This window comes from Callospermophilus lateralis, chromosome 3 (genome assembly GCF_048772815.1).
Source record: "Callospermophilus lateralis isolate mCalLat2 chromosome 3, mCalLat2.hap1, whole genome shotgun sequence".
NCBI lineage: Eukaryota > Metazoa > Chordata > Mammalia > Rodentia > Sciuridae > Callospermophilus > Callospermophilus lateralis.
In genome coordinates this window covers 152250215-152321345 of record NC_135307.1, presented here as the reverse complement: position 1 = coordinate 152321345, position 71131 = coordinate 152250215, and the positions used below count along the sequence as shown (strand labels likewise).

The 71131-nt window shown below is 40.6% G+C and overlaps 5 protein-coding genes across 5 annotated transcripts; 4 read left to right on the top strand and 1 right to left on the bottom strand.

Annotated features, from left to right (window-relative positions):
* The first annotated feature begins 19074 nt into the window (after window positions 1–19074).
* Cstl1 (cystatin like 1) lies at window positions 19075–23718 on the top strand. Its single transcript, XM_076849437.1, has 3 exons — window positions 19075–19293; window positions 22171–22281; window positions 23635–23718. Exons 1-3 carry the CDS (start codon window positions 19075–19077, stop codon window positions 23716–23718), a joined length of 414 nt encoding a protein of 137 aa, XP_076705552.1.
* A 4879-nt stretch (window positions 23719–28597) lies between these two features.
* On the bottom strand, window positions 28598–32328 carry Cst11 (cystatin 11). Its single transcript, XM_076848900.1, has 3 exons — window positions 32107–32328; window positions 31069–31173; window positions 28598–28681 (listed from the first exon to the last, which is right to left on the bottom strand). Exons 1-3 carry the CDS (start codon window positions 32326–32328, stop codon window positions 28598–28600), a joined length of 411 nt encoding a protein of 136 aa, XP_076705015.1.
* Window positions 32329–44325: 11997 nt separating this feature from the next.
* Window positions 44326–47010, top strand: LOC143394848 (cystatin domain-containing protein 1-like). Its single transcript, XM_076849436.1, has 3 exons — window positions 44326–44526; window positions 45771–45881; window positions 46876–47010. Exons 1-3 carry the CDS (start codon window positions 44326–44328, stop codon window positions 47008–47010), a joined length of 447 nt encoding a protein of 148 aa, XP_076705551.1.
* A 2618-nt stretch (window positions 47011–49628) lies between these two features.
* Window positions 49629–54076, top strand: LOC143394288 (cystatin-12-like). The gene is made up of 3 exons (XM_076848899.2): window positions 49629–49823; window positions 52900–53010; window positions 53996–54076. Exons 1-3 carry the CDS (start codon window positions 49629–49631, stop codon window positions 54074–54076), a joined length of 387 nt encoding a protein of 128 aa, XP_076705014.1.
* A 4676-nt stretch (window positions 54077–58752) lies between these two features.
* On the top strand, window positions 58753–63959 carry Cst8 (cystatin 8). Its single transcript, XM_076849435.1, has 3 exons — window positions 58753–58983; window positions 62769–62882; window positions 63876–63959. The coding sequence occupies exons 1-3, from the start codon at window positions 58753–58755 to the stop codon at window positions 63957–63959; spliced, it is 429 nt and encodes a 142-aa protein (XP_076705550.1).
* Window positions 63960–71131: the final 7172 nt, after the last annotated feature.

The window sequence follows — 71131 nt, the reverse complement described above, 5'->3', positions numbered from 1 at the left end:
GTATTCTTATCTATTCATCTGTTGAAGGGCAGCTAGGTTGGTTCCATAGTTTAGCTATTGTGAGTTGAGCTGTGTATATATAAACATTGATGTGGCTATGTCACTGTAGTATGCCAATTTAAAATCCTTTGGGTATATACGAAGGAGTGGGATAGCTGGGTCAAATGGTGGTTCTGTTCCAAGTTTTCTGATGCATCTCCATACTGCTTTTCATAATGGTTGCGCCAATTTGCAGTCCCACTAGCAACGTATGAGTGTACCTTTTCCCCCACATCCTCACCAACATTTATTATTGCTTGTATTCTTTTTTTTAAGTTGAAAGGAGATATGACTTATTGAATATTTTTTAAAATTTTGAAATTAATGTACATTTGACTTTTTAAAAAATTTGCATTGGATTACTACAAAGCAGACAACTATAAATTGAAGAAAATAAAAGAAAGTTTCCGTGTGATACTAACAAAGAAACTCCTTTATCGTAAAAAAGTAAACTTTTAGAAGCTAAAGCTAGCTTTATAGTCATGCAAAATACTAACAGTTTAAGCAGAAAGTCTTTATTTTTAAGAAGAAAATAACATTTTCATTTTCTATACTTGACCTAAATTTTAATTCTGTCCAGTAGAACCAAAACCTCCTGAATCCCTTTCAGTGTCTATATCTGGATAAAAAATCTCTTCACAAATGAGCTGTGCTATTTGATCACCCTTTTTTAATTTAAAATTTTCTTTGCCAAAATTAAATAATATAACACCAACATTTCCTCTATAATTTTTATATATGACACCAGCTCTTACATTGATGAAGTGTTTTGCAGCCAAGCCAGGAAGTGGAGCTTCTCTTCCATAACACCCAGAAGGAAGAGCTAATCATAGGCACTGTACAGGTCATAGCCTGCAGCCCGCACCAACCCCAGGTCGGGGCTATGGTGTGCTCTGGTGGTAGTAGATAGTCACACAAAGAGGAGACGTTTGCTGAGGGAGGTGGGTATTACTTCTGGGGCAGCTTCGCCCTTGGCCATTATTCTTTGCTTCAGATTGTTGTTGCTTGTATTCTTGATAATTGCTTTTCTGATTAGAGATAAAAATCTTAAGAGTAGTTTTGATTTGCATTTCTCTATAGGCACTAGAACAGAGACCCTGAGATTAATAGAAGAGAAAGTAGGCCCAAATCTTCATGTCAACTTGGAATCCGACTTCCTTAACAAGATTCCTAAAGCATAAGAAATAAAATCAAGAATCAATAAATAGGATGGATTTAAACTTAAAAGCTACTTCTCAGCAAAGGAAACAATAACATGAAGAGAGAGTTCATAGAATGGGAGAGAAGTTTTACCACATGCACCTCAGATAGAGAGCATTAATCTCCAGGATATATAAAGAACTCAAAAGAAACTTAACACCAAAAAACCTAAATAACCCAGTCAATAAATGAACAGACACTTCACAGAAGAAGAAATATAATTGATAACAAAGATTGTGCAGCTTTAGAAACAGAATTTAATTGTTCTGCTTACAGGGAATTCTTTTTATTTTCTTCATGGACTTGCAAAATCCCACAACCTATGAATGGCAAATTTCAGAGGAATAATTAGGTATGTCTTTTTTAATTGAAAACTTTTCAAAACACCATTAATTTGCTTGTGTGTATTTGTGTGTAGGGGAGTTGATATTTTACATTATTTCCAAATTGCTACAAATATTCTCAGATACAGCTTTTAAAATATAATTTAATATATATATATATTTTTTTTTTTGCTGGGGGGTATTGGTGATTGAACTCAGGGGTTTGCCACTGAGCCACATAATCAGCCCTATTTGTATTTTATTTAGAGACAGGGTCTCACTGAGAGTTGCTTAGTACTTTGCTTTTTCTGGGGCTGGCTTTGAACTTGCAATCCTCCTGTCTCAGCCTCCTGAGCCGCTGGGATTGCAGGCATGCACCAACTTGCCTGGCTTAATTTAACATTTCTTTAAGAAATTATTCTGTAAAATTTGGACCAAATAAATTAGAAAAAGGTAAACTTAAATATTCATAAGTATCTTAGATAAAACATAATAAATAGTAAATACATGAAAATACATATTATTTATATATTGTCATTGGTTAATGATATTCTTTTTATTAGTTGGTATAAAAGTCTATAAACAATTTTGAAGTTATCTTGGTGTTTTAAGGGTGGCAAATAGGAATATAACGAAATAGACAATTTAATATGATATATTCTAAGATCTTTCTCATTATATTTAAGATAGATCTTCTCAAATCTATGGTTCTGAGCTGCAGACATAATTGCTTAGAAAGAAAAGTGATTTCTTTCCCCCAGGCCCTTTAATTTTCTTTCACCTTATTATTTAATGTTACAAAGAAATTTTTTGGGAAAAAGATATTCACCCATAATTCTATATAACTATTGAGAGTGTTTTCATTTTTAACATATGTATTCTTCATGCATCAAACTTCCAAATATATACTCATTATTAAGGTGTAGGTTTGTAGGTTATATTTTTTTGTTTATGAAGCATGTTTTTTGTGTTGCTATAAATCTTTGTAATTTTAGACATGTGCTATGTAACAACTGTTACATTTTGGATCTGGACTATCTCCCAAAGCTATATATGTTAAAGGCTATTCCCTAGAATGGTGCAGTAGTGGTGGTAGAAACTTTAAGAGGTGAGGCTTAGAAGTTCTTAGGTCATTGAGGGTTTTTTTAAGGGAATAGTCAGACTCATCCCCTTCCTGTCTCTCTCTTTGTTCCACTACTTGCTCCCTGCCATGATGTGCTACCTTGTCATAGACCCAAAAGCAGTGGATCCATCTAACCACAAACTGAAACCTCCAAAATGGTGAGCCAGAATTAATCTTGTGTCTTTATAAGTTAATTATTTCATTATAGTAATAGAAAAGTTGACTAACACAATGACATTTTGGTTAATGATGAACAACATATGTGACAGTAGTCTCATAAGATTTATATTGCCTAGTAACACTGTAGCCATCTTAGCTTGGGTAACTATATGATATTTTCACAATGACAATTTTCCTAATGACACATTTCTCAGAATGTTTTCCTGTCATTAAATGACATGTTAGCTTTTGTCACTGAAACAAAATTCCTAAGAAAACAAATTTAAAAGGATGAAATACTTATTTTTGGCTCATGGTTTCAGTTCATGGTCACTTTTTCTGTTGCTTTGGGCCTGTAGTGGCATAGTACATCATAGAAAGGAGTATGTGGAGGTAAAGACTGTTAACGTCATGGCAGCTGGAAAGCAAAAAGAGAAAAGGACCAGGGGGTCCCACTATTCCCTTCAAGGGCATGCCCCCAAAGACCCAATTTCCTTCTACTAGGGCCCATCTCTTATAGGTTCCACCACCTCCCAGTAGCCCCTCAGGCTCAGGATATTTCATGTCCAAACCATAACACGACACATTACTAATTGTTAATTGCCAATGATATAATGCTTTGTATTTTACATAACCCTTTCCCATTGTGTCATGTTTGAGTTGTATCAAATTTGGCTCTTATGGAAAATATTCACATTCGTTCTGAAAAGTGAGAGAGTTTACTTAGCTGGACCACACTGTGCCAGGCTTATTTAATGGGTTGTACTAGCAATCCTTCATAGTCAGTTGGAAACTGAGTCTATGTAAACCTGCTCTGCATTGCAGTTACTAGCTTTGAAATTACAGCCTATCATTATTATTCATGGATTACATATTTGCAAATCCACTTAAATTTATTTGTAATCTTAAAACCACAACTTGCGATGCTTTTGCAGTCATGCCTGGATATACTCAGAGTGGTGAAAAACATGAATGTTCTGACACATACATTCCCAGCTAAGGTCACAGTGTTCTCTGCCTTCTTGTTCCAGTTCTCGTACTTTTAACAAGTGTCCCTTTCACATTCTGTTTAGTACCATTTTTTTCCTTTTTGGGATTTTATGTATGGGCTTTCTGTATCTCCACCTTGCAAATGGCAGAATGTTGACTTCTCATCCTTCATAATTGTGTGAGCCAAGTCCTTAGAATAAACCGCTTCATATATACTTATGTATAAACACATGTGCATGCACACACATATATGTACACATGTACATGTGCAGATGTATATACACACATATGGATGCACATGCACACACATACATATATGTACACACACTTATTAGCATGTACATACACACAGGGATGCACATTCATATGTATATGCACAGGTGTAGGCATATACTCATGCATACATCCACATAATACACACATGCTCATATATATGTGCACACATATATAGCCCATGTGTGTATATGCACCTGCATATTACACACATGATGTGTACAACCACATATGCATATACATATGCATATATGTACATACTTTCATGTATGCACACATACATGCATACATCCATCATATGCACACAAGTATATTCCTACTGGCTCTGTCTCTGGGGAACCCTGACAAATACACCTACTGTATGCTGCTCTCTACCTCAGTTGAGTCCTGTGATATCTGATTGTGTTTGGCCAACAAGGGGCTCAGGTATAAGAAAGAGGAGAGAAGGTGAGTAAGGTCACAGTATTTCTCCCCTGGTTCTTTTATGGTGTGGCCAACCAGTGCTTTCTGACTCTGATTTTTTCTTCTGGTCCCCTCATCCTTCAGTCCAAGGACTGCTGGCCTGGCTGCCATGGCTGCAGTGAACTGTGGTTCCCTTGCACCTACATCATTGTGCAGACATTCTGAACTTGTCTGTTGCCAGTATACCTCTGTTTACTGTGGAGACCCTGAGTGACACATTCCTCAACTCATTGAACGAGGCCAGTGAGACCTTGACACTTAAACCAGAAAAGGACAATATGGAAAAGGACAATGGTAGGGCACCCTTACTCATAACCATAGATACAAAAAATCTGAACTATAGTTTAGAAAACATACTATGCACAAAATCCAGAAGGATTATAGGCATAAATGGGTAATGCTAAACTTTAAAATGTTTGAAAGAAAATATAGGAAAGTAGCTTTAGTGAAACAAGCTTTATGACCTTGAGTTCCTAAATGAGACATCAAAAATGCAAACAGAAGAGGGAAAATCAATATATTCACTCCATTAAGTTTAAGAACTTCTTTTTACCAATGTGCCATAAATAAAATGAAAAGACAAGCTACAACCCAGAAAAAGATATTTGTAACATATATACCCAAAGGAATTTATCAAGGCTGAAGATATCCACAAATCAATGGCACACAAACAACCAAATAGAAAAATGGGCAAAGGCCTTGAACTTTCAGATATAGAGTATTTCAATAAACACTTTGCCTTTTTCTACTCTGTCTGCTCTTTGCCTTGGTGAGATGGTCATCTGCTCACAGAAAAACAGAAAGATAGTGGCAGAAAGCAGAAGCAATCCATGGAACCTCCTTTCCTTTTATTTGCTTTCAAAGTGGGACCTAAGGGAACATTTAAAATCCTCTTTTCTTGCTGTTTTGAAATATATGATAAATTGTTGTAAATTGTAGTCACTGTGCTATAGAACACTAGAAAATATTCTTATTTACCTGTATTTAAAAAGTTTTTTTTTTTTTTTTTTGTGGTGCTGGGGATTGAACTCAAGGCCTTGTGCATGGGAGGCAAGCACTCTACCCACTGAGCTATATTAATTATTATTTTAATTGTACATATTAATGAAATACAGCATGATAATTTGATATATCTATAAAATGTATAATGAGCAAATCAAGGTAATTAACATTTCCAAATCCTTATCATTAATTTGTGCTTAGAAACTTCAAGCTTCTCTTTTTAAATTATTCATAAAATATACAATAGGCTATTATAAAATGTAGTCAACCCACTGTCCTGTAGAAATTTTTTCTTTTATATAACTGTATTTGGTCACCTATTATCCAACCTTTCTCTGTCCCCCTCCCTTGTCTCCTTTATCAATCTCCAATAATCATTATCCCATATTCAGAGTGATTTTTTTAAAAGCATCCACATATGAGAAATACTTACTTTCTGTGTTTGATTTATTTCACTTAACACAGTGTCCTTCAATTCCATCCATTTTGCTGTTAAGTATAGAGCACTATTTTTTTAATGGATGAATAATATTCTATTGTATATATGTACCACATTTTCATTACTCATTCATCCATTAATGGGCACCTAAGCTGATTCCATAATATAGATATTGTAAATAGTGCAGCAGTGAACATGAGCATACAGTGTCTCTTTGATATGCTGATATGATTTTTTTTTGATATATAAGTGGGATAGTTGGATCCTATAGTAGATTTATTTTTTGGAGGATCCTCCACACCATTCCCCTTAACAGCAATACTAATTTGCATTCTCATCAGTAGTTCCTTTTCTCTGCATCCTCACCAGCATAGGCCTTCATTGATGTTGTTGTTTACCTGTATTTTGGTAACTATCATCTAACTTTGCTCTACCCCTCCTTTCCCTCCTCTTCCCAGCTTCTTTTAGTCCCTAGTCTCTTTTCCTTTATAAGATCAGTATTTTTGGCTATCATATGTGAGTGACAACATGTGGTTATTTCTTCTTCCACCTCTGGCTTATTCCATGTAACATAATGTATTTTACAGGTTCCCAACACATAGAAATAATAAACTTGATGCTAACTACTCTGATTTGATCATTACAAATTGTACACATGAATCAAAATATCACAGTTACCCCAAAATGTCTAATTATTATACCTGATTAATTTTTTAATCAAAAAGAAAAGGAAAAAAAAAGAACCTAGTTTAAATGGAGTAGCCTGTTTAGCAGCTAGCGAGTCATCTTGTATTGTGGAAAACATCTGTGTAAAGAAAATAAAAAGACAAGATGAAGAAGATGACCTACCAATAGCCCCTCCACCCTGTGTGTCCTTTTCCATCTCATATAACCAGGGAAAGCACAGCACAGTGAGAATGTTTGACTTTTGAGCCTTGTGATTTCTCAGGTTTCTGAGTCTGGAAAGAGAACACATCCGCTGGGCCTCTTGAGGCAATGCCAACTTAAGCCATCTGTAGCACCACCTTGTCGTGTTGAGGTTCTGTGTGCCTGCTGCTGGCTTGCTTCTCAGGACCTCAGGGCATTTTGAGTCAAGGTCAGCCGTGTCCTTCTGTGGCAGCTCCTGGGACAAGGACCACGGCTGCCATGGGGACTGCTGTTGGCAGCTTGAGCAATGCTCTCCACAACCACACCTTGGAATACTCAAGAGGGTCACAGATTGTGTCTGCTGTAGAGTGGGTCACAATGAGGATTCCTTTCTGTCTGTGCTGTATCCAGGTCAACAGCCACTCTGCTTATCCAGAACAGGACTGTTCAGGGGACAAAAAAGAATTGGTCCAATAGTACTATGTTTAAAAAAAAAAGAGGGTAAGGAGAAGAAACCAATTGAGGCCATCCATCCTTGTTTGTAAGGACTAATTTGTTTCCTCAGAGTGAAAAGTCTGCAGATATCAGATGTTAGTTTACAAAACAAGTTACACCATAACCCTTCTCCCAACCCTGATGCCATGTTTACCAGTGAAGTACAGTTGTCCCTTGGCATCCATGGTTATTGGTTTCATGGATATGGATATGTAAAATGACATAGTATTTGCATAGAATCTATGTACCTCTTGTATATTTTAAATCATCTCTAGATTGCTTATAATACCTAATGCAATCCAAATAATTGCTATTCTGTGTTGTTTAATGGATAGTGATATGAAAAAAGTCTGTGAATGTTTAGTACAGGTGCAATTTTTTTCCAAATGTTTTCTATCCACAGTTGGTTGAATCTGTAGATGCAGAACTTGCAGATAACAGAGGTCCTATGTGCTATTAGAATTCATGGCAATAGCAATGGAGATGAAGGGGAAGGGGTACATTCACAGGGAATAGTATGAAGCCCCAGTGCAATTCCACTTGCGTTGCTTTCTACTGGTAGTTCCCCCTTCTTATTGAAATAGCTGATGCAATCAATATAAATATGAGATCTGATGTGTGATATTCATATAAATATGAACTCTGACATGCTTTGATCCCTGAACTTGTGCATTTCATAATGTAATTTTCATGACCATTCTATGAGGTATTTATGATTGCTATTATGCCAGTTTTACAGGTGGGGTAACTGGTAAACAGGTAAAGCAACTGGTCAACCTGCAGTAAAAAAAAAAAAAAAAAAGCCTACTCTGATAACCAGCTCTCCTCCCCTCACAAAGGTCCACAGTCCCAAAGTCTAATGGATGTAAATGTCTAGACAGGCTGGCTGGAAAGGGAATGCTGTATCCAGATGCCTCTCCTGGAACATGACCAGGAACCTTGGCATTTCCTGGAAAATTTCCAATTTGGGGAGCAAGGGCACACCTCTCAAGTTTCCAGTCAGAGGTGTAACACAGTAAGCAACAGATTTTGACCATATTGATGGATGGTTCTGTGCAGACCTAGGAGAGCTCATTCAAAGTCAAGGAGAAGCCTCTAGGGGTGGGGAGGGACACCAGCAATGACAAGAAGGATAGGTAGTTATCTTTACCTGAACATAAAGATATTGAGCAAATTATGTGGAGGTACAAATATGGCAACACGAATCCCACTATTATGTGTGATTTTAATGCACCAATTTAAAAAAACTACATCCAGGAAACTCCCTTGCCTGCAGACTACTCAGCCCACACAGTAGAGTTTACTAGCCCACAGTGATAAAGGACATTAAGCCTCTGTTGCCTGCTTGTTTTATTCTGGGAACTGGACTGATAAAGAAATCTCAAGCTTAGTTGTTAATAGGCAAAACCACAGGGTTGTGCAGCTCATAGAGCGTCCCTTCAAACTCAAGACATTTCATCTACAACCCCATGCAGCCAGCTGGGGGCTTATCTAAGATAAGTCCCATCCACTTGCCACTATGACTGGTCCAGCAGTGGCCCAGTTACGAGGTTCAGCTCATGATATAGGAAGCCAGGTTTTCTGGATGCTTGGGATATATAGTCCCTCTTTCTTAAGAAATAACTCCCCATGAGGCAGGCTGACTGGGTAATGTGGCAGCAGATGATAAGGTGGTATGGGCAGGCAAATAAGGGTGGTTTTCGTGCCTGCTTCATTGTTCTTAGACGTGCACTTATGGCTTCTGACAAGGTCAATTCTTTGTGCCTCAGAGTCTAAGGCACCAATAATGGTGGTGGCAGGAAGACAACCCCAGGTTGAGTGTGTATTCCATAAGAAGCACTGTGGTTAGTGCCACACATACTTCATTCCTCCATCCCTCCACCCCACCTACCCACTCATCTATCCATTCATTCAAATCACATTATTGAGACATAATTGGCCAATAATAAATTGCATATATTTAAAGTGCACATTTGAGGACTTTTAACATTTGCACATCTGTAGAATTATAACCACAATCCCTAAAACAAACATACTATTACCTAAACTTTCCTTTTACCACTTTGAAATCCTTTCCTCTAGTCTCTCCTCATTCTATATAAAAAAACCCTCATATTTCCTATTATTTCATTTTATTTCCCCCTTTTAAATTGATAATAATAGGGATCCTATTTTTCATGAACTTAACAAGCGTACTTAGTTTACCCTTATTCTGTAGAAAGCCTCCTGTCCCCTACTTTCCTGTTACTCCATGACCAGGCAAAAGATAGGTTCCTTATTTTTCTCTTGTTCTAAGGACATGACAAACGATTTGCCTTTAGCCCATGCACATAACTGACTATGCCTTCAATTTTACTTTTATTCCTAGACATCTAAACCTTCTCTTTTCCCTTCATTCCATGGAAACTGTCAGATCTCATATTTTTCCCTATTCCACAGACATTATCAGGCTTAATATTTTCCTTGTCATGTGTGTATACAGCAAGTTCTCTTATTCTCCAACAATCATTCATGTATATAGTTAGGATTTTTCTAATTTTCCCTGGACATGATCTACGTGCCTGTAATTGCCTTCCACATGGACACAGCCACAGCCCATTTTTTTCCTCCTTTTCCATGGATCTAATAAGAGTTCCCTATTTTTCACTTGTTCTATGGTCATACAGACCTCACCTTCCCTATGTCATATGACACAACAAGGCATATATTTTCCTCTATTCATATAACATGAACAGAACCTTACTTTCCCCTTTCCCTTGTACATGATCAAGCTCTTTAACTTCTTTTTTATCTCATGGATATAACCAGTCCCATATTTCCCTTTTATTCTATGAGTATGAATAGCCTTCATATTTCTTCTCATTCCAGGATATAATTAGGCCATCATATTTGTCTTATTTCATGTCCCTAATTAGGAATTTCATTTTACTATTGTTTTAGTCAGCTTTTTCACTGCTGTGGCCAAAAGACTTGAAAAGAATAACATAGAGGAGGGAAATTTTATTCTGGGGCTCACAGTTTCAGAGGTCTTAGTCTATAAATTGTCAATTTCATTCCTCAAGACCTAAAGTCAGGGTGAACATCATGGTAGAAAAGTGGTGGAGGAAAGGGGCTCAGTACATGACACCCGGAAGTGCAGAGAGAGAGAGAGAGAGAGAGAGAGAGAGAGAGAGAGAGAGAGAGAAGGAGAAAGGAAGGAAAGAAAGAGGAAGAGAGGACAGAGAGAAATGAAGGGGGGAGCTCTCTTCACTACAAGAAAGTATTAACCCTATAAACCCTAAAGTCATACCCTCTTGACCCACCGCCTCTAGCCATACCCTACCTGCCTATTGTTACTACCTAGGTAATCTCTATCAGATGGCTAATGCACTGATTAGCTTAAGATTCTCATAACCCAATCATTTCAGCTCTAAATTTTCTTGCATTGTCTCTCACATGAGCTTTTTGGGTATATCTCATAACTATAACACCTCATATTATGTGAAAATAAACATGCTGCTTCTTTAACCTGTGTTCCATGAACATGACCAGTTCCCCTATTTTTTCCTTCTTACATGAACATGACCAGTTGCTTATTTTCTTCTCTTACAAAAATAATTAGGCCTGATATTTTTCCCTTTGCATGGATTTCATAAGGCTCAATATTTTCCTCTTAATTCAAAGAAATGATCAGGATCCTTCTTTTTACCATATTTCTCACAATCCATGAATATTACCAGGGTCTATATATTATTTTTATTCTCAAAGCCTCAGACTCAAAAATTCAAAGGTTGAATGTTTTCTCTCATATATGGAAGCTAGAGTAAAATAAGGTAAAGGGAGAGGGAAGGATAGGATAACATAAAGATAAAGGGAAGAACAGTAATTTAGAAAAAAGGAGATCAAGAGGCAGATTGGAGAGTTAGGTAAGGAGAGGCAATGCAGAATGAATTCTTAAAAAACAATAATATGTGTCTATATAAACATACCACAGGGAAATTCACCTTTATGTGTAAGTAGAAAGAACCAATCAAATATAAATAAATAGAAGAGGGAATGGAAGTCCAGTAGAGAATGGGAGCGGGGAGGGAGGATAGAAGGGAAAAGAGGTACCATGAACTAAAATTGGATCCCATGCATGTATGAGTTTGTCAGGATGAACCCAAGTGCTGTTTGTAACTATAAAGCTCTAATTAAAAAATATGGAAAGTAAAACATATACACAGTATGCTACTCTCAGAATGAGGTAATAAAAGAGTTTGATAATTTCCTATCTAGTAATGATCAGGGAAAATAAACTTGTACTCTGGGGAAAAAGGGATGATGGTGTGCAAACTTTGGAGAGGGCAACTGGATAATATCTTCTTCTAGAAATTTCTTTCTTTTTTTTTTTTTTAAAGAGAGAGTGAGAGAGGAGAGAGAGAGAGAGAGAGAGAGAGAATTTTTTGATATTTATTTTTTAGTTATCGGCGGACACAACATCTTTGTACGTGGTGCTGAGAATCGAACCCGGGCCGCACGCATGCCAGGCAAGCGTGCTACCACTTGAGCCACATCCCCAGCCTCCTTCTAGAAATTTCTAACAATTTTATTCTTAGGAATTTATAGTATAGACATACCCACAGAGTGGGCGCAGGTAAGTGTACCAAAATGCTTGTAGGGATATTGTTACAACTATAGTCCTGAAATCAACCTGATTGTGTATCAATAGGGTATTGAATAGATAAATGATGATATATCTACACAACAGAAAAAATAATGAAGTTCCTCTTTTCCACATATCCATGAACATGGCAGCAGCTCTTCCTTTCCTTCTGTATTTAGACATTAAATTGCTGCTGAGTTCTTCCTTATTCCACAGATAGAACCAGGCCAGTGATTTCTCCTTTATTATGTGGTTTTAACCAAATTTCTTGTTTCCGCCTAGTGCCATGGACTTTACTAGAATTCTATTTTCTTCTTATTTCATGTCCATAGAAAAAGAAAAAAAAGGGACCTTAGGCTGGGGATGTAGAGTGCTTGCCTAACATGTGCAAGGACCTGGATTTAATCCCCAGCACTACAAAAACAAAAACAAAAAAAGATCAAACACAAATAATAACAAAAATGGGAGTCGGGGCTTCTGTCATTTCCCATGTTGTTTGGCTGTGGCAGCAGGTCAGTCTCTGCCTCTGTCTTTACCTCCCACTAAGGCTGGAGATCTGCTGCCACAATCCCAGGAACACCAGGAGTGACATGAGATCTTCTTTTGTTTTCCTCATGTGCTTTCAATATTTTTTTTATTTAAAAAATTTTTAATTTGTTATATATGACAGCAGAATGCATTACAATTCATATTACACATAGAGAGCACAATGTTTTATATCTCCGGCTGTACCCAAAGTATATTCATACCATTCGTGTCTTCATACATGTACTTAGGGTAATAATGTCCAACTCATTCCACCATCTTTCCTACCCCCATACCCCCACCCTTCCCCTCTCTCTCCTTTTCCCCTTTGCCTTATCTAGAGTTCATCTAATCCTCCCCCACCCCTCCACCACCACATTATGGACTAGCATCCTTAAACCAGAGAAAACATTCAGCATTTGGTTTTTGGGGATTGGCTAACTTCACTTAGCATTATCTTTTCTAACTCCATCTATTTACCTGAAAATGCCATGATTTTATTCTCTTTTAATGCTGAGTAGTATTCCATTGTGTATATGTACCACAGTTTCTTTATCCATTCATCCACTGAAGAGCATCTATGTTGGTTCCACAGTTTAGCTATTGTGAATTGTGCTGCAATAAACATTGATGTGGCTGTGTCCCTGTAGTATGCTGTTTTTAAGTCCTTGGGTATAGACCAAGGAGAGGGATAGCTGGATCAAATGGTGGTTCCATTCCCGGTTTTCCAAGGATTCTCCATACTGCTTTCCATATTGGCTGCACCAACTTGCAGTCCCACCAGCAATGTATGAGTGTGCCTTTTCCCCCATATTCTCACCAACACTCATTGTTGTTTGTATTCTTTTTTAAAAAATATTTTTTAGTTTTTGATGGATTTTTATTTTCACTTATTTGTATATGGTGCTAAGTGCTGCAGTCTGGCTGGGCACAAAATCACGAGCCACTCAAGCAGGAACAAACTTTATTTCCCAAACTCCCGCGAATGCCACGCATGCGGCCTTCTCTCGGGACACACTACACCAACAGGAAATCCCTTCTCCGGAATTCCCTCCTACCGCACTTCCCCAACCAATGGGGAGAGCTCCAAAGTAGCAGGCCAGAGGTGGACAGCAGGGGTCTAATCTCCAGTTGAATGTACATCTTAACATAATCATTATCATCTCAATGGCTTGCTGGCGTCACCTTTCAACCAAAAATGCCATGCGTCATTCCTACTTGGCTATGGCTCTCAGCAGCTAAGAATTGAACCTAGTGCCTCATGCATGCTAGGCAAGCGCTATACCACTGAGCCACAACCCCAGTCCTGTTGTTTGTATTCTTAACAGCTGCATTTCTGATTTGATTTGCATTTCTCTAATTGCTAGAGATGTTGAACATTTTTTCATATATTTGTTGATTGATTGTATATCTTATTTTTTTAAATATTTATTTTTTAGTTATAGGTAGACACACAATATTTATTTCATTTTTATGTGGTGCTGAGGAGTGAACCCAGTGCCTCACGTGTGTATGCTAGGCGAGTATGCTACCACCAAGCCACAACCTCAGCTCTGTGTATTTTCTTTTGAGAAGTGTGTTCAGTTCCTTGGTCCATGTATTGATTGGGTTATTTATTTTTTTTTGGTGTTAAGATTTTTGAATTTTTAATATATCCTAGAGATTAGTGCTCTATCTGATGTGTGTGTGTGGTTTTAATACTTCTTTTCAAAATTTTAAAAATTTGTTCTTTTTAGATATCATAACAGTAGAGGGTATTTTGACATACTATACATACATCGAGTACAACTTATTCTAATAGGATCCCATGCAGTTGTACACGATGTGGAGTTTCACTGGTCGTGTATCCATATATGAACAAAGGAAAGCTATGTCCAATTCATTTTACTGTCTTTCCTATTCTCATCCCCCCTTCCCTTCGTTTCATTCTTCTTTGTCTAATCCAATGAAATTCTACTATCCCTCTCCCCCCAACCATTGTGTGTCAATATACACATATCAGAAAGAACATTTGGCCTTTGGTTTTTGGGGGATTGGCTTATTTCTCTTAGCATGATAATCTCTAGTTCCACCCATTTACCCATATATGCCCTAATTTTATTCTTCTTTATGGCTGAGTAATACTCCATTGTATGTATATACCACATTTTCTTTATCCATCCATCTGTTGAAGGGCACCTGGTTAGTTCCATAGCCTGGCTATTGTGAATTGAGCTGCTATAAACATTGATGTGGATGTGTCACTAATTTTAAGTCATTGGGGTATGTACCAAGGAGTGGGATAACTGGGTCAAATGGGGATTCCATTCAATTTTCTAAGGAATCTCCATTCTGCTTTCCATACTGTAGCACCAATTTGCAGTACCATCAGCAATGTGTAAGAGTACCTTTCTCCCCACATCCTTGCCAACATTTATTGCTACTTGTGTTCTTTATAATTGCCATTCTAACTGGAGTGAGATGGAATCTTAGTGTAGTTTTAATTTCTATTTCTCTAATTGCTAGAGATGTTGAACATTTTTTCATTTATTTTTTGACCATTTGTATTTCTTCTTCTGTGAAGTGTTTGTTCAGTTCCTTTGCCCATTTCTTGATTGAGTCATTTATTTTTCTGGTATTATTTTGTTTGAATATCCTGGAAATTAATGCCTTATCTGAGGTATTGGTGGTAAAGATTTTCTCCCATTCTGTAGGATCTCTGTTTATGTTCTTGATTTTTTTTTTTAATAGGAAGAAGCTTTTCAATTTGATACCATCATATTTATTGATTTTAGATTTTACTTATACTTTAGGGGTCTTGTTGAAGAAGTTGGTTCCTAAGCCAACACGGTGGACCTACATTTTCTTCTACTAGGTGCAGGGTCTCTGGTCTAGTGACAAGGTCCTTCTTGTTCTATTTTGAGTTAAGTTTTGTGCAGGGTGAAAGACAGGAGTTCAATTTCATTCTACTACATATGGATTTCCACTTTCCCAGCACCATTTTTGAAGATGCCATCTTTTCTCCAATGTATGTTTATGGTGCCTTTGTCTAATATGAGATAACTGTACTTATGTGGGTTTGTCTCTGTGTCTTCGATTTTGTTCCATTGGTAGAAACCTTCTTTTTAATTTCTTCTTTGGACATGCCCAGGGTCTATGCCTTCCTCTTTTTCCATGGAAATTACCAGTGATTCATTTTTCTCTTAATATATAGACAACTAATTCCTAAGCTACATCCTCCAACTCTTAAATTTTTGAGTTTGAGATAGGTCTTGCTACGTTGGTCAGGGCCTCTCTAAATTACTGAGGTTGGCCTCAAACTTGTGGTCCTCCTGCTTCAACCTCCTGAATCACTGGGATTATAGGTGTGCACCACAACACACAGATTCTAACTGTCATGTTTTCTTTTTAAAATTTGTTCTTATTAGTTATACATGACAGTAGAATGCATTTGACATATTACACATATATGGAGAAAACTTTTCATACTTCAGGTTGTACACAATGTAGAATTACATTGGTTTGTAATCATATATGCACATAGGAAATAAATATCTGATTCATTTACTATTTTTCCTATTCCTATTCCCCCTCCCTTCCCTTCATTCTCCTTTGTCTAATCCAAAGTACTCCCCACCGCCCCTTATTGTGAGTTAGAATCCACATATTACAAAGAACATTCCTTCAGCCTTTGTTTTTTGGGGGATTGACTTATTTCACTTAGCATGATAATTTCCAGTTCCATTCATTTATCAGCAAATGACATAATTTCATTTCTCTTTATTGTTGAGTAATATTTTATTGTGTATATATATACTGTATTTTCTTTATTCATTCATCTATTGAAGGGTACCTAGGTTGGTTCCATAATTTAGCTATTGTGAATTGAACTGCTATAAACATTGATGTGGCTGTGCCACTGTAATATGCTGATTTTAAGTCCTTTGGGTATACACCAAGGAGTGGGATAACTGGGTCACATGGTGGCTCCATTCCAAGTTTCCTGAGAAATCTTCATACTGCTTTCCTTAATGGTTGCACCAATTTACAGTCCCATCAGTGATGTATGAGTCTTCCTTTTCTCCTATATCCTCTCCAACATTTATTGTTGCTTATATTCTTGATAACTGTCATTCTTACTCGAATGAGATGGAATTTCAGTGTAGTTTTAATTTGCATTTCTCTAATTGCTAGAGATGTTGAATATATTTTCATATATTTGTTGACTGATCTTATTTCTTTTTCTGTGAAGTATATGTTGAGTTCTTTTGCCCATTTATTGACTGAGTTATTTGTATTTTGGGTTAATTTTTTTGAGTTCTTCATATATTCTGGAGATTAATGCTCTATCTGAGGTTCAGGTGGCAAAGATTTTCTCCCATTCTGTAGTGTCTCTCTTCACTTCCTGGATTGTTTCCTTTACTGTGAAGAAACTTATTTTGATTCCATCACATTTATTGATCCTTGATTGCCACAGTCTGGCTGGGCATAAATCACGAGCCACTGAAGCAGGAACAAATTTTAGTTTTGAACTCCACCAGCAACTCCTCCCGAACGCCACGTGGCTCGTCCAGGAACCAACCACGGGAAATATCTCCTCCAGAAATCCCTCCTCCTGCACTTCTCCAACCAATGGGAACTCTCGGGGAATCCCCAGGAATCCCCATGGGAACTCTAAAGTAGCAGCAGAGGCAGATAATAATGCCTCGCCTGTCAATCAATACTGTTGGCAAAATGCCAGGGGCCATACAGACTCGGCCATGGCTCTCAGCACTTGATTTTACTTCTTGATCTTCAGCAGTCTTGTTAAGGGAGTTGATTCCCAAGCTGACATGATATAGATTTGTGCCTAATTTTTATTCTGTTAGGCACAGGGTCTCTGGTCTAATGCCTAAGTCTTTGATCCACTTAGAGTTGCTAACTCCCATATTTCTTAAGCAGATTTGTTTTTAGTACTTTTAGCTTCATGTTCATGGGTTTTCTTATACAACTCACTGAATTTTAATTGTCCTCTCTGAGGCCTACAGTTCATCAGATGCATCCCCGATTTCTAGAGCATGCTGAGATCACCTAGATCTGAGATAGGTGAGATAGATAGCTTCACATATTATTTGGAATCTTTTTGCATCTATTTTCCAGTAGTTGTCTTCTGCTCTGGCTCAAGGGATTCCAAAGCTTCCATTTCCACTGGCTGGGTATGTCCTAGCAAGGCAGGCTCCAGGGTCAAGGTGGGATATTGTAATGGTCCTGGAAGGATTTTCACAAAGGAGGGTGGCCTGGTTCAGGGACTAGGTGGGTCCACAGATCACAAACATAAGTGTGTGCATTCAGAGCCAGAGAAAAATCATACAGATGTTTTCTGAATACCCCCACAAAAGCCTGACTTGGGAACAGGTTCTTTACCTTTACTACTTAGTCACCCATGAGTCTTTTCACCATTTTCTTGTTACAGACAAAGAAATAGAGGCTCAGGGAGATGAATAACATTCCCAAAATCCCTAGTATGAGATTTTAGTCCAGGAAAATTGGGTAATGAGACTTGTGCTTCCCCTGCCATATCATGCTGATTCTTACAGATCAATAGTTTTATTTAGTTTTGGACATTTTAACTTTTTATTTTGGAATAATTTCAGACTTCCAAAGAAGTTGCAAAAATAACATAAAGCCGTTTCCTATATCCTTCATGTCCCCAAATGTTAACACTTTTAAATCGCAGTACAATGATGAAAACTAAGAAGTTAGCAAATGACAACACTATTAACTATTTTACAGTTTTCATTCACATTTTATCAATTATCCCATGAGCATTCTTTTTTTTTGGAGAATCCTGTTCAAGTCTCACATTAATAAATGTTTTAAAACTAAGATGTTCATTTGGGCTTCTGGGTGCAGGAAAATTTTAGGGCTCTGTAGGATTCATTTCTTAATGTGGCCCACATATTATTCTTCCCTCATAGGGAGGGTAGGATTATGTCACAAAACTCCATTGGGGATGGCAAGAGTCAGTGCCAGGGCCTGCAGGTACAGTTAGACTTAATAGGCAGAAATCTGTGACAACTGCGTGGCAAGGAAAACCTGTCTTTAGAGGAAGCACATAGAATAGTTGATGGCTTGGTAAGACTCTGGGAACCCAAGGTGGGTATGTAGAATGTACTACTCCTTGTTAAATGTAACTGATTCCTTGTATCTCAGTTGAAATATTACCCGTCTTCTGTGTCAGTTGTTATTGAATAACACTGTACTGGTCTGTGCTGGAGTTTTCTTGCATGTAGGCAAGGAAGGAGGCTTTTATACCTCAGGTTTTTGGAAACTTCCCTTGCCTGGACTGTGTATTGTTAATGGGTAGAAAACTGACTGGTGTGGGCTGAGAAGCCCTTCAGGGGGATTTCCTTGGCTGGCCTCCTTCAGGACCTGAGAAGGACAAGGCCTGGGTCTTGATTTGTGTTTAAATGCAGGCAAGCCATCTTTCAGAAAAGGCTGTTGGTGAGATCCACCTTGGAAGAGCAAGAAAATTGCTACTGACGCTGCATACCCTCACCTGTGCCAACTGAGAGGAGGTTTCTGAGGCTGAAAAATGGGCCTCAGAGCCTGGAGGACTCCCCTGCTGTTGCTGGTTGGCGTGGTGCTGGTAGCTGTACTCGGTCACTTTGAAAGGTGGGAGGGCTTCCAGAATGTGTCCATGAGCAAGAACAATAGAAACTCAACACTCAGCTTCTTCATTGATTCCTACAACAACGCCAGCAATGATACCTACTTATTTCGAGTACGAAAGCTAATTCGAAGTCAGATGCAGGTTTGTGCCTTGGTTTCTCCAGACATTTTCAGGGCCCCCATTCTTGTATTCTCCAACACATAGGCCTTCTGATGAGGCTCCCCAAAGAAGCAAAAGACAGTGACTCCAAGTGGGGAGCAGCCACTTGGAATGGGTGCCTTTTAGTTGTTTACCTTAGTCATGCTTTCAAAATACTGGTCTGAGGACTGGAGTCAACCCTCACTCCCTTACTCTTGGTCAAAAGCAACATGCCCACTGAGGTTCCCTACTGCTCTTTCCAGATGATAATAAATAAGGATGTTTCTGTTTTTTAGAAGCGTTTCATTTGGCAAATGCAAACATTCTACAGGTTTCTTCTTCCCCAAAATAGTGTTTTAGTGTCTAGGGTTGTAGAATTTCAGATTGGGTTTTCTGTGTTCTAGAATCACAGAAGTCTTTTTGAGACAGGAAAGGTGGGAGAGGTGGGAGATAGACTTCAATTACATTGCCTCCTGTTTACAAGGTTTTAAAAATATATCAATTGAAAGATGATAAAGTAAAGGGAAGTTGTTTGAAAACCACTTTTATTGGTGTAACCTTTGCTCAAGTTCAGATGATAAATTATGTAACTTAGGACAAAGACAGTACAAGGTTTTAATTTAGCCAGATTGGGAAAAACTAATTGATTAAGGGAAAGATCTCTAGCCAGAGAGAAATGCAAGCATTTGGTAGAGGGAAGATTAGCCAGGCAGAAAGGAAGGGTGTTGTGGAAGGCAGTGTTAGTGTGATACACAGGCTGTCCTCTTATCACAGCCTCGACATTCCTACTGGTCCCTGTCAATTACATGCTTCTACCGCCAGATGGTAGTGTTCTCACTTAACTTGTAGTCTTGGATCAGTTTCCCAAGGATAAAACCAAGATTCCAAATCCTGACTTGTGAGATCAATCCATGATCAACAGTTAACTGTTAAAGAAGACTTTCTAAACAATCTTTCTGAACAAATTTCTAATGTCATTCAAAATGATAAGCAACAGAACAGGTTTGCCTCTTGATAGCTGGGTGATCTTGAAGACAGGTCTCTGGGCAGATTTGATTGTGAATACCCCTGACTATGAGTGTCCCAATACCTTACAGAGTATTATAGCAGATTGGTATGAAGGGTTGCCTGGGTCTGAGTTCCAGGTATCCTTTCTGGTTTTGACACTTAGCTCTTCCCAACTGTGGGCTTTTGGTCAAGTGTCATCTCAACTCTGCCATTATCAGTTTCCTCACCTGCGAAGTGGGTCAGAATAAGAGGGAAATACTTAGCACAGTGTTGACATCTAGTAGCACTAAGCCCTGAGTTTGATCCTTAGCACCACATAAAAATAAATGAATAAGACAAAGGTAAAAAAAAATCAAGGCTAACTGAATAATACTTTGCACACTGGATTGTTAGTTAAATATATATGACCAGAATTGTAATTTTTTCCTATATACAGAGAATATGATGGTCAGGGTGACAGTGTTTGGACAGCCCTGCAAGAGGCCAACTCATAGTTGGAACTGCCCTTTGATGACCAGCAGAGGAGCATCTGTACCCTGGGGTGTTTCCAGTGAATATTGGAGCTGGGGTCACAGTATTGCTTTAGGCTGATATACCTGAGGCCCTGCCCTGAAGTTTTCTAGCGGAGTCTTCCAGGAGCAGAATGGACATACCCTGCTTCTACAACCCCAGAGAACATCAAGTTATTTCATTTGATTTGACCACTGACATTTGGGCAAGAAAGAAAGGGGACTCCTTGTAGCATTTTCCCTTACCAATTCAGAGCTCTCTAATAACCTGGGGAATCCAGCTCAGTTCCCAACATGAAACAATAATCATGTAACTCTACAGGCCTCAATGTCTCATTTGCAAAGTGGATTAGAGTTTTTCTTCTGAGTGTGGGATCTCCCTGTCCACAAAGACCTTTCTTAACCATCCTCCCTTTAGTCTTCACAGGGTTAGACTTGATCATGAGTAAAAGAAGACAAAGGACAACCATAGGAAATGGCCGTGACTTTGCCTTCCCTGTAGCTCACATATTTACCACATTCTCTTCCTTCATTCTTGTACACCCCAGAAAAAACCGGATTCAGGGAGTTGGAAGGATCATCTAAGTTTAGAGATCTTAGGAGATAAAGCCAGATCTCCTGTCTTCTCTTCTCTGGCTCTCCCAGCTCCATAGATGCTCCAGAGTAATGTTCCAGATACTTTACTGAAATATTAAATAATTTATAATTTTAAAAAATTTAAAATGTATTTTGAATGCATTAAGTGAATTGCATGCTTCCCTTTAGTGCACATAACTAACTCCACAAGAAGACATAATGGTTATTTGGACTCTGTAAGTGAAGGAAATGAGGCTGTTAAGTAACTTGCTCAAGGTCACAAAGTCAGTAAATGGGGAGTGCATGCCCCAAATCAATTTTGATTCTGAAATCCATTTTTAGCTATGTGCTAAACTCTCTCTCTCTCTTTACATTGACCAGGCAGGAAGGGGTGGTTAGGTGGGGAGGAAATGGCTGTAGGGCCTGGGAGGACACAAATGAGACACTGGCTCTCTGCATTATGAAGATGGTATGTGACCACTCGGGAGTGGTTTGTGGTTGCTAGGCAACCTAGCTTGCTGCCTCTTCCTTTGTCCTGAATATGGATGGGAAACTGAAGATAAGCAATCTATAGTTGATCCAGGGGCCAGGAATTGGGGGCTCAACAGGAACCTTGGGTACTACTGAGACTTGTTAAGCCAAGAGGAAGAAAGGAGCTGAGTTTTGGATGGGTGAGCTATGGGAACAGGAATTGTGGCTCTGGGGATTCAATCCTAGTTCTAACCCTTCTTGGATAGTCTCAGTCAATGGATGTGTAGAGTTAAAACTAACAGTTGCTTCTCATCAGCTGACAACAGGAGTGGAGTATTTGCTTACTGTGAAGATCAGCAGGACCAAATGCAAAAGGAATGAAACAAAAACTACTGACTGCCCCCTTCAAAAAAAGAAGCTGAAAAAGGTATGTGATGGGAGTCTTTTGAGAGGGACCTGAGATCAAAAAGGAGGTGGAATGAACATTTATTTATTTATTACTTTTTAGTGCATTACAGTTATACATAATAGTGAGGTTCATTTTGACATATTCATCAATGCATATAACATAACTTGCTCTATCTCAATCCCCCAGTATTTCCTCTTTCCCTATCTTCATCCCTTCCCTGATCCCCTTCCTCTACTCTATATTTTCTCCCTCTTATTTATTTATGTGTTGTTGCATTATAGTTATATATACACAATTGGAATGCACTCTGATATATTCATACAGGGTCAACTTCATTTCTCAGTGCTTCCCTTTTCCTCTCCTCCCTCCTGGTTCCCTACTTCTATTTTCATGAGATTCCTTTTTAAATTTCTTTTTTCTCTCTAATTCCATGTACAAGAGAAAATATTTGATTCTTGACTTTCTAAGTCTGGTTTATTCCACTTAGCATGATGTTCTCTAATTCCATTAATTTACTTACAAATGACATAGTTTTATTCTTCTTTATGGCTGAGCAGAACTCCATTATGCATGTATGTCTCATTTTCTTTATCCATTTGTCTATTAATGGGCACCTAGGTTGGTTCCATAGCTTGGCTATTGTGGATTATGCTTCTATAAATATTGGTGTGCATACATCACTACATTGTGCTGATTTTAGTTTGGAAATGACATTTTGAAATGCCCTCATTGGATGTTGGCAGCTTTTCCAGTTGTGAGGATCCTCCTGGTTAGGATGCAGCCCTGGGGGCTGCCTAACACCTCTTGAGGCACCTGGAAGAGGGAGGAAGACTCTTTGATTAGGTAGTCTCTCTACTGGGCAGCCTAGTTATGGGCCCAGGCCTTCTGTCACCTGGCCTCCACTCCCACCTGCCTAGCCCTCTCAGAAAGCAGTGTTTCCTTTTCCTTGGGGCCCTTGTTCAAGTCTGGATTCTTACTTTCCAAGTTGCTGAGGATTATCCAATCCCCTCCTTGTCTTCCAAGTTACGCCTGTCCCTTTCTGCTTTTCCTGGTCCCTAAGTTCGTCCCTTCTTCAAGCTGGCAGATATGAGAATCTCTCCCTGTGCCTGGATGTAGGTGTACGAGTGGAGGACAGGAACATTGTCATTGCCCCTTGCCATCATTCCTGGATCCTGCCGGGTTATGGGCTCCAGGTGTACCTGCTATAGGTCCCCAATGACTAGACTGGTGTCCCTCCCTCTTAGTGCCACCAGCTGACTGTAGACAGTTACTCCCTGGGCCCACCAGGGCCTGAGGGGCAGGAGCCTTTTGTTTGCCCTTGAAAATTATTTCCTCTGTAGCTGATTGTATGTTTTTTTTCCCCCTTCACAGACTTTGATTTGCCAATCTTTGATATACACGGTGCCTTGGGTGCAATATTACCAGCTCTGGAACAGCTCTTGTCTGGAGAAATGAGCTTTTGTGCAAGTATCTTCGATGAGTCCTTTAATGGCTACACTGTGCACCAGCTGCTATAAAGTTCTAAAAGGCATTGTGTCCTTCACTGGGGTCTCACTACACCCACATGCATGCTCACTCACCTTTACTACCTAGACTTTCAATGACGTCCACATTAATACACCCACATATACACACAATCTCACTACTTGCAGACACATGGACATACTTGTACATATTCACACATACCATCACACTCTCACCCCTACACTCAGACCTTCACTTATATGACTCATACATATTCAGTGGTCTTTAGGGTCTGGTGCAGTGGTCTTTGAGGGAATCTTGCCATTCTTTACCTCAGCCCACCTCTTCTGACTATTCTGGATTCAAGAACATCCCCGACCTCTGTTCCAAGCATGGGGGAGCCCTGTGTTCTCCCTGTACACACACCACACCATGACTCACACTGCGTGTGTGTCTCAGGTCCCCAGGAGCAAACTAGGACATACTCAGGACAAAAAGCAAAAGAAAAGATGCGTGCATGGGTGAAGTCTACACAAACCAGGTGGAAGCTTGCAAAATCCTCTCCCAGTGCCATCACATGGGGACAGGCTTAATCCCCAGCATTGAGCTGTGATGACACTTATGAAATGTCATATCCCAGAGAAGCAGATTAGAGATCAGTGCCCATGGTTTTTGTTGGGAACTGGTCCCAACCTCTGAGTGTGTCAAAATTCTAGACTCCCAGGAGAGTAGATGTTCAGCATAGACCTCATGGTCTGTATAGACAGTCTGGACACATTGAGGCCCTCTGCTCAGGTAGGGAGAATTGGCATCATTGTGGGGGGAACTGTTTACCCTTTATGTCTTCAGACTTTAGCCAAAGTCAGCCTTCTCATCATCCTTTCTAAGAATGACAGTTCAGGGGTGGTTTACCTCTTTTTGGCACAAATCACTGAGCATCCAACATTTACAGTGGCCTATCTCAATGGGTTTCTCCCTCCTATAACTCTTGTAGAGAAGGTACATGCTAGACCCAACCTGGGGCTGAGAGCAAGCCAAGTGTACCACATGACTCTCTGGTCTTCTCTCCTGCCCCAGACACAGAGTATTGCCAGAGAGGCCTAGGGGAGAAAAGGGGATGGAGGAAAAGAGGAAAAGCTGGTGAAATCCTTGTGCAAAGGTCAGAAGCATCCTGCCATGCAAATCTAATGCCATGGGGGGCAAACCGGGTTCCTCTCACAGGCCTGCTGCTCTCTCCATCTAATTCAATCATCGTGACAAACCTATGAAGTGGCTTTCCAAGGAGATTTCCTCCATGAAGCAGATGAGGAACCTCCAAAAGCAACCTCTGTCTCTATTCTAACACCCTGCCTTGGTTGAGATAACTGATTAAATTTTTAGAGATGATTTATACAGTATGTATTCTCTTGGTTTCTTTCATTCAATATATATTTTGCAGGTATTTGTACTTATGGTTCACTTTTATTATGGGGTAGAATTCCATTACACAAACAAATCACAATTTATTTATTTTCTGATAATGAATTTTTTGAGTAGTTTTCAACTTATAAGAATAATAGCTTCTTGCAATAAACATACATGTATGTATGTATGGTGGACATGTATACTTGTTTCTGTTAGTATGTGCCTATGAGTCAAACTGGTTATTATTAGGATGCGCCTATATTCAGTCTTTAGCAGTTTTTGCTCAATACCTGTTTGTAAAGTTTTTTCCTTGATTGCCTTTTTAATATTACTTAGTGGTTGATTTAAGCCTCTAAGACCTATTTATTTTATATCTTTCATTTATATGGTTGGACTAATTGTTCCATTTCTATATTTTTTAACAGAAAGAGAGAGAGAGAATTTTTTAAAAAATATTTTTCAAATTTTCAGTGGACACAACATCTTTGTTTGTATGTGGTGCTGAGAATCGAACCCGGGCCACACGCATGCCAGGCGAGAGTGCTACCGCTTGAGCCACATCCCCAGCCCCCTCCACTTCTATTTTTATATAATCCCATATTGGCTCTCTATTCTTTTTATAATGTTTTACTAAACTTTATGACATTGGTTTGAACATTCAAAAGTGAGCTTTCCCTGCCCAGCCTGCCCACCTTGCTTTTATTATTGGCAGACATGAAGGGTTGGCATAAGCAGACCGCTGTGAGGCAAAGGGCCTGTGGTCTCTTACTGGGTATCCAGAAGCAGCACAGCAGGGCTCTCTGGGATGGCATGGGTCTGATATCTAGATTGTGGTGGTAGTTACACAAATGTACACATGTAACAAAATGACATACATACACTGTACTAATGTCAGCTTCCTAGTTATGATTTTTTTCTATTATATAAACTGTAACTACCAGGGATAACTAGATGAAGGGTCCAGGGAACTTTTCTGAATTATCTTTGTAATTTCTTATAAAAATACAATAAATGAGAAAAAATAGTTTTAAAAGAATCTTCAAATATGAGTTGAAAAATCCAAGAGATTAATGGGCATGATGAATGTCCCATCTCTTTTTTTTCCCCAAAGATAATAATCCCTGTCTTGGGGACAAAATAGCCAAAATACCTGAAGAGCATTGGTTACTGATTAATATTAAATTACTATCACTGCTACTGCCTACTACTAGCTAGCATTCGTTTGAATACCTGCCTTGTGTTAGAACATGGTATTATGCAATTCATGCACATTATCATCTTTAATCTTTGTAACTGTTTCATGAAGTAGGTCCTGCTTTTCTCAAACTTGCTGATATTTTAGGTTAGTTGGCAGAGGGGAATCTCACCTAGGACCCACATGAAACAGGGCCCCGAACCTTCCAGAATTTTGATAGAGAGTAGAAGCTAAAGTTTCTGTTATGTGAGAGGTCCCAGCTATCCTGTTGTGGCTAGTATGCCTCACAGTTTACAATGCATATGTGCAAGGATCATTCTGCTGGTACTCTACTGTATCCTTTCAGCCTTTCTCTCTGTGCATGCCAGGTCAACTTCCAAGTGCCAGCACCTGTACCCCTTTATCTGCAGGGACTCTCTGCTGTTTGCTGTGCTCTGGAGCAACCAGGCCAAAAATACTAGGGAATTAATGCCCTCTAGGAGCTACCCTCAAGAAATACTGACTGGAACCATTGGATAATATCCCAGTTCCTAACTTCCAACTCCCTTAGATGAATGTTGTGTGTGTGAGTGTGTGTGTGTGTGTGTGTGTGTTTTCAGCCTTTTTCTAGAGGCTTGGGCAATAGATATTCCTTTCTACTGGATGTGAATGAGGACAAAGGTGTTCCCACTGAGTTGCTGGTGGCTCTCCTGAGACCACATGGAGGAAGTGGAGTGGGAGGAGCCTGCTGACAGTGTTTGAGGCCTTGAGTCAAACCATCCGGTGGGGGGGACATTTATGCCCCACTGTTGTCGAGCTGACATGAAAAGTGCTATGATTTGAATATGGTTTGTTCCCTCCTAAACTTATATTGACATTTAATCACCATTGTGAGGTATTAAAAGGATCATTTGGGACCTTTGAGAGGTGGTTAGGACTCTGCTCTCATGAATGGATTAATCCATACATGTGATTAACAGATTAATCCATTCACATGATTAAAGGAATAATTCACTCACATGGTAAATAGATTAGCAGGTTCTTGAGTTAGTGGGTTATCTTGAGAGTGGCTCTGCTATAGAAGCCAGTTTGATAAGGGTCTTTCCTGTACTCCATAGCTTTTACCATGTGATACCGTATGCCACCTCCAGGTGTTGCCAGTAGGGAGGTCATCACCAGATCATCTCCTTTGATCTTGGAACAGAAACACAAGTCAAAATTAGCCTTTTTTTTTTTTAAATTAACATACCCAATTATGATTTTGAAATATTAGCAACAGAAAACAGACTGAGACAGAAAGCACATCCCCTTTAAAATGGCATTCCTGATTTTTCCCTGTCTTGATCCTTCCTCTCCTGGCAGAATTAATCTGACAATCTAAAATGGGTCTTGTATCCCATTTCCTCTTCCAACAGGGAGCATATATTCCTTTGCTCCTACAGCAGGAGTACTACAGAATTCATGGAAAGACCAGCTCTGATCCAGTTTTGCTGGTGTGTTGGAGCAGATGTCTAATTATGGAGTTTGGTGGTAGAAAGTACAGTTGCATGTGAAAATGAGATACAGCTATCTCTCAACCTAGAGCTAATCAATAACAAAAGTCTCATATTTCTTAATTGTGGTTTTTCTCCTTCTTTCATACATTTTTTGTTTGGTACTAGGGAGTGAACCTAGGGGTTTTTAACCACTGAGCCACATCCCCAGCCCTTTTTTATTTTAAGACAGGGTCTTTCTAAGTTGCTTAGGGCCTTACTAGGTTGCTGAGGCTGGCTTTGAACTTGTGATTCTCCTGCCTCAGCCTTCTGAGCTGCTGGAATTATAGGCATGTGCCACTCTGCCTGGCTCTCTTTGTTTCACATTTCAGGTTAGGACAGGGGTGCTCTTCACTAGGCTCCTCAGAGATTCCATTATGGGACACACTTGCAAATATCCCTGGGCTGTTTATTCAAGTTACTTGAAACATTTTCCCTTCTGTTTAATCTCCTTATCTTTTCCATCTTATTTTAAAATCTAAAGACTTCTGCTTGATATAAGGAAAAGGCTGAAATTCTTTTGTCAGGCAAGGCAGAAGAAATTATTCATATTACTTCATTTGGACCCCCCAATTGTCCTGGTCCAGCAGACTCTCCACATCATATTATTATGAGCTGAAGAATTTAAGAAAAAGAAAAAGAGAGTAGAGTCACAACCATGAAGACCATTAAAGTAGACAAATATTTATTGTCTACTGAAGATTACTGTTGGTTTCTGGACCATCGAATACAGTGACCACAGGTGTGTGCTCCAGGGCATTTAGATGTTGCTGCAGTTTTTGCCCAGAATTTTGTATGTTTCAGTCCAGGGTATAACAAACACTGAGAAGTAGCACTGGATTTTCTAAAACAAAACAAAAAAACCACAACAAAACCAGTACTTAAGGAGATTAACATGCAAGGTGAAATTTACATGCAAGGGAGAAAGAAGGGGATGTAAGATATAAGGACAGGGAAAACAACACCACCTTGTCGGGTCTCACACTAAACACTCAAGGTCACTCCAGGTGAACTGGGCTGCATGAAATAATCACACAGAGACAGACAAATACCTTTTTATTTGGGTCCTGTGATGGCTCCTCCGACCTTAGGGGTCCATGGAAAGAGAGAGAGGAGCACGTGCTGAACCGTTTTATTGGGACGGAGCCATTCAAATGAGGCAAGGGGTAGGATTACAAGGGAACAGGTGAGTGTACCTCAACCTCTCTGGGTGCCGCCTACTCCTAGGGCCACTCCCAAGGCCACACCTTATTATCCGAACAAGAAAAAAGCCTGAGTCAAGAGTCATGACACTACAGTGTCCAACTACAGTGATCTTTCAGATCCCCATGGTGCCTCAGGACTTAAAGGTGTGTGCATTTGGAGTGGCTTCCCACACTGCCTCTCTAATCCAGATCTGTTTTTATATTCTTGATTTTAGTCATTTGATAGTCATATTGCTGGAATCATTTCAGAAAACATCCATTTATGATCAGATTTGAAGAATAAAAATGAAGTGTTTGCCCAGCCAGTGTTCACCATAGGAACCACTGATTGTTTTTCCTTTTCATTTTTACTCGTGGTTTTTATTCTATACCTTCTCTTACTTGGCCTCCATTGATTCCCTTTCTTCCTTTTCTTCTCTCTCCCTCCCTTCCAATCATTTATATCCTTCCGTTCATCTACTCATCTGTTTATCCATTCATTCATACAAACACACTTGCAATTCCATTCTATGTCCATTCATTTTCCTTCCTTCCATCTATGCATCTAACTTCCTTCCTTTCACCCAATCCATCATCCATCTTGGTTTCCTTAATTTGTCCATCCATCCATCTATGCATATTGTTATTTTTCGCCTTGCTTTCTTTTTATCGTTTCCCAAGTTTCTCTTATTTTTTACTCCATTTTTATTCCATAATGAAAAATCAATATTTTAAATATATTTTGCCATATGATTGATTATTATCATTTTTGGGGGGATCTGATTCTGTTTTTCTTGCTTTTCACTTGGAAGCCTAGAATGTAAAGGGTGAGGCTAACTTTTACATTTTTCTTAAAATAGAACTCAGCATACTAACTCCACCAATCCAGTCTCTCTAGTAAGAAAGTTTGATTTTTAAAAATTTGACTTTACAGTTAGATTAAATTATTCTTTACAGAGATTTTATGATCTTCCCCAGGGAAGAACCAAAGAAGACTTCCTTGCTAGATTTTGAAGAATTATACATGTAGAGCATGAGAAGGGAATCTAGGGATGGACACATTTCTGTGTTGAGAAACCTCAGACCATTATAACTAGGGTGATCACATAATTTATGAATCAAGCAAGGCCATGATATAAGCAAAAGGATATGCTATTAAATGATTATATCAAAAAGTTGTCATAAGTTAGGACTCTTCTAGGCAAGGAGGGATATACAGTTATCCTAGATTTAATTCTTTTGGGTGAATAAGAGATCTGGAAGACTTGTGAGACAACCTTCCAGGTCTTTCTGTACAGAGAACTGATCCTAACTCTGCACACAGTGCCCAGCCTCCTTCAGGTAAACAGTGCTAAGCAGGAATGAATCATGCTGATGACTGAACACACTTTGGAGCAGGAGGCCACTCAGCATATCATACACACATGGGCTCATTCTCCCCAACCCAGCTCTGCCACTGGCCGAATTATTTTTCAACTTGTTTTTTGGTCTTATGGTTGCCAAACACTGTTGGTTGAAAGGAAAAAGGACAGGAGCTCAGGAATTGCACATTCTTGGTGTGCTGATGTTCAGATTTCAGCAAGCGCTGGGTCCCTCTGGCTGCTAGAGTTTTACTAATAATTTGACTGTTTCCTGTCTCCCTGCGACTTAGCCATCTCTACAGCTCCTCTGGACCACTTCAGCCTCTTTATAATCCTTTCAGCAACCAAAGAGTGATACCTCGGTCATTCCTATCTTTGCTTTTTCTCTCTGAGAAAGAAGGTATTATTCATGCATTCTTTTCAAGCAAGCCTGAATGAATTACCTTTTTTATATATTTGTTTTTTAGCTTTAGGTGGACACAATATCTTTATTTTTATGTGGTGCTAAGGATCGAACCCAGTGCCTCACACATGCCAGGCTAGCGCGCTACTACTTGAGGCATATCCCCAGCCCCTCAAGCAAGCTTGAATGAATCCTAAATAGTTCTGCCCCAACCTCATCATACAGAAAAAAAATAACCTACTGAAAATGAATTCTCTCTATGTGAATGTGTTTTACCAAGTACCTTGTAAAGTTTCCCATTTTGAATTTCACAGTAGCCCATCTTTGGCTTCAGGCAGACAGTTCTCTGCATCTCCACATGTGCAAGGATCTCCATATGGTCTGTTATCTGTGGGCATCAAGAGACAAGGAGATGCAGAACAACCTCTTCTCCCTTCTCTGCTGTTTCTGCGTGCAGACATTCATTTATACTTTGCCTGAGGGCAAAGACCCAGTCCTAGACTGATTGGTGGTCTCTTCTTGTGTGATGCCTTGCCTCTTTTTGTCATTCAAAGAGAATACACCAGAAGCCACAAGAAACACTATGTTTCTTGCTTCATAAGCAAAGTCCCCCATTGTATAATAGAAGTGGTGCAAAGGGTTCAAGGCAGAAATCTGTAAAGTTTTTCTGGTAAGGGATAGATTGTAAACATTTTAGGCTTTGTGAGCTATCTAGTCTCTGCTACAACTTGTCAGCTGTGCCGTGGAAGCATTACCACAGCCATAGGTGGTATATATGTGTAGGTTTGGCTGGGCTTCAAAGCAACTCTATTTACAAATGCAGGCAGCAGGAGATTTGGCCCTTGGTGTATAAATTGTTGACCATTGATTATTTTTTTTTTTAGTATCTTTAAAGAACAACTTCATTCATTCTAGAGAATGTATATTTCTTTTAAAATGCCTGCTTCACGTGAATATACTGCACATACAACCAGAGATATGAAAAATTGTGTTCTATCAGTGTAATAAGAATTGCAATGCATTCTGTTGTTATTTATAAATAAAAATAAAAAATTAAAAGATTAATATGGATGAGGATTAAAACATTAGAATTATTCTGAAAGAGCAAACAATAATTGTTTTGTATTATCAAGTACCATCTATTGGCCCCACTTATACCTAAATTTGGAGAAGGATCTCAGTGAGAAATAAAAAATTATATTGAAAAAAAATGCCTGCTTCATGTGGCACTAGATTTCACTGGAGTAGGACACACCCTGTAGTATCAGTGGGTCCCTGGAGGTTGGGTGTGGTGAGGAGAAGATGGAAGCCACTCACTGACCTTCTTCTGGATCTTTAGGACTCGAAGGATCCTGAAGTTGTACGTGTCATCACTTTGCTTGTTGTATTCATTATTGATGTACATTAAGGTGTCTTCTACGAAGTTTTCCACTGCAGATGCTTCGTAGATACTTATCAAGGATTTCTTTACTTGGTAGGTGAAGGCCACCAGGGACATTAGAATGGCCAGCAGGAGCTGCGGAGACTGCAAGAGTCTGGCCATCGTCCTTTAGCTAGATAGGAACAGGAAAAACCCACTCCTATCCCTCCCAGGAGTCAGCTATATCAGACTGGCAGCCCCATCTGCCCTGGCTGGATTTAAAAGCAACCCATGGTGAACACCCACACTTTACCTCTCCTCCTCCTTTCTCTTGCCTGCTCTGGGAAGAGTGCAATGATTGGCAAGCTCACTCCATTTTCCGTCATTCTTTTCTTATAAGCTCTTGTTTTACACACACACACACACACACACACACACACACACACACACACACACATTCTCTTTTGCAGCTGCTTCTTCAGCAATACACACTCTTCTGTGGACTTAGTACAATCTTAATGGAAGCCAGGCCAGGAGCCTTTGTCCCCTAAGCTCACTTGAGCATGTTCTGTAGGAAGAAGTCTGGGGTACAGGAAATTATGAAGACATGAGGGTATTGGATTCCAGGAAGCAAGTCAACACCAGGTGGGCCTGGGAAGGAGGAGTCCCTGAAGGTAAGGTCTGTACAGAAAGCATTCTCCAAAGAACAAAGGAATAGGTGACCAGACAGAAGAGTGTGAAGTCAGAAAGGCTCACCTGTGAGGCCATTGGCACCTGTCCCCAAATCCATGTTTTGGAGAAGGATGGGGCGAGAAAGAGACCAAGGGAGAGGTTCTATATTCTCAGGTGGGAGATGCAAAAAGCTTTCTAGCTGGAAACTGCTCTCAGCAAGATAAGACCACATGGGAACCCCAAGATTACTGTCCAAGTGGAGAAGGAAGAAGTCTTGTAGGAGAAGGCTGGCACTCATGTCACTGTCCCTCAGTGCAGGTGCCAGCTGCATGCACTGTTAGGTATTACTACTAAGAAAGCCTTTTGAGGAGTTATTTGGAAGGATATAATTCAATGATGTGTAGTGATGTTTCCTTCCTGTGTGTGGGAACCCAGGGGAGAATGTGGGTGAGTACAGGGAAGACCTACCTGGGAGGACAGGATGCCTGTTCCAAGTGTTGTTCTTAATGATCAGCTTGGTTTTCCCGTGGGTGGAAGGCCCCATGACAAGGAAACAGCATCTCTCCCCTAACACTTCCCACCTAGCCTTCCTTGCAGACACATATAGTATTCATCCACTTATCCACATTGATGCTAACACAGACACATGCCTGTCCACAGGCATGCCACAGTCAGGCACATGTGTCTACACTCCTGTTCCACATACACACCTACACTCATACTGACACACACATACAAGCGCATATCTACATACAGACTTGTGCACCTACACCCTTGCTCCACATCCATATCTAAACTCACACTGACACACCCACACAGACATGCCCCATGTACACACCCACACTGACATTCACAAGCACAAAAGATACACGGAGACACTCAACCACCTCAATCCCACTGTAATAGGTGAAAGGATCTTTGAATTAAAGACAAAGGAGAGAGATGGTATTTTAGAGTGTTTTTTTCCCATTTTTTATTGGTTGTTCAAAACATTACAAAGCTCTTGACATATCATATTTCATACATTAGATTCAAGTGGGTTATGAACTCCCATTTTTACCCCAAATACAGATTGCAGAATTTTAATTTGCATTTCTCTGACTGCTAGAGATGGTGAGCATTTTTTCGTGTATTTGTTGATTGATTGTATGTCCTCCTCTGAGAAGTGTCTGTTCAGGTCCTTGGCCCATTTGTTGATTGGGTTATTTGTTTTCTTGTTGTTTAATTTTTTGAGTTCTTTGTATACTCTGGATATTAGGGCTCTATCTGAAGTGTGAGGGGTAAAAATTTGTTCCCAGTATGTAGGCTCCCTATTTACCTCGCTTATTGTTTCACTTGCTGAGAAAAAAGGAGATGGAGAAAGGGCTGAGGACAAGAAATACCCTTCCAGGGTACACCCTCAGTGATCTACTTCCTTCAATTGTGCCACATGCCTACGGTTTCCTTCACCTCCCACTTAGCTCTCAATGGATTAATCCATTGATGAGGTCAGAGCCCTCGGGTTCCAATCAATTCCTGAAAGCCCTACCTCTGAACATTGCTGCACTGGGGGAATTCCAGATCCAAACCATGATACCATCTGACCAAGAAATAAGTAAAATGATAGTTGAGACATAGAAGGATTCGTTCTATGAAGAGCTGACTTAGTTGGGAAGAGTCACATTTGTCTTATTTGCTATTGGGAATAAGCAAATGATGAGTGTAGCCCCTGCAGCTATATTGGAAGAAGAAATAAACTAAGGACAGAGACTAGCTCTGAGAATGGAACAGCAGAAAGATGAAAGGAACTTGGTGCCTTGTGCCCTCATCAGTTTTTGGAGTCACCATTCCAAGCCTATATTTGCTATCCTAACTTCTTTTATAGAAGAAAATGAACTCTTGTATGTTTAAGTCACTTTATTTTTGGCTTCTGATTCTCATGGGCTCCTATGACCAACACATGATGAGATTATTGTAAGGTGTTCTAAACAATATTTATGAAATTTTGTCTTCTGTTGTTTGGTCTAGGATGTCATGGCAGAGACACATTCATTAATTCTCTCTTACAGAGTTGCTACAAGATCAGAAATAGCATATGTAAGCATCCAGCATTGGCATTTCATCATGGTTTTAACATTTGTCTAATTGGTAATGATGTGGAATTTATTCCCTATTAGTCAATGATCACTTTATGATTTTTTTCTATTTATACATTTCTGTTAAAGTGTCTGTTTTTTGCCTTTTGACCATTTATTAATTGTTTTTTAAGTGTTGAGTTTTGAAGATTATTTATATATTCTCTGGACACAAATTTTCTCTGGGTATGTGATTTGCAAGTGTTTTCTCATGGATGGAACTTGAGAGCAATATATTAAGCAGAATAAACAGACTCAAAGTCAAGGGTTGTATGTGGAAGTAGAAAGAAAATAGAAGAGAGAAAGAGAGAGAGAGAGAGAGAGAGAGAGAGAGAGAGAGAGATATCATAAAAATAGAAGGGAGACCAGTAGAATAGAAGAAGGGGGAAAGGAGAGGGAGGAGGATGAGAAATGGGAGATGAAGGAGAATGAAATTGACCAACTCACATACACATGTTACATACAAACATGCAACAATGAACCCCACAAATTATGTATAATTATAAGGCACTAATTAAAAAAGAAAAAGAAAGTATTTTCTCCCAGGTTGTAGCTTGTCTTTTCATTTATCAGTATTTTTATTAGAGTAAGGATTGTGGTTTTGGTGTCATGTTTGAAAACTTTTTGCCTAACCTCGATTCATGAATCTTTTGTTCTAAAACTTTTATCATGTACTATTTTTTGCCTGTCGCTCCATTTGGTGTTAATTTTTGCATAAGTTTTGAAGTTGAGTTTGCAGCTCATTTCTATTGTGTGAGGAAGCTCACTGGTTTCAACATCAGAAAGACTATTCTTTCTGTACTGAATCATTATTTCAATAATGTCAAGTATCAGATGGGTCTGCTTTATTTTGTTTTGACTATTCTATTTTGTCCTGATGTATGATCTATCATTTTTGTTGTTGGAGTTTTCATGGAAATGGCTCAAAATCTTTCATGTATTTCAATTCAATATTTCTGATATTGGAAATTGGCCATTAATAATAATTCAACACACACACACACACACACACACACATATATATATATATATATATATATATATATATATATATATATATATATATATATTTATTACACATACACACACACACACCAGGAGGGAGAGTGGGAAAGAGAGAGAGGGAGGGAGGGAGGGAGAGATCATTGCAACATACATTTGCAAAGATTTGGAAATAACATATATATGTTCAACAACAAGGACATAAAATAGCACATTTTTATGCCTTGATACAATGCAATATTATACAACATAAGATAGAATCATAAATAATTTTCAACTTTAGGAAAATGCTTGTTTCCTAAGGTTAAGTTACGCACAAATCAGAACACAAGTTGGAAAAAATACAGTCCATGAGACGACACCACACTGAGCTGCTAGGAAGGCCTGCTATCTGCCCCAGTGAGTCATGCCCCAGCCTTAAGAGAGACTCCAAGTTCTTGGGCCAGATGCTAAGTGACACCATGCAATACTTATAGCCACCCCAAGGACTGCCTGATGGCACATTGCCAGCTGCCCTGACATTACCACTTTGATCTTCCTGGGAAGCCACCACTGCTCAGGGGATTGCCTCTCAAACTGCTACTAAAGAGGGCCCATACCTTGTCCTGCATGCTGAATAGTTAAATTATTTAAAACTTTTGTTTGATTACCCCCCTCCCCCTTTCTCAAAGAGACTTCTAGGATCAATCCCATTATACCTCCCACCCCATTTTCTTTATGACTTACCATGATCTGACGGATGCTCATCCTCTTACACCTTTGTCAAATACCTAATTGGACCCAGTTGTCTAACCTCTTCATCTTCTCCAATTCACCATCTTTCATTAGCAAAACCCCTCATTATCTCCACTAGTATTCTGAAAGTTCTCTTCCCTTTCTTGATCTAACTGAAACTTGGCTGGCCCTGTAGAACAAGTTTAAACTTTGATAAATAAAATTTTTCCAGAGGCCATTGATTTAGATCAGACTCTTGCACTAAGCACCAACACACCAATCCTATATGGAGTTTGATCCTATATGGTGATTTCTCTTTGTGTTGGGAGTGGGGTTGGTTCAGTTGTCCTACTCTGGGGAATTACCATCCTGAGGATAGGGCCAAGCCCATAGGTCCAGAACAGAAAACACTGTAGAGACTCAGCCCTTTGCTGCTCACATCCCTGTTTAATGTGCATGGCAGACCTGTGGGTGCTCCAAAAAGACCGTGATTTTGCTTGAGGCTTTCTCTGGCCACAAGCCTTGTTTGCCCACATGGAATAGGCCAAAGGTGCCAGTAATTTATTTTATATATCTATAAGCATCCTCTACAGGCAAGAACTAGGGAATCAGCATCCCAGCCTCTCTGCAGTTCAGGTGGGCCACCTCCAGAGCAGGTACTCTGCACAGTCTCCTTGGGTTCCCCATTGGGAAAGAGCTCCAGGTGCCCAGAGTCACCTGCTCATTAACACACCCCAAGTGGGTTTTCTTCCTTACCTCTCTCATTATACTTTCTGCGCACTTTCTGTTGACAGAGCATGGAGCCTTCATGGGCCCAACACTAGGCCAAGCTTTGTGCTCCCTTCTGATGGCCCTGAGGGACTTTGATAAAGCCAGAAGCACCACATGGAGCAATGCAATGCCTCTGCATTCTCCTTGTATCTCAGCCTTCTAATCTGCAAAGAAATGACCTTCGTCTGGATTGAAGATATTTGCAGCTGCAATAATGTGCAATTCTTTCTCTGAAGAAACAAGATATTTTCCTATTGCTAAATGTGCAGAGCTGGATCACAGTACTATAACCTGGACATATCTGTGCCTGCATTTGATGTCCTGCTGGATCACCTCCTTGCCTCTTTTACTCAACTCCAAATGCTGAGGAGACTGCTGTGTCCCAGCACTGCAGCACTGCTAAACTTTTTTTTTTTTTTGGCTGTACTGGGGATTGAACTAAGGAGTGCTCTACCACTTGAGTTACATCTCAAGATCTTTTTATTTTTTATTTTAAGACAGGGTTTTGCTAAGTTGTGGAGGCTGACCTTGAGCTCGTGATCCTCTTGCCTCAGTCACACTTCTTGAGATTCTAAGCATGTGCCTGGCACACTGCTGAGTTTTTAAATGTAAGTTTTAATTTAAAAGAATCTCAAACTTGCAGAAATGTAATGACAATGTAAAGAGCTTTTTCCTCTGAAACTTCATGGGGAAAGAACCTTTTCTGGCTTACTAATAAAAGGACACAAAGTCACCTGTTAATTTGGCCTTCTTCCATGAAGAATACCTTCTCAGTCTTTCCTTGATACCTTTGAAAGGTTATTATATTCTAGGATCTCCTTGAATTTGTACTTGTCGAATGCACACATGAGGATGGCATCCTGGTACAAGTGATATCCCATAACAGAAGCAGGTTCTTGATTCTCTCTTGGTTTGTGCTCCTTGGCCTCAGTAAGTGGACAATTTCCACATCTACTGGAAGCCCAGTTTCAGGTTATTTTTCTCTGCAGACCTTCAACTGCTTTGTTCTCCTTCCTGAGAACCAGTTAAGCTTGATAAAAGGAATCTCTGTTTACTGGGTGCCGTGCCAACTGCCTTAGTCCCTTCCAACTTCTGAAATAGTAACAATTAGAACTTTGAGAACTAAGGGACAGAAGTGTCCCTGAAATGAACACATTTATCCATCAGTTTACCATTCAGGGGCATTGTTGAAAGTGTGGGATGGGGCAGGGGACGAGAGACCCATGAGACTTGACATGAGTTCCTTGGCCATTTGGACTCCAGGAACGACTGTAATTGGCAATTCTGTTTCCTAGCACCCACCTTCCCTTCCAGTAAATTTCCTTGAGCCACTCATAAAAGAATTTTGCCCAATGCCAGAAAGAAAATTCCTGTTTTTTTCAAATGATAAAATATGTACATTGATGCTTGATCCTGTTTCTGATTTATGGGTGCATTAATAATTTATGAATGAATGATTGAAGAAAAGCCTTTTTTAAAAAACCACATCTTTTCTTCAGAGCACTCAAAAGGAAGAAATGTCCTAATACCAGATAGCAACTCTATTGTGTTCTCCTGGGTTGCAATTCTTCCCTGGCTAAATGACTGATGTCAAATGTCACACAAGAATCAGGCACCTGGACAGAGGTGTTCTGAGAAAGCTGAATTCTGCCAAAGCTCAGTGGGCAGATAAACTCCCTCTAGAGTGGCACCATTAGCCCCCACTGCTCCTGGACAACACAATGCTTCAGAAATATCTAAATATCCCAAACACCTGGGAGACCAGAGTAGACCAAGAAGGTGAGGAACGGGGCTATATTTGGTAAAGGACATTTTTTCCTTTGGTCTCTCCTACCCCTTCACTGCCAGGCTGAGCAGCAGAGGACAATGCCAAAAGTATCAGCTTGCCCGTCAAACCAAGGGCTTCTCTGTTGTGATTCTGAATTCTCCTGAGCCCTTTTGTGGTAAAATACAAGTAACATAAGACTTGTCATTTTAATAAATTTTAAGTACAGTTCAGTGGTATTAAACACACTATCATTGTTGTGCAATCACCTCATCATCCAACTCCAGAACTTTTTCATCATCTCCAGTGGAAACTCTATACCCATTAAACTATAACTCCCCATTTCTCTGCCCCCACGTTAGCCCCTGGCAGCCACCATTCTACTCTCTGTGTCTGTGAGTTTCACTGCTCTAGGTACTCATATAAGTCAAAGCATTTAGTACTTATCTTTTTGTGACTGGCATATTTTACTTAGTATAAATCCTTTAGGTTCATCCACAATGTAGCATGTATCACAGTTTCCTTCCTTTTTAAGTCTGAATGGTATTCCATTAGACATAAATGTCACATTTTGTTGATACTTTTATCGATTGATAGACACTTGGGCTGCTTGCAACTCTTGGCTATTGTAAATAGTGCTGCTATTAACATAAGTATACAAAATATTTTCAATTATGAGCCTCACCTGACAATGAAGCCAAACCCAGTAGAATTTCTGGGAGTTCCCACAAATCCCCCAGGGACCTTAGCCAGGAAGGCCTCTTCTTTGCCCTTGAATCTCCAGAAGATCTAGCCACATAATCCTGTTCCTGGGGTCCTGGACAGTCATTTGATTGACAAAAAATCTTTTGCCAGGACCAACCTCAGAAGCAGCAGCTCAATTCAGCATCCCCTGATCTCCTTGACGCTTAAATCCTCTGACCTAAAGTTGAAGGTCAACTTAAGTTGACCTGAGGACCCAGCCTGGTGTCCATGGTGAGAACTCTGGCTGCAGACAATAATCACTGCCCCTGGGAGAGACATCATGGTGATGGACACTTGCCTGATGTGGAACAGTCTTCTCTTTCTCCTGCCTGACTCAGAGAAACACCTGGAGGGGCAGAGAGGAGAGAGTGGGAGGGTACTAGGGGTAATAATGGAGATAAAAGGCTGTGATTTTCATGGCATTTTAATTTTTTGCTTTAACTGAGGGTATTAAAAGTAGACAAAAACTTGCACCTGCCAAGGAAGAAAGGCTGGGGTAAGTATCCCATGATTTCAGCTTAAATCATCAAAGGTCAAATCCTAGGAGTAAAAATGAACTAGAAATAGACCACTTTAAGAAGCCCGGCTTTGATGTTTCAAATAACTAAAAGAAATGATTCAAAAACCTAGAATTCTTTTTTTAATTGATTTTTAAAAAAATAAATGACAGTGGAACACATTACAATTCATATTACCCATATAGAGCACAATTTTTCATATCTCTGGTTGTATATAAAGTATGTTGACACCAATTTGTGTCTTCATACATGTTCTTTGGATAATGATGTCCATCACATTCCACCATCATTGCTAACCCCCTGCCCCCTCCCTTCCCCTCCCACCCCCCTGCCCTATTTAGAGTTCATCTATTCTTCCCATACTCCCCCTCCCTACCCCACTATGAGTCAGCCTCCTTATATCAGAGGAGAAAACATTTGGCATTTGTTTTTTTGGGGATTGGCTAACTTCACTTAGACTTACCTTCTCCAACTCCATTCATTTATCTGTAGATGCCATGATTTTAATTCTCTTTTATTGCTGAGTAATATTCCATTGTGTATATATGCCACATTTTTTTTTGTCCATTCATCTACTGAAGGGCATCTAGGTTGGTTCGACAGTTTAGCTATTGTGAATTGTGCTGCTATAAACATTGATGTGGATGTGTCTTTGTAGTATGCTGTTTTTTAAAAAAACCCTATAATTCTGTAGCCAGAAAAAATATTCTTTAAAGCCAAAATTAAAGCATTTTCAGAAAATCAACAAGGAGATAAACCTCAAGAATTCCAAAAGATGAAACTGATTCAGGGTATGTTTTTTGTTCAGAGTTGACCACTACAATAAAAGTATAACTTGAAAACCTCTAGATACCTGAAAATTTAATAGTACATTTGTGTTTTTTAATAGTATATTTCTAAATGACCCATGAATCAAAGAAAAAGTAACAAAGGAAATAAGAAAATTCTTTGTATTCAAATATAATAAACATATAATATATCAAAATATTCAGGATGCAGCCAGAGTAAGGCTTAGAGGACAATTTATAGTCTTAAATTCATTAGCCATGAATGGGGGACACCCAGAAGAGAGAAAAAAGAAATTTGTATAAACTTGTCAGACAGGGGCTTTCCTGGTAATATTGTTTAGTGAGAAGACAACTTTAGGAAACAGATAAAAGATATATCAACAGGATCCAAACAAAAATAAATATAATAGAGAGTTTTTTAGAGGGAAAGGGAAATGATCTCAGGAGGAAGCAAAGTAATATTGAAGGAATGTGACAGAAGGTCCATATATAGGTAAATATGAATGAATGGTGAATGTATAAAATAAAATAATATTGTTTTATTGGCTTTCAAATGCACTCATGCATGCATAACATTTTAGTCCATGATGGACCACATATGCAATAGTGGTACTTTAAGACTAGCTTAATTAAATTGTAGCCATCTTGTTTTGTGTAAATACATTCTGATGTTCACACAATGATGAAATAACTTAACAATGAATTTCTCAGGATATGAGAATAGTGACAAAATCCCCAATGTGAACTGATGCACACCCGAATTAAGAATTTAAATGCACCATGGCAATAACATAAACAAGTAGAAAAGCACAGTTTTAGTCAGATTTTTCACTGCTGTGACTAAAAGACCTGACAAGAACAGCATAAAGGAGCAAAAGTTTATTTGGGGCTCAGGGTTTCAGAGGTTTCAGTTCATAGATGGCATACTTCATTGCCCTGGGCCAAGATGAGGCTGATAATCAAGATTTAAGGGTGTGATGGAGGAAAGCGGTCAGATCATGGCAATCAGGAAACAGAGAGTTCTGCTCAACAGGGACAAAATATATACCCAAAGTCCTGATGCCAGTAACACACCTCCTCCAGTCACACTCTCTCTGCTTACAGTTACCACCAGTTAATCCATTCAAATGAACTAATCCACTAATTAGTTTAAGGTTCTCATATTCCTATCATTTCATCTCTAAATTTTCTTTCATTGACATACAATGAGCTTTCGGGGAACAACTCATATCTAAATCATAACAAGAGCAAAGGAGGAATAGTGTCCTAAGGGTCCCCTACATCCTTGAAGAGGTAAAAGTACTTATTAATCGGAGACTCAAGTCAAAGATACTTGTTATGATCACTAGAGTTATGCTCACTAAAGGAAGAGTAAAATTGAGGACGGGGGTAATAGACATGAAGGAAGAAGTGGAATTATAAAAAGATCTTGAATAATTGAAAGCAATACAAGAAAGGGGAAAAGAAGAAATAGTGACAAATGAGATGAATAGAAAACAAATAATAATATGGTAGACTTGAACCCAAACATTGCAGTGATAGTAATATTAGTCATCAGTTATCAGTGACATGAGCAATTGGAAATAGAACAAATGCTCCAAATAAAAAACTCTTAGGGTTTTGAAAACGCTTCTGAAAGCAAAGACAGATAAATTAATTGAGATACCATTTAGTAGTAAACATATAGGTTAAGTCATATCATGAAAATACTAATCACAGCAATGTAGATATACTTAACTCAGATATCAGACAAAGTAGACCTCAGAGCTAGAAGCTTTACTCCACATTAAAAATATATTTCTCTTTTTTTTCAAGCTTTATTTTTATTTATTTGTATGTAGTGTTGAGAATTGAACCCAGTGCCTCACACATGCTAGGCAAGCACTCTACCACTGAGCTACAACCCTAGCCCTAAAGATACATAGTGAGATAATGTTCAGAAAAGAAGGAGAGACAAATTCATAACCAAACCCATAGAGATTTTAAGACTCCTTAGTAACTGGCAGAAAGGAGACAAAAACTATACCAAAGCTAAACCCTACCAAACAACTCAATAAAACAAAATAAAAATAAAGGGTGTGTGTGTTGGGGGAGGAGGGAGGGAATACACACACACACACACACACACACACACACTCATATGTATATAAAACAAAATGGCTTTTCTATGTAGATATCTAACTGTATACCAAAAATTCAGAATATACACTGTTTTTGAAAAGCATAGAGAATATTGTTCATATTCCAAAAAAAAAATTCAAAGAAAAGAAGTTAAAGAATGTTCTTTGGACACAATAGACTTCAGTTAAAAGTTGATAAAAGATAATTAGAAAATCAACTATGGTTGAGAATAAAACAATGCAACTATTATAGCCCACAGGTCAAAAAGGATATCTGTGGAAATGTTTAGAAGTAAGGGAAAACTAGGAACTGGCACAACAGACAGGGAGGATGGAGCTAGGTGTACCTTCTGGCAGAGGAGAGCCAGGGCATGGGAAGATGGCCTCTCATAGATCCCCACACCCCCAACTCTTCATCACTCTTGGCTGCACACTCTGTACTCCTTTGAGCCCAGCTGGTGGTATGGGCTCTAGTCAAGGTCATGAACAGAACTGACAACCGCTTCAATTCCCCAGGAATGGGCTCATCAGAGTTCCTGGGAGTTCAGTCAACCCTGGCAATCCTTGCCTGCACTGTGCAAGGGCAAGCAAGGCAGGCACTGGGCCTCCAGGAATGGGGCTGCAGTAGCAGGCAGGAGCTTCCCTAGGAGCTCTCTAGTGGACCTCTTGGGAGCAGTCCTGGAGATATGCAGGCCGCAGGCAGGTATTTTGCATGCATGCCCTTGGGTGGGTTCAAGGCTATGAAAAATGTGACCTTTGCTCTGCCTTCTGCTTGGTGATTACAGGAGGGAAAAGCATGGGGGTGAAGATGAGGTGATGGATAGAGGTGCTGATGAGAAGGAGGAGGTCAGAGCCTCGGGTGGGCAGGGCTAATGTGGGCTCCTGAGCTGGGGAGGGCGTCGCCGGCTACAGCTGTCACCTCCTTCTCCACCCATGTATTCCTAGCCTCCAGTGCTGAGGCTGAGGACAGCCATGTTGTGGAAGGTGCCCCTGCTTATGGGACTCATTGTGCTGGGGACCCATATCTGGACCATTAAAAAAGAATTTGTAGACATTAGTAAGAATCTGGATTATTTTGTGGCATCAGTGGAGTTTGCTGTGGCTCAATTCAATGATGACAATGCGGAAGAGAATACATACAGGTTGCTAGAGGTTGGAAGAGCCCAAAAAAAGGTGAGTGGCAGTCACTGTGTCTGTACCCAAAGTATTGTCTCCCATTAAAAAACCTGACCAGGTGGAATGTCAGCAGGGACAGCAAGGAGTATTTCACATCTGCAGCACTCTCCTGTAGCCGAAGGTCTGCAGACCCATCCTCCCGCTCAGGGACACACTTTCCCTGATCTTTCCTGTTCCCTTGATAATGCCTCCTCCTTGGACTGATTTTTAGCTATAGGTGCTTGGATCCACAGGAGCCCTCAGCACCAACCACTCTACCACATCTACTGCTGCTGCCGCTGCTCTCAGCATTGGAGCTCAAGACCAGCTCAGTGTGTACAGTCTGAGCAAGGAGGGAGGGGCAGATGTGAGAGAGCCATGTGAGTGCTGTTAGTTTGCACACTAACAGTAACTGGTGGTAACTATTACAGTATTTGGCATGAATGTGTGAGTGTTGTTGATCTGTGTTGGGGCATGAGCATGCGAATGTCTGGTTTGTATTGGGCATGAGTGGATATCCTTGTCATCTATGTGGAATACTGAGTCCCTGACTGAATCAGGTTTTTAGACAATTTCCAAGTCAGTCCAGTGAGATGTATGTTCCACCCTGAGAGGATTTCCTAACTGGATTTGTTTTCTTTCTATCTTTTAGTAATTTCTGAGTTTTCATGGACTTCTATTTTAGGAATTAAAATTCATTTTACAAAAGCATGGTGCACATATATACTTGTCTCAGTGAATGTTTGCAAGAGGAACATTTTTACGAGGTCAGCCCCGACATGGGAAACAACATTCATGACCTCCAAGACACCCATGCTCCAGTCTAGACTCCCTCCACCAAAGACAGAGTGCCATTCTGATTTCTAATAGCAGGCTTAGTATTACCTTTTTTCCTACTCTATTCCAAATGAGTCACTCAGCAGGCCTTCCCTGATTCTGGCTGGTGCTTCTTAGTCATACTTTTGAGAATAGTCATATGGTCAGGTATAACTGTAATGTGTGCAGGGCCCTTGTTGTATAGGATTTGATTGTGTGAATGTGCCACACCCTGTATACCTAACTTATTGTTGCCCCATGTACTACCACATCTTAGCCATTGGGACAAGTACTGAGGAAAGACTTCAGTCTTAAGTTCACTTAGGACACATTTCTACTGACTTACAGAAATTGCATTTGCCTTCTTTTCTACTTGGTTCTCTTTTTATTTTATATTCACAAAAAGCAAATATTTAGCTGATCATTTTATCATTTCTTCTTGACAGACATGGACAATGATATTTTTAATGGACTTGGATATGGGCCGCACAATTTGTAAAAAGCATGATGAAGACATTGACAATTGTCCTATGCAAGAAGGCGCAGAAGAAAAAAAGGTTTGAGAAAGCATTGTGAATCCTCTGGGAATGCAAAGTAATATCAAGAAGGCCTTTGGGTGGAGCCCTAAGGAAAGTTGTTAGGGTAGTCCAGGGACAGAATGAGGGCTCCAGCCCTCTCTCCCACCAGCTCTCAGGGCTCCCATAATGGCTGGAAAGGGGGCATCTTAAACAGACAGAGCCTGCTTCCCATCCCTGGGAGCAGCCCTCTGCTCACAGGTTTACTGGCTGACCACAAGCAACCTGCAGACATCCATGTGACCTTGGTCTCTGGACAGAGCCCTCCCTCTGGTCCCAGCCCTGTACCTTTCTGAAACCCCTGAGGTTCAGACAGATATGTTCTCCCTGTGGTCCTCACTCTTCTTTTGCTCATGTCTGGGGACTGGAGGACTGTTTAGATCTATTCACCCACCTTTCCTTCTTGTAACTGGGTTGTAAGGACAATTCCTGGTGGGCTTGAGTTCTGATGTGGCCATCCTATGACCGACATGTGATCCATGGGATGTGGGAGTTTCAGGATGGTTGTCTATCAGAGGCATGCCATCAGTGGGGGGTCTCCCCCTCCAACCAGCATCCTTGTAGGCAGCCTCTGGGGTAGGTTTGTGCTGCTACTCTGTTTGATGGTGGCCAGCAGGACCGTCTTTCAGAATGCCTGCTGGCTCTGTCAGAGCACACAGCATGGGGACAGATCATCTGTCATGATGTGTATTGGAGAGGCTCTGAGTGGACTGGGTGCCTCAGTAGGCAAGGTGATGGCCTTCAGGCAGGTGCCCCCCTGGTACCCCTTGGGTTTATGTTGGGTGATCGATTTATCAACTTCTGCCCATTTTTCTAGTGGATACTTGAGTTTTATGAGCCTTATACCAGGTGAATGTTTATACTTTTCTTTTTTTTTAAAATTGGCTTTTAATGCATCTCAAGACTCTATACATGCTAAATGATCTCCATACATTACATTTTTTCTGATATATGTTACAATTATTATTTCTTCTAGGTGCGCTGTACTTTTCATGTGGATGCCCGACCTTGGTTTTCCCAGTTTACTCTTCTGTACAGCACCTGTACAGGTGGGGAAGGGGCCCCTGGCTTTTCACAGCAGAAATCTCCTCTTTCCCTAGACAGTCTGTAGTCCTAGGCTTGTGCAGTGTCAATGCAAATTAAAGGCATCTTTGAGTACATTATGGGTCCCTGAGCAGTTTTGAGCTCTTCTGTATTGCTTGTTTGCCAAGAATGTCACCATTAGCGATAAGCAATGGAGAATCTATTATAATTATTATATTACCTTGGCTGCAGGTGTAGAGTGTTGAGTAAATCAAACTTCTCAGTTCATGTGAAGCAATTCAGGCAGGGGCACCACTGGTTGGTTTGTGTACCTACACATTCATTCATTCTCCAATTTCTTCATGTTCCTCACCCATCTATTTAAAAGGAATGTAAAAAAAAATTGCCAGTGAGCAGCCATCTGTGTTCCCTCTGTTTCCATCTCAGGTACCAGGCTGACAGTGGGTGGCTTTTCTGCAGGGAGGTCAGTCCTATGCTCAGAAGTAGAGGGAGGGTATCAACACTGACAGTAGTCTGTCCTTGGGGACATGTCAGGCTTCCTGGCAGGGTTAGGAAATAAAACCAATAAATCCAGGATCCTGGTGAGAGGGTTTCAAGAACCTTTTTCAGTAATCAACAGATTGACAGAGTAAAAAATCAGAATTTTTTGATTTTATATTTTGGGACAACTTAGAAATCTATTTATTTATTTTTGCATTATAATTATACATAGTAGTGAGATTTGTTGTTACATAGTCATACATGCACACAATATAGCAATAAGTTTGGTCTATATTTGATTTTGTATTTCACCGACCATCCACCCAACAACTGCAGAGTATGAACCTATAGAAGTTTATCAAAACTGAACATCTTCTGGTTCATAAACCACACATCTTGATGAATTTCAAAGAACACTCTCTGGCCACTATAAAATTTAGGTAGACATTAACTTTAACTGCCCATCTCTATGTAATACAAGGACTAGAGAAGCAATCCCCATGCAGACTAAGCTATACATATTAAAACCTTCTGAAGTAACAAACGTGTGGATGCTTGTTGATATTGGGCTTTGAGGGACACGTAATAGGTCTGGAAATGCACATGCTGGAGGGTGGACAAGGCAGCCATCAATGACTTAGGTTTCCATTGCAAGAACCAAAGAATTCCCAGTTTAACCTGGAGAAAAATAGAAGGAAGGGATTATGATAAGAATGCATGAAAGAGGAAACAAAGGTGGATAGAAAGGATCAGGAATTCCAAGTCAGTTCTTCAGAAGGTCTAATGAAATGATTAACTCTTGGCAAGAGAGATCTAGAATTGGAGAAGACCACCATAACCTACTCCTGCAATGAAGAAGGGGCCTCTTACAGATCAGGCAGACCCCAGAAAAAGGGATGGTGAAGATAAATAAGAATTGGAAAGTTGCAGCATCTTGGGTGGGAGGAAGCAAGGGGGTTCACACGTGCTTTGAAGCATGGTTGGCTAAGCAGGGTCCCACTGCATTCCTCAGGCCCCCATGCTGTTAGTCATCCATTGATGTGTCAGGCCATCTTGGAAGATTATTTCCTCCCACCCATAAGTGTAGGAAGTTGTTCATGATTGTAGCCATCATTCTATCCACACTCCCATCTCTTCCTGTGTCAGCTCCAGTCCTGTTCTTACAATATGTTTCCAAAGCTGGGGCCCTTGTAAGGATTATCAAAGTTCGGGTGTCCTGATACCACAAGGCAGGGAAAATTGTTTCATTGCTCAGCATCCTCACTCTTATTGACAGCCTTCTTATCTTCCCAGCCTGTTTCATTGTTTCCTCTCAGTAGTCTTCCCAGGAGGAAGGAAGGGCATGGGTCAGTTCCTTTGAGAAAAGCCTGATACAGTGACACATGAAGGCCATGGGACCGTAAAGAGGCAGAGCTGGGTGAGGATGCTTGTCAGTCTATACTCAACAGAGTTGCCCCTTCCCCAGTTTCTGCCTCCTTCTTAGGCCCATGGCTGGTTATCCATGAACATCCTTGCAGAGCTACTACATTGAACTTGGCTTCCCTTTTGCCCTGGGAGTCTTACAGCCCACTGCCTTTGCTAAGCAAAAACATGGCCAGACCTCAGGTAAGGAAAGGGAGGTGGCAAGGTGACCAGCAGTCACCTGAAATTGTGGAGGAAATGATTCTCCTAGCCCTGTTGCTGGCTTCCTGCTTTGTACCCTTCTGAGGCTCCCTGAGGGCATGGACTGTAGTCTGGGTCATAGACAAATCTGGTGCTTACCTCAACTCACTCATACTCAGGATCCACCTTTACTCCTAAGAGTTCCATGGCTCTGCCAATTCTGGGATGCAGGGCTGTGAGGATAGACTAGGTGGGCTCCAGACCCCCCACCCAAGTCTTATCAGGGCTGGGCTGTGGCTGAAGGAGTTGTGCAGGCAAGGTGTATGTTATGTGCATGCCCACAGGTTGTTTTAGGGCTTATGTCACCATGAAGCAGAAAATATGACCTCTTGCTCTGCCTTCTTTCTGCTTAGAGATGATGGGAGGAGCAAGGTTGGGGAGTGGAGATGCAGCACTGGACAGAAACACTGGACAAAGGGAGGCAGTCAGCAGCACAGGATCTCTGGTGGGCAGGGCTATGTGGGATTAGAGTTGGCAAGGGAGTCACTAACTGTAGCTGCCACCACTCTCTGTAATGTGCCCCTAGTACTGATGCTGGCAGCCATGTTGTGGAAGGTGCTCCTGTTTGTGGGACTTGTGGTGCTGGGAGCCCACCTCTGCAGTAACAGATTTGTAGACATTGACAAGACCAAAGAGTATTTTGCTCTTTCTTTGGAGTATGCTATATTTTGGTTTAATGAAGCCTTGGAAGATAAGTTTGCCTACAAATTTCTGCGGGTCCGAAGAAGCCAGCGTGAGGTGAGTGGCCAAGTTTGCCCTGTAGTGCCCACTTTTTCTCTGAAACCAGGAGCGGGGTGGGGTGGGAATCCTAGGTCTGAGAAAAGAACAACTGTTTTTTTTTTTTTAATTTGGTAAGTATTTAAAAAATAAATAATAAGATATAACTAAAGGAGCTCCAACATGTGTATGTGTGTGTATGTGTATGTGTGGCACCTGAAAAGAAGGGCAGAAGGAAGAAAGACAGACAGAAAGAAATGTATTAATGTCTGAAACTGAGCTCAGGAGGACTGATTGGATGGGCACTGTCCCATTGCTCAGCAAGGCTGAAATGCACTATGCTAGGTAATTGGTGACTTGAATGCCACGAATGAGATAACATTCATGCAAGAAGTCAGTTGGGAAGTCGGTAACAGAGGCATAGGGACTGCTATGCTGGGTAAAGACAGGGGAAATATAGCTACAAAATCCATGATGAGTGAGATAGTGGGAAAATAGGGCAGAATGGGTCAGTGTAATGATACAGGGTTATGGGAGGTCAGGAAGGTTGGAAGGTGGAGCTATTTGGATGGGTGGTCAGGGAAGAGCCCTCTTCTATGGGCAGGGCTAGTCATGTGGAGGATAGGGCAATAGAAGTGCCCACAGTCTCAGGGATATTCCTGGGCAAGGATGAACCAGATGTACTCAGGAGGATGCCTGAAATTCCACGGACCTGTGTCTCTGGGAAGGAATGCTGAGATGCAAGTGTGCAGGGGTATCTGGGTGCTGAGGAGTTAGGATGCTGAACTTGGAGTACAGGGAATCCACTGGATGTTGCCCTCCAATGAACTAGCAAGCTTCTTTTAGATGCTAATTGTGTGTCAGTGGCCTGCAGTGCCCTCAGGAAAGCTTGAAGCAAGTATGAGCCCCTGATCACCAGGAGGTAGGCAAGGGTTAGATGTGGTGTATGCTGATGTGAGCGGAAGACCTGAGTGAAGTCAAGGAGGGGACCCTACAAGTTTGTCTTAAACACAAGGGATGGGACTTTACCATCTGAAAGCCCAATCAAGAAGATGGGCAGAGGGAGATGGAGAGATCTGGTTAGGTTACAGCACATTGAAGAGTCCTAAGACAACCCTGTGGAATGGTCATAAAGGTCGTAGGTTTTAGGGGACAGATTGGCCCTGACATTTAGGTGGCATCAGCATTTGCTGTTGGTAAGTTTTCCCACCAAGATCTGTTTTTGTCCCTTACTGCTTTCTTTGAATACAATAGTGACCATGTCCAGTAGTAACAGTACCCATGCTCAGAGCATTGTCCCCACATAAAGAGCCCTGAGCTAGTGGCACATCGTCAGGGACTGATGAGGAGGGTTCCATACCTGCAGCATACTCTTGCAGCCTTAAGTCTGTGGACCCTCCCACTTGCATAGGAACACACTTTCTTCGGCTTTTCTTGTTGCCTGGGATGCCTCATCCTTGGGTGATCTCAGCCCTCAGCCCTGGGGACCACAGGAGCCTTCAGCACCAACCTCTTCACTGCCTCTACTGCTGCTGCCCAGCTGTAGAGCCCCAGAACTCAGTTTGTGGGGGTAGTGCAAGAAGGGAGGGGCATGGATGAGGCAGCATGTATGAGTGTTGGTAATGTGTGTCAGGCATGGATACATGTGAGAGTGTAATTGGTATGACTGGCACATGTGCATGAGGTGTTGTTGGTGTGAGAAATGAGTGTGTAAGTGTATGATTGGGGTGTGTAGGGTACAAGAATCTGGGAGTCTGTGGTGAAACACAACTGGCAAGGATGTTCCAAAGGCAGGTTCCCACTTAATTCACAGAGAAAGACTTGGGAATTGTCTCTCATTGCAGCACCAGGTTAGCATTTTTCATATTGGACCATTAGAGCGAGTGCTTGTTACATGCACATTTGTGCAACTTGAAAATGGCTACTAGGGGCAGCAGGGAAATGCGAGTGGCAGGGAGGTTCCAAAGGCAAACAAACTCCTGCTTAATTCACAGAGGGCATTGGGAATTGTCCCCAGTAAGTGCTGACCCTAATGTGTTGGGCCTGAGTGTGCGTGTGTCAGGCATGAGTGTGTATCGTTGTCACCTGCCCCTATTCTTAAGTTCCTGAGTCATCACCTTTCTAAGAAGCAATTTCAAGGTCAGTCCAGTGAAATGCATGCTCCACCCTGGGAGGATTTCCTGGTTAGTTTTGCTTTTCCTTCCTGTTTGGGTGCTTCATGAATTATTATTGACCTCTAGTTATGGAAATGAAAATAACTTTAAATAAATTATTTTTTGTAAGACCACAATATTCTTTTTGTAAGACCACAATAAATATTTAGAACAGCATGGGGCAGTTAATATATACTTCCACAAATGTATGCCAGCTGTTTCTGTGCATTTAGTACCCACCTGAAAGTCAACTTCCCAGCTCCCCATCATCACCCATAACTATGATTTTTTCCCTTTTTACTGGTGTATTGTAATTATACACGGCACTGGGAGTTGTTGTTACATATTCATACATGCACACAATATAACAGTATCATTTGGTCAGTTTCATTTCCCAGTACTTCCTCTGCTGCTCTATGTAAAATTAGTCATTCAGCATTCCTTCTATGTGTCTGGCTGATGCTGCTTAGGCACAAATTTGAGAGTAGTCATTTTGTCCGTCATGGTTGTAGCATATGAAGAAGGGTCCTTGCTCTATAAGATTTGATTGTGCAACGTGTTACACCCTGCATATTCATCACCCTGACCATGGGAAGCCAGGGGAAGAGTGCTGACAGAGGACTTTTATGTCTTCTTTAGGTGTATTTAGTATTTAATGGGCATTTTTTTTTTTTGGGTGCTGGAAGCAAAACCCAATGCCTTGTGTATGCTAAGCATATCCTCTACCACTGAGCCATACTTTCAGCTTAATGGACATCTTTTTGTAGGGAAATGGAGAATTAAGAAGAAAAATTGAAATAAAAAAGAGATTGTAGATGATATGTATATCTTTATTGACATGCAAATGAACATTCACATCTTTTGTTCCTTTTTCTATTTTTTCTCTTTGTTTATTCATTACAACAAGGTATTTCATAATAGTTTCTGCAATTTCTTCTTGACAGCAATTTAATTGGACATATTTAATAGACGTGGAGATGGGTCGCACGATTTGCAAAAAACATGATGAAGACATTGACAATTGCCCGTTACAAAAAGGCGCAGGAGAGAAAAAGGTTTGAGAAAGCATTGTGAATCCCCCGGGAATGCAAAGTAATATCAAGAAGGCCTTTGGGTGGAACCCTAAGGAAAGTTGTTGGGGTAGTCCAGGGACAGAATGAGGGCTCCAGCCCTCTCTCCCACCAGCTCTCAGGGCTCCAACACTGGCTGGAAAGGGGGCATCTTAAACAGACAGAGCCTGCTTCCCATCCCTGGGAACAGCCCTCTGCTCACAGATTTACTGGCTGACCACAGGCAACCTGCAGACATCCATGTGGCCTTGGTCATGAGATGGAGCCCTTCCTCTGGTCCCAGCCCCGTACCTTTCTGAAACCCCTGAGTTTCAGATAGATGATGTTCTCCCTGTGGTCCTCACTCTTCTTTTGCTCATGTCTGGGGACTGGAGGACTGTTCAGTTATCTATTCACCCACCTTTCCTTCTTGTAACTGGGTTGTAAGGACAATTCCTGGTGGGCTTGAGTTCTGATGTGGCCATCCTATGACCGACATGTGATCCATGGGATGTGGGAGCTTCAGGATGGTTGTCTATCAGAGGCATGCCATCAGTGGGGGGTCTCCCCCTCCAACCAGCATCCTTGTAGGCAGCCTCTGGGGTAGGTTTGTGCTGCTACTCTGTTTGGTGGTGGCCAGCAGGACCATCTTTCAGGCTGTCTACTGGCTCTGTCAGAGCATGGGAACAGATCATCTATCATGATGTGTATAGGAGAGGCTCTGAGTGGATGGATACCTCAGGGTGATGGCTTCTAGGCAGATGCCCTCTAGTGAGCCCTAGCATTTAGGTTGGGGAATTCAGTGATTTCTGCCCATTATGCTGGTGAATCCTTGAGCCTTCTGAGCTCTGCTCCAGGTGAATGTTTTTGCTTTTATGTTCTCGTTTTCTTTTGTTTTTGATGAATATTGAGCCTCTACTTACTACATGTTAAATGATATCAATGCATTACATTACATTTAACAATTTATGCATTGTAATTTTTTTTTCAGGTGCGCTGTACTTTTATTGTATTTTCCTTAGCATGGATGACCAAGTTCAACATCCTGAACAGCACCTGTTTGCAGACATAGACAGGGAAGGGATCCTTGGCTATCCACAGCAGAGGTCCTTTCTTTCTCTGGAGTTTGACAGCCTTTCGTCCTGGGTCTGAGCAGCACCAGCACAATTAAAAGTATCTCTCACAGCACCTTCTGGGTCCTTGAGCTGTTTTGTATCTTGCTGTAGTATTTCTTTGCTATGGATGTCACTATCAGTGACAAACAATGGAGAATTTATCATTGTCATTATTATTACCTTGACTTCAGGTGCAGACTGGTAAGTTCTGTGAAGTAGTTCATCCTTCATTGGATGGTTCCATTCATTTATTCTTCCATCACTTCATTCATTCATTTATTCATTCTCCAATTTCTCCATGCCCTCATCCATGCACTCAGAAAAAAATGTAGAAAAAATTTTCAGGTGGCAGCAACTTACATCCCCTCTGCTTCCATCTCAGTGATGAGGCTTACAGTGGGCAGCATTTCTGCCAGACCGAGGCCAAGAAAATGGGGGAGGGTAACTGAGACTCACCAGAGCTTCTGCCCTCATAGATATCACAGATTGCCTGACTCACAAGGACATCTTCTCCAGGGCTTGAAAGACAGTGGCTTTTAGCCTCCAAGTCCGTACTTGCTCTCTAATGCCTGTGTTCACCCTCTGGGGCCATCCTAACTTCCACAGCTGTCAGCGTCACCTATTTTCCCTGCCTCAGAATGGCATGGCTGGGTGGTCTTCCCTCTTTTGCCCTAGGTCTCTGGGGTTTCAATTTGGCAGAAAGCCCGCCTCTTCCTGAATGACCCATTCCCATGAATTGTCATAGTGTGGCCAGGACAGAATTTTCAGAAGAATCTCTGGAGAGTGTGATCTGGGAAGGGAGGAGGGGAAGCCAACTTTAGGTCCTGGGCTATAGGCTTTCATCCTTTCCCCAAGGAAAATGGGTCCCCAGAGAGAGAAGTTCAGCAAATAGTCTCTGGGCTTTAGATTTTTGTCCCTATAACAGTGAGTTTCGAGCTTTTAGAGCTGTTTCCTGAGTTAGATTTTTCACCCGCACAACTAGTTTCCTGACTGGCTAACCCCAGGTCTGCAGTCTCTAATGATTAAGTCACACTAAATGTTCTGCTATTATTACCTCTCATTAAGACCTATAAAAAGTAGACCCCACTTGTAACAAGTTGCCGTTTTCTACCCTGCAAATGTGCCATGTGCCATTCCACCAACACTTAATAAAGACAGCTTGCCAATCTGTTTGAGTTATTTGTGCTTATAAAGGATTCCCTGTCCTTCCAAAGCCCATTTGATTTCTTGTGAGGAAAGACAGAAAATATATAAATTCACCAATAAGTAACTGCAGGCTATGATAATTGATATGAAAGTAACGAACAGCATGAATGAATGAAAACAAGAGTAACTGGGGGAACTTCAGATGGGGGGGTCTCTGTGGAAAGGGCGTGTGTGTGGAGACTCCCAGGGCAGGGGAGTCTGTTCACTGGGCTGGGGAGACACTTCTAGCAGAGGCCAGGCCAAGTCCCCAAGAGGAGCTTGGTTAGCTGGTTGTGGAAAAGCTGTCAAAGATAGGATCGAAGAGGCCAGCACACACAATTCAAGCATGGTAGTTTTACAAATTACAAAAAATATAAATAAAATGAGTCAGTTAAAAAAAATTTAAGTCAAGAAGTCCTTTTAATAAAAAGCATAAAATCTAGTAATGATAAAGCTTTTGATAAATTGGGGTACCTCAAAAATTTAAATACTCTTATGGAAAATATTAAAAACAAAAATCCAGTCTGAATAAATTCAGAAGATGGAAGGTACATTGAAGAACAGTCTTGTTGCACACATACAAAAATATAAATTACTTTAAGATTCCTCCAAAGCTTTTGAAATTATTTTTAGAATGGGCAAATATTACACTAGGAAAAATGGGTAAAAAAAGTGAGAAATTACAAGAAGAATTACTGAGGAAATGGTTATCCTCATACAATAATACAATAGTGCAAATAAAATCAATGCAACACAATTATTTTTCTATCCACTTGAGAAAGAATAACTAGGCTGAAGGCAAAGATATGGAAAAACAAGAATTGTCACAATTCAGTACCTCTCTGCTCAAATCATAATGCTAAAACCAGATCATTCATATCAACCGGTTACTGGTTAGAAATGCAGACTGTCGTGCCCTGCCCCAGACCAACTGAATCAGCACTCACACTCTTTTTCTTTTTTATGGTGCTGGGGATTGAACCCAGGGCCTGTGCATACATGGAAAGCACTCTACCAACTGAGCTATATCACCAATCCAGCACTCACATTTTAACAAGATTCCCAGGTGCTTCCTGTGCACATTAATATTCAAGAAGTACAGATGTGGTACTCTGGTTCTCAAGTATGTTGGAATTCTTGAGGAACTTTAAAAACTACTGATTTCATTGTGTATATAAACCACATTTTCTTTATCCATTCACAATGGAATATTACTCAGCCTTAAAAAAGAATGAAATTATGACATTTGGCGGTAAATGGATGGAGCTGGAGAATATCATGCTAAGCAAAATAAGTCAATCCCCAAAAAACCAAAGGCCGAATGTTTTCTCTGACATGTGGATGACAATTCAAAATAAGAGGTATGGGGTGGGCTAGGGAAGAATAGAGGTACTTTGGATTAGACAGAGGGGAGTGAAAGGAGGAGAGGGAGTCTGGGGGTAGGAATGATGGTAGAATGAATTGGACAATATTATTCCATATGCCTATATGATTACATGGTCATTGTAATTCTCCATCATGAACAACCAGAAGAATGAGCAGTTATATTCCATTTATTTATGATATGTCAAGGTACATTCTACTGTCATGTATAACTAATTAGAACAAATAAAAAATAAATAAAAACTACTGGTTTCCTAAACCCTTTCTCAGAGATTCTGATTTTATTGGTGAGATGTGACCTGGGGTCTTACAATTCCCCTAGTGCTTTTTGTATGCAGCAAAATTACAAAAATCACTAATACATTATTAGTGACTAGCAATTTGTCAGTAAATAATAAATTTGAAAGTATATGAAGCTTTTGCAGTAATTCCTCATCTATATTTTTGTGTAATTTCTCAAAGATAATAAAGTTTTCATAGTAGTATTGTTGCCCACAACTGAAAATGAGAAGTAACCAGTCTATTGATAGGGAGATTTAAATATGTGGTGTATTCACAATCTGTAATGTTTTACAACCTGCCTGGCAGATTTATGCCTATATGTGGTTACTATATGTTGCCCTTACTCATGGTCAAAAGAGCATCAATCTTTGCAGCTTGGGATGAAGGCCCACCTCTGGGTCTCTCCAGGAACCTTTCTGGGCACTGATATACTGGGCACAGAAAAACAGAATCTCTGGCAGTTTGAGGGATGCTGCCTACCTCCTCCCTCTAAGACCTAGGCCTCAGCATCAGGGTGAGCTATGTACCCCTAATTTTGGCAGGATAGGGAAGGGAGGTGCAAGACAAATGGAGTCCAGAGGCCAAGCATTTAGAAGGCTGGGATTATTGCACAATGGGCAGAAGACCCCCAAGGGGCCCTCTACTTTGTGGGAAGTACTTGCCTGCTGTCCATATCCCTCTAACTACTGGTTGGATCCGAAGGCCACAGGTGGGAGGGTAAGGGGTGCCCTCCCTAAGGCAAGGTCACAAATGCTGGATTGCATCACAAAGTGTGGCTCTCGTGCAGGGCCTGGGCTCAGAAAGCAAAGACAGACCCACAGAGCCCCTTGACCAGGGCACAGGCACACACCGAGAGTGCTAGAGACTCAGAAGAACTACAAGCTGGCTCAGTCCACCAGAGTCCAATTCCACAAGGACGAAAAGAAGCCTCACAGGTGAAGCAGGTTGGAGGGTCAGAGGGCTGGGCCAGGAAACCTTAAGCTAACAATTTCATAATCCTGTCCTACAGCACTGAGGTATAGGTAACTGGTGGCAAGCATGGGATAGGTATAGACACATCAGCGTCTATCTGGAGGAAGTTCTCCTTAGAAACACAGACCACGCCTAAGATAGAAGGAGAAGGGGAAGACGTGTGTTAGACTGGGGTGCCGTTAGTGCCATTAGTGAATTTTCTTGCACAAGGAAAGGGATAGTTCTAAGGATGACCCTAATGGTTCACTGATTAGGACAGAAAACCCCTTGTTTTGGTGAGCTCCTTGAACTATAAAAGTTATCAGAATCAAAATAGAGTTGCTTTTGTCAGACACTAACCAAAACACATGCATACATACATACATTCATAAAGCTGGGGGGAGGTTTACAAAGGAAGGGATCTCATGTTAACAAAACTATTCAACAAGACTCTGCAAGAACCACATCTTTTCACAGAGCTCACCACAACCTTATGCAGAAAATATTTCTGGAAGGTCATGTGTCCCATGGACTAACCTTGGACTGATGTCACTTGTTATTGATTTTTGTAGCTCAGGTTTTGTTTCAAATTTTCTTATGTCCTTCTCATTTTGTTTTTAAAAACCTGTCCTTGTCTTAGCCTCCTTGCGTACACCCACAGTTTACCATGGCCCAAGCATTCCCATTCCAAGACTCTACTATCCCCAAATAAGCTCAATCCATCTTTAGAGAAGCTTTCTCCATGTGACATTTAGGTCAATACAGGCCACTCACAACTCCAGCCCTGAGAGGACAAAGAGAAGACGCATTTGTGCCTTTTGATTGAGGGACCATGAACAGACAGTTGTGGCTTTTCCTGCTCCTTCTCACCATTCATGTGGCCCTTGTGGTCAGTATTGATGAAGCCAAGAATCAGATAAAGGTGTTGAGGGAATTCAAATCTATCAGTAACTCAAATACCAACGTGAGACAGTGCTTGTGGTTTGCCATGCGAGAATACAATGAAGAGAGCGAGGACAGCAATATCTTCATCATGACCAGGATACTGCAATCCTATCTGCAGGTAAGATGCTTTTTCCAGATAGTATATTTGCATACGGTGGCACAGGCTGAAACCAGACTGAGAGTGGGTATATGAGAAAAATGTTGAGATGTACAAAATCCAAAGTATGTGAGTGTTCAACAGCATATACACCAACCTAGTAAACAGTAACAACACAAAGCACTATCTATATATGTTTGGGATTTTGTTCTAAGTTCTTTGCATATCTTAATTCATTTGACCCCAGAACTTCAAATCAAATGTTAATGTGTTTATTAAGGTTGGGAGATAAACGGAGAACCATGAATATTTTGCAATAATACTATCACAGGCAACTTTTTGAATCTGTCCACATAATGTGGAATATGAACTTGAAGTGAGGTACATGGCATGGTTGAAAATATAAGCTAGTAAGTGCCTTTTCTATGTTATTTGATTTTTTAATCCAACATTCATTTATTACAGATAAATATTGGAGTCACATTGATTTTCTGCTTATAAAAATGTGCCCTTCTTCACAGGGTTATGAGTAGGTCAACTCCAGAAAGCATTGCTTATGTGAATTCCAATAGGTATGGTGCTCCCTAGAGTTTGTAACATGGCAGTCACTGCTCTGTCCAATGAAAGACTGTAAGTGTTGGAATGCAGCTGACTGTAAATAGCAACCTCAGTCAGATGGTTGGTGGTCTTGCTTGAAATTACACCATAAAACTTGTAGGACTCAGTCATAAAGGCATCCAACAGAAAGGTCACTATTGGCAGAATTTATGTCTCATGCCTTGGGAAAACACAGCATCAGCACTGTATTTCTAGAACATTATGTTGGTGATGTAGCACCCTTTATTGATCAGGTACACTCCAAAATCTGTCTCTGAATGGATTTGAGAATTCTGGGTGGTCTTTTGGGATAAAGGAGTTGATCCAGGTCTTGTCACTTTGCCAGTTTCCTTCACAGTTCACTTTCTTTGGAACTCAAAGAAGTAGCATGTGAATTCAGTACTTTTCTCAGAAGCCACTTTTGCACCAGCTAATGCAGATGGGGTGGCATGATAGATAAAAGCAATCCCAGTCTTTAGGGAGCCAGCAGTCAAATTGAAAAGAAAACCCCTAAGCAAGGGATTGGGGTTGTGGTCTCTGTTCTGGTGGTATGGTACACAGGCGTGTAGGGTGTCAGGAGAAGTCTTCTTTAGATAGTGTTTTTCACCCGAAGATCTTATAAATATCCCACTATGCAGGCCACGCCCTCACCAATAAGAGGAGGATCTCTGGGTGAGACCCAGGTCTCAGTAAGTGTTAAATACCTCTAGCTGATCCTCGTCATTCCTGAGAAGCAGAGTGGCTGTTGGTGGGACTGGTAGGAGAGGGAAGGGATAAGACCTGAAGGCAGAGTGAGAGTCAAACAGATGAAGGAGGTTGGTGGGAGGTGTTACATTCTGAGTTTCCCCAGAAGCACAGCCTAATGCTAGAATTCAAGGGAAGATTATTTATTTGGATGGGGGCAAGTGGTCATCCCAGCAAGTACCAGATTGTTAGAGGGGAAGGCAGACAGGGTAGGGAAGGTGGCCAATACAAAGGTGAGTTAATGGCTGTATGATCACCATGAGCAACTGGGTTTGGTCTCCCTGGATGATCCAGGAGACATGCAGAACCCACCTCAGAGTTGGACCCACCAACGCACACCTGTCATTTGTTGAGAGCTTCTCCAGGAGCCCTTGACATCTGGTGGCAGGAAATCCCAGGCAAGAGCTATAGGAACTGGTGGCATATTTGGAAACAGGATGTGGCATGGAGTACTTCTCACCGCATCCAGCAGGGAGGATCTGCGGGTGCAGGGGTGAGGAAGAGCAGTCATACATTTTAAATGCTTCTATAAGGCTGCTGGTGGGACTGGCCAGAGAGGTAGATGGTGACAACACCACACTGGGTCTTGCAGGCCATGATTAAGATTTTCACTTTATCTTAGGTGCACTGAAAAGTCAGGAAAAACAACAACAACAACAACAACAACAACATGAGGTCATGGAGTTCTTATGATCTCATTTGAAATTTAAAATGATCACTCTGGTTAGCTCATTTTTAGAAAAGGATTGTGAGGATGTGGTGAGGATATTAGATGGTCCAGCCTCCTGGCATTAGGTTCGCATTTCCCTGTAATCAGCATGTGGGAATGCCCTTGGGCTTCTCTGGGTTGGTAGAGATGGACAGGCAGTGGAGCCCTTTGGCTAGCAATGCGAGCTGTGGTGGCTTGGTTTGAATTCTGGATCAGCCGCTAGTTAGATATATACTCAGCCTCTCTGCACCTGTTTTCCTTACCTGAAAATAAAAAGGAAGTGACATCCTCACCCTAGAGGATTGAAGATTAATTGAGTTATTGTATGCAAATCTCTGAGACCAGTGTCTGGAACAAAGCCAGCACTTGGTGAAGGTTAGCAATATAGTTATAGGTTGAAGAAGTCTTACATGAAATGCTTGGGACCAGAAGTGTTTCAAATTTTTTTAAAAAATTAATTAATTAATTATAATTAGGTATATATGACAGCAGAATGCATTTTGTTTCATTGTACACAGTTGCAGCACAACTTTTCATTTCTCTGGTTGTACATGATGTAGCATTGCACAATATGTACAGTCATACATGTATCTAGGTAATGATGTCCATATCATTCCACCATCTTTCCTACCCCCATATCTCCTTCTCATCCCTCCTCCCCTAGTGTTTCAGATTTTTTAAAGTATGTTTTAGTTGAGAGATCTTGGGAATAGGATCTAAGTCTAAATATGAAATCCATGTACAACCTTTACAAATAACCTCCTGAAGGTAACTTTTTTAATGATTACTTTAGAAAAATTCTTAGTGCTGAAGGTAACTTTATACACGATTTCTAGTGCACCTAAATTTTGACTGCTACAAATCATGTGAGGTCATACGTAGAATTTTCCACTTGTGGTGTCAGGTCGGTTCTAAAAGGGACTTCAGATTTTGGATTAGGGATGCTCAACCTGTATTCACAGGCAGTCCTGTCAATGACAACTTAACTTATATGAAGAACTTGGCTTATTCTTGATGTTGTCTAATCAGCTTTTACTCTATAAGGCAGGCTACAGTCACCTTTGCTCATTTTTTTTTTTGGGTTCAGATAAAATTGAACCCAACTTTATTGAGGCTTGGAGACAGCAATAAGGAAAGGTCTGGTAGAGAAAGGTCCAGACACCCCTTCCTCTCCTGCTCTTAACATTTTAAAATCAGGTAGAAGGAGACTTAAATGTACATCTAGAGTAGACTTTACCTTATACAATCATTAATTAAATCAGTAAATAATGATTTCTTATTATAAACCAACTGTTGCTCCACATTAAGGACCATGTGCTAAGCTTAGAGGAAGGAGCATTGGGTGGGGAAGCCCAAAGGACAGAAGATTTCATAGGAATCTGAGGAGGAAGGGAAGGGGGCCCAATGTGGCTGAGGAGGCTGCTCCTCATAGGGCCCAGGAGAGTTTATGGTTCTGGAGTTCATTCCCTTCTTCTCTTGCCCTTCACAAAACTTTGGAACCAAAAATAAAATCAGAAGGTCTTGCCTTCAAGGAGGCCCCAAATTGGAAAAGGAGTCTTTCCCTGCGTATTTTGCAAATTAATCCAAACAGTGGATATTGTCCTAAAGACGGGTTTGGGGTGGTGGTGGTGGTGGTGGTGGTGGTGTGGAGGGTTGGGAGGAGCAAAAAGTGACAGGAATTTTTGTGTCTGCTAAAACTTAAAAAAAATTAAAATAAAAAATTTTTGAATAAAATTACATCATTGCTAATTGACAGATCACAGATCGTATGGAATACTTAATTGAAGTTGAAATTGCCCGCAGCACTTGCAAAAAGCCTTTAAACAATGAAGAAGATTGTGTAATTCAGGAAGACTCTGACCTGAAAAAGGTAGGTGTCAAAGCAATCATCTGTGTGAAAGTCCTGGAGATTTCAAGTCCCATGTGGGTTTATCAAGGCCTCCAGGTGATCAGAAAAACTTAAGGTGCCCAGACTCTCTCTTGGAGGTCTGAATATCTCCTGGTATTCATCCCCAGATGGCCAACCCTGTGACTTTTAAGGTAAAGAGTGAAGGACCCTGGACATGGTCTTCTCCTTGATTCTCCCCTAAACGACAGGAGGTCATCAGTTCCACTCTAAAGAAAGACGTCCATGCACTCATCTATCATATAACTTAATATACTAAGATGTCCTTGGCTGCTGTCTATCCATCTCTCCATCCATTCACCCATCATCCATCATATCATTTATCCATTATATACGTGTGAAATGAAGAGGAGGGCTCTTTGGAACAAAAGATACATTAGGCTCTAGAATCTTCTAAATTGTTCTTTGATTTTTTTAATTAATTTTTTTAGTTGTAGATGGAAACAATACCCTTGTTTTATTTTTATGTGGTGTTGAGGATGGAACCCAGTGCCTCACATGTAGTGGCTCTACCACGAATCCCACAACCTCAGCCCCTCTAAATTGTTCTTTTCCAATGAGTTGTTTTTAGATAAAATTTATAATTTTTAAATGATTATTATTTAATCATTAAAATAGCATACATTAGTTTATATATAATATAGAATTATTTCATTTACATTGTAGGAAATGTTCAAGAGAATTAAAAATAGTCAACTTTTCATCTAATCTTCCACCAAAATGTTATTAATATTAGTGTTTATTGTCTACCTGTGGTCAGCATAAACCAAAAATCTGTCTGGGGAACTGCTGATGGTGAAAGTCTGCAGCCTCCACCTTTACAGTTTCCTGCAGGACCCATCTTTTAGGGTATTCCTAATCTGACATCCAGCAACAGGACAAATTTTTTTTTCTTATTATTTTGGCATGTTACTGATTCTTGTTGTTGCTGTCTTTTTTTTTTTTTTTTTTTTTTAGGTGGAAATATGCAGCTTTTTGGTAGCAGCACTTCCCTGGAATGGAGAATTCATTGTGTTAAAAAAACAATGTGAAGATTACTGAGGGTATTTTGGGACATCCATTCCACCACTGCCTGTACTTCTCTCAGTAATAAAGGAGCAAAGGCAGGATAATGTTGTCATCAGTACTATAGGAGATAAACATAAGCTGTAATGATAAGAACATTAGCACAATGTATACCCAAGACACTAATTTAAAAGAAATTTAAATCTATAAATAAGTTGCAGAAAGATCAGTGAAATAGAGGGATGGGGAGGGAGAAGGGCTGGGGACTGAATTATAGCAAATTATACTCCTTGCTTTTATGATTTTGTCAAAATGTATCTAATATTTTATATAACTAAAAAAGAATCAATTAAAAAAGCAACATGAAGTTGAGGGTATACTGTGTTGGACCCCCAGTTGTTTTCTTTTCAAAAGAAATTTACATAAGGGCATAATTGCTCTGGCTTCAGTCAATAGAATATATTATCTTTTAAACCAAACAACCTGTTATCTGTTGTCCCCCTACAAACTTCCCTGTAGGGGTTAATTTTATCACCTTTATATACAAGAAGATTCCAGGACTCAGGCCATTTGGTATCTGTGTATATGGGTCAAGGTGACCTAGAGTTGGCTTTTTAGATCTTTTGGCATGTCATTATTATGGTAAAAAGTTAACCCGAGGGTTTTGCTTGGATACTTGTAAGACTATCACAGTGTAGACTTGAGTCTGAGGCCATCCTGTTGTCAGTCAAAAGTCAAGAGGTGCACCTGAGTGTGACTATAAGGAAACTTCCCTGGGACCTCCAGTAAATCTGGAAGATGGTGGTGGTGGGGCTCTCTCTCTCCTCTCTGAGGGCCCATTCTTACTCTTTCTCCCTTGACAGTGTCCCTTTTCCTTTTCCTTTTCCTCTAATAAACTTCTTTCTGCTACCATGTATGACTCTCTTGAAATTCTTCCTGCAGGGTCACAAGCTGTTAGAGTCTGTAAACAAGTCTGAATGGTGCCTGGCAAAATGCCAGAGGGAGTGGTTTGGGAAGTAACAAAAGCGAGCCATTAAGTGTGGAGATTCCTGATTGGTTGACTGCTGTATCTAGTTTATGTTAATTAGATAAGCTGTGTGGAATGTATAAATACCTCTGTTGTCCTACAATAAAAGGCTCCCACTCCTACTGTATCAATCCCCCCCCACCCCCCCCACCCCCGCCCTTATTTTGCTGCAGCCGGACTGTGGCAACAAGCACCCATAACTTGCACCTCTGTGGGTTTCCCCCTCTATATCAAACTCTTCTTATGCATGTCCCTTGGCTTGCCATTTTGTTTTTTAGTTTCATATTGTGTGTGTGGGGTGAAAGATGAGCTCTTTCCGGGCATCATGAGTGGTCACTCACCTCTAGACGGTTTGATGGTCCACCACTGTGGTTAATTTTGCCACTCAGGAGCAAGAACAGAGTGAGATCTGCTTCCATTCCCCATAGAAAATTGGAGAAGAAGACCTTTTTTGATTGACAAAAATTATTACAGAGGTCTGAACCCAGAGAGTGCTGACTCAATAGATTTCTTCTAGGTACGTCCTTGGGCCTGAGGCTACTTCTTGTCTGATGGTTTTGAGTAGAGAAGTTTGGGGGGGATCCTCAAGGCCCAGTGGACCAGTAGCCTTCTCCTAGAGGTTCTCAGGGGATCTGTGTGACTTGGGGGAATTTTATTTCTTCTGTGGATGTCAATAATGGTCACAAAGAGATGGGAGAAGAGGGTGAGCTGTATATTGTTCAAATGTGACTGTGGGGATTGGGAGGGAAGAGGAAAAGGAAGCGGGCCAACAGGAAAACCAGCAGGAGATAAAATTCCTTTAAAGAAATTAATCACAAAACATTGATGTCTCTAATGGGGAATTGTTTAATAGTAGTTTGTTTTGCAAGATGAGAAAAGTTTTGAAGAAGATGGGTTGCATAACAATGTGAACGTACTTAACCACTACTAGATTGTACACTTAAAATGGTTAAGATGGCAAACGTATGTTGTATGTAATTTGCTACAATTTAAAAAAAAAAACACTAAAATAGTGTGTGTATTTTATTTCACAGTGCTACAGATTGAACCCAGAGCCTTGTGTGACTACTTAAACATAATGTTGACTATTATTTCAGGTGGCCAAGTATGTTTCAAATGCACACAAGCATGACCAGGTTTTACCTCTCTGGCCTAGTGAGTGATGAATATGTAATGAAGAGTGTAATGTTACTCTGCCCCAGACAGAATAAGGCTGTAACAGAACAATTTGGGGAGGACTTAAAAAAACAAAAAAACAACAAAACAACAACAAAAAACCACCACCAACAACCCCAAAAGCATTTCCTTAAAAATATGTTTTCTTAAAACTATATCTTTCTCCTCTCCTAGCTATTTCTCCAATCTGTTTCTCTTTCTAACATCCTTTGTTTTGGTATTCATAATTTCAAAGACAGCTCTCTGTAATGCCTTCCCTCTCAGTTTTTGAAATAAAACCTGTTTATCCAAAAAGGAGATGCAGGGTTGGGGATGTGGCTCAAGTGGTAGCCTGCGTGCGGCCCGGGTTCAATCCTCAGCACCACATACAAACAAAGATGTTGTGTCTGTGAAAACTAAAAAATAAATATTAAAAATTCTCTCTTAAAAAAAAATCCTTAAAAAAAAAGGAAGTGCAGATGCTGGAACAATGTTTTAGCTTTTTCATTGCTGTGACCAAAAGACCCGACAAGAACAATTAGAAGAGGAAAAGTTTATTTGGGCTCACAGTTTGAGGTCTCAGTTCCTAGATGGCTGACTCCATAGCTCTGGACCTGAGCAGAGACAGAATATCATGGTGGAAGGGCATGACGGAGGAAAGCAGCTAGGGACAGGCCATCAGGAAGCAGAGAGAACTCTGCTCATAAGGGACAAATCATAAATCCCAAAGGCAGGACTCCAGTGACCTACTTCCTCCAGTCACTTCCTACCTGCCTGTAGTTACTGTGCCGTTAATCCCTGACAGTGGATTAATGCACGAATCATAACCCGATCATTCACCTCTGAGAATTTTTGTTTACACGCGAGCATTGGGGGATATCTCATATCTAAATATAACACTCCAGGAGGTTCGGGTTCTTTTTGCTGTAATAAAGAGGCAATAGGAAAGTAGCAAATCTTTAAGATTCCTGTCTTTTGTTCTAATGTACCCCTCTCCACTCTTTGCTTTCCTCATCCCAGAGCCTTCAAATTTTTGTTTCAAAAATTTCTTTTCCCTTCCTCCAAAGCTGGCTTTGAATAAAATCTATTTTCCCACCAATTCGACTTCGAAGTTGGAGCAGCAAGTAGTGTAGCCTACCATTTTCTGCCCTGGGAGTTAACACCATCCAGTTATAAGGCCATGAAACTGAAAAGTATGGGTTCTAGGCACAGGGCCTTCACCACCTAACACCTCTCTGTGATAGGGAACAGAGACATGAGTGGGGGGGGATGTGAGATTAAGAGGATAATTCCATAAAGAGGGTCTACTGTGCTCACCCCCATATGTTTTCTTTTAAAAAGCAATTTACCTGCGGTGCTGGCTGGCATACATCAATAGGATATGTCACATTGTTCAGAAGACCACCTGTTATCTGCAGGAGATATGCAACCCTTGAAAAATTCCTCTCTCTTCCAATAAGAATAACAAAGTTTACCCTGCTGGAGAATTTTTGTGGACTTTATACCAACTAGATTCCCCAAATCAAAGAGGATAATTAGTAACAAAACTCCTTAAATTCATAAGAACAATCCCAATTAGAAACAGTCAACATGGGCCAAAGTGACCCCGAGTTCTTGGGCCATTAGCATATCAAATCTCCCTGCCATGGGATAAGACCACGCATGTGTGGTAGGGACTTGGAAGTTTGATGCATTCCTGCTGTCAGTAAAAAGTCAAGAGGTGGACCTGGTGGGTAACTTTCCTGGGACCCTTAATGAAACAGAAGGGCAGGAAGGACACACCTTGGCTCTCCTCTCTGAGAGGACCCACTCTCTCCCTTGGGAGTGTCCCCCTTTCACTTTCCTAGCCTTTCTAATAAACTTGTGCCTGCTACTCTGAGTGATGTGTCTGAAATCTTTCTGACGTGATCTCAAAAGCTGGTAACACAGGACCTCTGCCCCTGCTGATACTCCATAATGTCTCTCTGCTCTGTAACGTCTGCTCTCCTATGACCAGGTGAGCATTAGGACCTCCTGCTTCCTGGGGGCCTGGGAGAGGTGGAAGCAATGAGGTGGGCCTGCATGGATATCGTAGGAGGGGGCTTTCCCCGTCTATGTGGCTGGTACATTTAGACCCATTAGATAATATTTGTTTTGTCTGCAAAGGAGTCAGGGACCATCATCAAGACCTGGGGACAAATTGCAACCTCGAATGGTTGGGGAGAGTAAGGAATGGCCCCAACTTCATGATACCCTCCATCATGACTCTGTGGGACTCTGTGTGGTAGAGGCTGGGCAAAGGATGACATGGTGGGGTCAAATTCTAGGACCAAACTGGAGCTCAGTGAAGGGGAAAATTCCATCCCCGGCCCCCATGCTATGTGTATTTCTTGCTCTCTGTTACTCTGAAGAAAAAAAGCATTGGAAAAACAAAAAGAAATCAGCCTGTGTGTGTGTGTGTGTGTGTGTGTGTGTGTGTGTTTGTGGGCGGGGGGGTGGGGGTTGTTGCTGGGGATTGAGCCAAGGTTCACTTTACCATTGAACTACATCTCCAGTCCTTTTTATTTTTTTGAGACAAATCTCACTAAATTGTTGAAGCTGGCCTCAATCTTGCGATCCTCCTGGTTTGGCCTCCAGAGTCACTGGGATTATGTGTGTCCTTTCACCGGGCCAGCATGAGCTTTTTTTCTTTTTTCTTTTGCTTTCCTCCACATTTTTTATTGGTGCATTATAGTTGTACATAATTAATGGTGGAATTTATCACTACATTTTAGCACATGCACACAATATAGCATTATAATTTGGCCAATATCCCTCCCAGGAACTTTCCCCCTCCCTCCCCTCCTTTCACTCCCTGGTCTGTTTATTCTCTTGAGCTACTTTTGTTTTTCATACAGTCACAGCATATACTTTTAATGTCATTTTTTTTCCCCTTTGAATATATTACACTCTTGTGTAGGAAACTCACAGTTGGTATTTCTACCTCTATATCTTCAGGTGAATTTAAAATTTTATTTTTATAATGGATATTTTATGTTAGTGCTAGATCCTTCTGAATTCTAGAATCATATCTAACTGCATATGTATTCCATATAATTCACACACATATTACATACATTACCTGAATATTAACTGAACTATAATAGCATTTACTTACACCTGGGTGTTGGGCTGCATGGGTCTCATGGTTCTCATTGCCTGGCAACCCTCAGTTCCAGGAGTCTGCCATGGAGGGACCCCATCAACAAGCTTCTGAGCCCCTTGGCCCATATTTGGGTTTGGCTAATGTAGGGCATGGGGGCAGCAGGGAATCAGAAGGCATCTGGAGCAAGGACTGGGTATTTCTTCCTGACTCTGTATTTGCCAGGTGGTCTCTCCTGCAGCTATCGCATTTCCCAGTGAGTGCAAGAGGCAGAAAAATGGCCCTAAATATGACCACATCCCAATCCCTGGAATCTGTGAATATATTCTCTTACATGTTGAGGAAAACTTGAGGTCGCAGATGAAATTAATATTGTTAATGGGCTGATCTTAACATAAAGAAATTATCTAGATGGACCTGGAATTCTTTGAAAGATGGGAGAAGGAGGCAGGAGAGTCAGGGTTGAAGTGACTGGGGTCAGAAAGACTGCCCTTGTTATGGCGTTAAAGACGGAAGGAGACCACAAGCCAAGAAATGAGGTCAGACTAGTACTGCAGTAGGTAGCTACGTGACTGCATGACCAATGTGATTCTGCAAACTGCACACTCAGAAAAATGAGAAATTATACTGCATTTGATTCACATGTATGATATGTCAAGATCATTGTACTGTCATGTGTAACTAAAAAAAAAGATGTAATTGGCATCATCAATAATTTAAAGAAGCATAAAATGAATGTTATGTTATAAAAGAGGAGTGGAGCTGTAGAAGATCTTTTATACATGTTTGAAGTTTAGTTGGTATGAAATTTAAATAAATTATTATAACTTAAAAAAAAAGAAAAAGAAATGAGGTCAGTCTCTAGAAGCCGGGAAAGGCGTGGAAATGAATTCTTTCCGGGAGCTTCCAGAAGGAATGCAGTCTTACCAACACATTGATTTTTTGTGAGCAAGGCCATTTCTTCTTTCTGATTGTCAAAACTGTGAGACAATAAATTTGTGTTGTAAGCTGCCAAGTCTTTAGTATTTGTTCAGCAGCCAGAGGAAACTAATTCTCTGGGCTTTGGGACCACAGCTCTCCATCACACTGGTGGTAATATGCCTCTTTTGCTGACTGTGGGTCGTTTACCCTTTTTAGTTGGTTTTCCTTAGCAAATATCCCTTCATTTAACACTTCTCAGGTATTCGGGGGGACTGGAATGAGAGAAGCAGTTCACCATGAGGAGTTTGAAATGGTCCCTTTGCTTCCTGAGCCTTTGCATTCTCTATCCTCAGCCAGTGCCAATCATCTTAGTATTGTTTCAAAACCATGGCCACCAGCATCTTCGAGTCTCCAGTCCTTGAACTCCCCAAAACACAGAAGATACAGCCACAGGGTAGTTCACAAGATGAGATCCAATTCTGCCATTTTCTAATTTTAAGGTCTTTACCATGTAACTCAACACCCCGTTGCTCACCTACTTCTTGAGGGAACAAGGTGCCCACCTACCTCAGACAGGGTGGCTGTGGTTCAGGGAAGAGTGGAGGTGGATATGGTGAAAAATTTAATGCTGTTTGTGTGGGAAGCAGTGTTTTTCCTCCCAGTCTGAGCTACTGATATATTTGGATACTTGCATTCATAAGTCACTGATGGCATTGGGCCAGGGCAATGGAGACAGATGGCAGACTGGGTAGGAGAAGAGTCCTGGCCTCTACTACCTCCTTTCATTGCCCACAGTAGACCTTGTCCCACCAAAGAGTTGTAACATATTAATTCTATGGTTCCTTTTTTTCCTGAGTGGACACAGTTTGATTGTTGCAACTTCTAAATAAGCCAAGGAGGGAACCAACCTAGATGCCCTTCAATAGACGAATGGATAAAAAAAATGTGGCATTTATACACAATGGAGTATTACTCTGCATTAAA

Excerpts from the sequence above, each read along its gene's own strand:
- Cstl1 (XM_076849437.1), top strand. The coding sequence starts at position 19,075 with ATGGGCCTCAGAGCCTGGAGGACTCCCCTGCTGTTGCTGGTTGGCGTG. Across the intron at positions 19,294-22,170 it reads TAATTCGAAGTCAGATGCAG|CTGACAACAGGAGTGGAGTA; the intron begins GTTTGTGCCTTG and ends GCTTCTCATCAG. Across the intron at positions 22,282-23,634 it reads AAAAAAAGAAGCTGAAAAAG|ACTTTGATTTGCCAATCTTT; the intron begins GTATGTGATGGG and ends CCCCCTTCACAG.
- Cst11 (XM_076848900.1), bottom strand. The coding sequence starts at position 32,328 with ATGGCCAGACTCTTGCAGTCTCCGCAGCTCCTGCTGGCCATTCTAATG. Across the intron at positions 31,174-32,106 it reads TCCTAAAGATCCAGAAGAAG|ATAACAGACCATATGGAGAT; the intron begins GTCAGTGAGTGG and ends TGATGCCCACAG. Across the intron at positions 28,682-31,068 it reads AAAATGGGAAACTTTACAAG|AAAATCCAGTGCTACTTCTC; the intron begins GTACTTGGTAAA and ends GTTTTGTTTTAG.
- LOC143394848 (XM_076849436.1), top strand. The coding sequence starts at position 44,326 with ATGTTGTGGAAGGTGCCCCTGCTTATGGGACTCATTGTGCTGGGGACC. Across the intron at positions 44,527-45,770 it reads TTGGAAGAGCCCAAAAAAAG|ACATGGACAATGATATTTTT; the intron begins GTGAGTGGCAGT and ends TCTTCTTGACAG. Across the intron at positions 45,882-46,875 it reads AAGGCGCAGAAGAAAAAAAG|GTGCGCTGTACTTTTCATGT; the intron begins GTTTGAGAAAGC and ends TATTTCTTCTAG.
- LOC143394288 (XM_076848899.2), top strand. The coding sequence starts at position 49,629 with ATGTTGTGGAAGGTGCTCCTGTTTGTGGGACTTGTGGTGCTGGGAGCC. Across the intron at positions 49,824-52,899 it reads TCCGAAGAAGCCAGCGTGAG|CAATTTAATTGGACATATTT; the intron begins GTGAGTGGCCAA and ends TCTTCTTGACAG. Across the intron at positions 53,011-53,995 it reads AAGGCGCAGGAGAGAAAAAG|GTGCGCTGTACTTTTATTGT; the intron begins GTTTGAGAAAGC and ends TTTTTTTTTCAG.
- Cst8 (XM_076849435.1), top strand. The coding sequence starts at position 58,753 with ATGAACAGACAGTTGTGGCTTTTCCTGCTCCTTCTCACCATTCATGTG. Across the intron at positions 58,984-62,768 it reads TACTGCAATCCTATCTGCAG|ATCACAGATCGTATGGAATA; the intron begins GTAAGATGCTTT and ends GCTAATTGACAG. Across the intron at positions 62,883-63,875 it reads AAGACTCTGACCTGAAAAAG|GTGGAAATATGCAGCTTTTT; the intron begins GTAGGTGTCAAA and ends TTTTTTTTTTAG.